Source organism: Thunnus albacares, chromosome 15, assembly GCF_914725855.1.
Source record: "Thunnus albacares chromosome 15, fThuAlb1.1, whole genome shotgun sequence".
Taxonomy (NCBI): Eukaryota; Metazoa; Chordata; class Actinopteri; order Scombriformes; family Scombridae; genus Thunnus; species Thunnus albacares.
In genome coordinates this window covers 15993964-16050382 of record NC_058120.1, presented here as the reverse complement: position 1 = coordinate 16050382, position 56419 = coordinate 15993964, and the positions used below count along the sequence as shown (strand labels likewise).

Here is a 56419-nt window from a genome sequence, read left to right as displayed (position 1 = left end):
CAACCAGGGCTTGAGCCTGCGCTGAATGCTTTGTTTGCAATGTCACCTCTACTTCCTCTTCGTGATGACATCAGATTGTTCGGACATGCCCACAAACAGCTGTCTGTTGGTAGCCTTTGTTGCTAAAGCTGTTCCATGGGTTGTTCATGTTGTCCACTTGCATATTTTGGATTGCATTCGGGCTTGAACATGTAAGGATATATTTGGGGAGTTTCCATTTTAAGTAAAGAACAAGAAAAAGAAGTGAAATCCTACTATTGATTGTTTATGATACCAATCAGAACAGAATGGGCTCCTCCCGCGGGGGCCTTAAAGAGACAGAAGCTAAAACAGCCTGTTTCAGACAGAGGCTGAACTGAGGGGCTGCATAAAGGGCCAGTATAAAATAAATAATGAGTTTTTTTTTAATCTGTAAATCATGCAAAGATATTCCAGTAGAGCCCAAGCATATAAATATAGACCCGGAAATGCGCACGATATGTCCCCTTTAAAGACTTCTCGTCTGTGTTGTTAAAGTTACGGAACAATCCCAATTCATAACAGCTTCTGAGCTTCTTTATGTGCTCATAAACATTTTGTGACATGTTTATGAACTACGGAAAAAACTAGTAAGCCAAGCCTGAGTTTGTTTTGTCAGATTTTAACAGATGTTATTCATATTACATATGACATTTGTTAATTCAACATCCACTCTGTTATTGATAGATATGAGTGACATTATTTCCTGAGTCAGAGAGTCACTACTCCAGTATTTGAGGCCACCTTGATGGAGGTATTTTTTTGTTGTTGTATCCCATAATTCATTCAGAAGTTAAATAGGTCCAAGAACTTCAGTTAGGAAAAACGTCATGAGTGATTGATCTATCTTAAAAATGCATTAAAATACATTGATTTGGTGACTTTCTCTCTTTCTTTGGAAGTCATTCCCCAAACCTGACAACTGTGGATGAATAACACCTTGTACACAGTGTAAACACCCTGTAGCTTAAACTCACTCACTGATTTACTGCAGATATATACAGTATATGTGCCATTGCCCGTTATACATTTCTTCACTTCATTCATCCTGCAGAGCTTTCTCTGATGTACGGCTGTTTACAAAGTTGTGCCTCCTCAGCCTTAGAATAGAATAAATAAATATAAATATACGTTTTATTCCACATATCTGTGGAATAAAACGTATATTTATATTTATTTATATATTTATAGCATCATCAAAAGGCATAGATGCCTTTTGATGATGCTATAAATTTTAAAGAGGTTGTATTTCATGTGTGGCGGAGGAGTGTCAAAATAACACTTCCACAGATATGAGTCTGACAAAAACATAGCTGGTTTTACCAAAAACCCTCAAGTGATTATTCTTAATCTTACCAGTTATTTTGAGCCATTTAGTGACAAGTGAGTCACATTTGAGAGGATGTAGCTGAGTTTTTGGGGAGGGAATCCCTACTGATATCAAGCTGGATACGGAGACTCACTCCTTGGGACTGTGTTGGTGTTTGCATTCCTGTCAGAGTGAAGAGGCTGCAGTCTGGTGCCTGCCTCCTTCATCCCGCAATATAACTTCAAGGACATCACATCACAGGGGAGCCTGGAGGGAGGCAGCGTGATGTATCACTATAGCCGGCATCACACCTCTCATCTTAGGCTGGTGAGACGCCTCATATTTCACTGAACAAGCTATAATGCTGTTTATTTCCTAGCTAATGGTTTATCAATATGTAAATATAAAAGATAGTGTCAGTGTTTTCTTGAGTGTTTTCTCTCCAAAGCTTCCAGAACATTTATTAACTAAATTAATTGATTAATTAATAGTTTGACATTTTAAAGGTGAAACAGTTCGGTATCATTGGTCATAACAAGCTTCTTTCTGTTCTTAAATCTAATTATTCTTCAAAACCTGAAGACAGCAAAGTGATTTTTTCAATCAGTGCCAACTAGCCCATACATGAGATTAGACTCGGTTCAAGAAAATTCTTTAAATAAGTTTAAAAATGATCTGGAAACAATAAATCATGTGAATACTCTGTTAAACATATTTTTAGCCTATAAGAGAAGTAGGCTAGTGATTTAAATTGAGCGTATGGGCATTTTTCTCTGAGTGTGTCTTCCATCTGAGTTTTGGGAGGACAGAGTCGTTGTGTCATATTTCTCCTCCTTCCCCATCCTTCCCTCCTTCCTTCCCTCCCTCTTTCGTCGCTCTCCGCCCATCTGAGTATTGGCAGTGTGCGGCGCAAGGCGCACAGCGTGGACTTGGAGATGTCTTGGTAGCATTACGCACGACATGATCAACGCGAAAGCCTCCCTTTAAACGAGTAGGACACTTTGAAGCTGAACTGAACGTACTTTCTAACTTTTAATTTTGGAAACACTTCTCTCGCAGCCTCTTAAAGACGTTTTTCTTTTCGGATGAGACTCGGATCTTCACTTCGCAGCAGCACCAACAGCAGCAACAACAGCAGTGAGTCTGGATGACTTCTCTTGTCCTCTGGTCACGGTGACTATCGAGGAATGGAAACCATGTAAACAGCTGGGGGAGAAAACAAACACTACAGAGCAACAGTTTTTTTTAAAGAGAGCCCAGAAAGAGAGGATGATCCCGCCGGCCAACATGATTCAGGACCAAAGTGGGGGCAAAGAGGACGAACGGGACCAGAATGAGACACCAGAATCCCCGACGGCGAGAGCCAGCCAGCAGGAAACCAAGGTAGGACTGTTATTATTTACTATTTACCATGAGATTATTTCTTATTTAGGCTACCATAAGATGGATATACCGTCATCCAACTCTTAATAATAGAGCAAACTTCTATCAGCTCGAAAATAAACTCGACTCAACAGGGATCAGCTCCCAAAAAGAGCAATTTAAGCTGTCACTTTTTATTACCGTCTCACACACTGAACAGCCTTTTAAAACTGCTTCAACAGTCTCATCTTGATTTTATTTGAGGATACCATTCACAGATCAACTTCAAAAATTTAATCAGCTGGACTGTAGTCACTTTAAACTCATTATTTAGTACAACAGACAACCTTTAAGTGTAGGAGTACAAGTAAGATAACATCTTGATATTGGACCACACAGCTCACTACTGAGCACCACACATGCTCTTTATAGGTCTTTATATGAATTTAATGGAAATATTGTGTTTTTTCTTTAGTCATGGAGGATGTAAAGGGCTGTCGAAAGCTCCTTCTAGTTGTTTTCATGTTCATGGTGTACTGTGGTGTCAAAGGAAGCAGCAATTTGGTGTTAATATTATAGATATTAATAAACAAGTGGCATATGGGTTTGTACTTTCTACTAGTGGCTGATGTAGGCTGTGTGATGAGAGAGCCACAGCCGCCTCAGGCGTTTTGCCATCTATGTGGGTCACATGTTGCACAGACTACTACAATTAGCAGTAAAATATTGGACTTGTCATCCTGGTAGTGGATGGCTTCAGCAGCTCCCCTCTCCTGTCCCTGACTACAGGACAGATGAGATTCAAACTCTTGTGAAGTTGAGAGAAACAGTTCACGCTTTTGCTTTTTTGGATAAACAGATGCTGGACATTTTTACAGCCGGGGATGAACAGTACTGTCTGTGCGCTTTTTACTTTGGCACGTGTGGCTATTTCAGGAGATGTCTGGCTGACTTTTCACATAATTTCAAAGCTTCTGCCAAATAACTACGCTCACATCCAACATCTGGGGTTGTTATAGCAGTAGAACACCTCCGAAAGACAAACAAGTGATTAAAGAAAGTGTTTAAAAACACTTATAGTTCTCAAACATAGGGCTGGGCAATATATCGATATTATATCGATATCGTGATATCAGTCTAGATTTTGGATATCGTAATATCGTGATATTTTTAAAGGCTGCATTACAGTAAATTGCTGTAATTTTCTGAACTTACCAGACTGTTCCCACTGTTGTATTATTTGCCTTTACTCACTTGGTCATTATGTCCACGTTATTGATGATTATTTATCAAAAATCTCAACTCATTGTGTAAATATTTTGTGAAAGCACCAATAATCATCCCTACAATATCATCACAATATCGATATCGAGGTATTTAGTGAAAAATATCATGATGTTTGATTTTGTCCATATCGCCCGGCCCTACTCAGATATTATATAAGCAGAAAGAGTTCCTCAATAGATTTAAGAATATTATTAATATACGCTAAGTAAAGCTCTGTTTGTGTTTTTATTCCTCCTTTAAGAATACTGTGAGGCCTGAACATCAGAAGCGCAAGGTGAGGCTCCACTCTTGTGCAAACTGTAGTGTACTGTTCAGTCCAGCATAACAGCATACCTGCATGTATAAGAAGATAAAAGTTGTTTCACATCACAACTTTTACTGCTTTTTAAATTAGATCACCTGGTGAAGTCAATGCCACACAAGATTAAATCCATCATCCAGAAGACACCCTAAGGCTGTGTCAGCAAATTTAGTTTTTTGTGTATATATATATATATATATATGAATATATATATTAAGTGTCATAGGATGATTGGCTTTCTTTGTTTGTTTTGTATCACCCTGCCCAGCCCCCATTAACCCTTCCTGCTTTCTGATACAATGCAGCTCTTATAGATTTGGTGTCATCAAACACAGCATGAGCTCCTGGATGCATGCACACATCCTCTCACTCTGCTGATTTATCGCTAAGATTTTTACCTTACAGGAAATGAGTGTAGAATCATTTGCCACCACAGCCTTTGTAAATAAGTACACTGATTATACTGAAAATGTGTTTATCTATCTGATATAGTTACCTAGAGACCCAACTGTGTTAACGTTGTTATTATGTTTTGCCATCATCCTTATTTTCAGGTTATGTAAAACCTGTGCAAGTGAACAACTACATTGCAGGATATATGTGTGTTGTATGTCTGTTTGTGTGTGTGAGTGTGTGTGGGTGGTAATGGTAGAGAAGGGGTCCAAATTGATTGTTTCCAGAGTGACTCGCTGAATTGATTGATCCTCACTATGCCAAAGCTGCAGTGATAAGCACTATAAACAATTTGCTCAGGCATGCTAGTTAAAATGTCAACAACTAACAAATGTACGTTATGTTTATTCACTTCACAGTATGGTAGTTTAACTGTGTGACTTCAAAAGAATATCTTGATAGCAGCTCAGAATCAGCCAGTGGATTTAAACTGTCTACTACTTTGTAGCTGGGAAACTTGGAGGAGGATAGATCAACCTTGAGCTCCCAGTTAAAAAAAAAAAACAGCAAATCCCTACAGGTGTTTACCTGTTTGCAGTTGCACAGGCCAGCCTGTGCTGTGCGATAGGACATAATGGATCATTAGGAGTCCTTCCCTGCCCATCAATTACTTAAAAACATAATCAATTTCCCCAATCAGAGACCTGCAGTCACACACCAGCCAGAAAACCAGAGCCATAAAATCACATTACAGTCACTCAGGGATTCTTTATTGCTTGTTTGAGCTCAGAATGAAGTGAGTTTCATAGAGGAGGAAATACACATTGCAAGGCTAAATGAGGAGTTGTCAATGAGGAGTATTATGAATAGTATTACTGTAAAAGAGGAGCTTAATGAGATTAATAGAAGCTGCGGCCAGAAATGGCAGCACAGCATGTGAGAAATAGTGTTGATGTGATGTATTGGCCCAACCTGGAAATCACATTAGCTTCCAGGTAGGGAACCTTGAAAGGTTTTACAGTGAGCAGTAATAAGTTGCCCCTGGCGATGGTCTTATCGGCCATCACTGTACAGGAGGAGCAGAGAAAGTGGATGATAAAACCAGTGACAATGAGACATTTGCCTGAAAGTTTTGTGAATTTGTGAGTTAGTAATTCATTTAGGTTATTATAGGAATTGATTTACTTCATCTTTCACGAAGTGTCCTGAATTTTTCTCTCTCTCCTCTGTCGTCTCACTGCATTTCACTACTCTGTCTTTTTCTCTCCCTTGCTCCTTTCCTCTCCAACTCCTCTTCTTCTTCTCTTTCAGCTGCAGAAACTCAAGCGCTCCTTGTCCTTCAAGACCAAGAGCATCCGCAGCAAGAGTGCCGACAACTTCTTCCGAACCAGCAGTGACAACAAGACGGAGCTGCTGTCTGACGTGAGCAGCAGCACGGGCCATCTCTGCAACATCGGGATGGCCCCGCCGCACACCACCAACCTCCCCATCCCTCCGGTTCCTCCGGCCATCCCGTGTGCTCCTCCTCCGACGTCGCGCTCCCAGTCACGCAACCCTCTGCAGGTGGACTCGGCGGGACACTGCTTCATGGAGCACATCTTCAAGAAGCCCACGTTCTGCGATGTCTGCAACCACATGATCGTAGGTATGGGTTTCGACACCTCCCTCCTTCATTTGTGTGATTAGAATATTAAAGTACAGTGACAATACGATAGGAGAGAGCAAAGAAAAAACACATCTTCAAATGAACTTTGCAATCACAACATTAAGAATAACCTTTTCATAATGAGACCTTCATAAGGTTACATTGCAAGATTAATATAACTTGATGAAGCTGTAAGTAAACTTTTGTGTCATCAGAATTTAAATGATTGTGTAATAAATGGTGTGGAAACTGCAGGATGTAAAGGTTATAGTCTCCTAAAACACCTTTGTTTTTGTCACACAAACCACGCGTATCAAAACACAGAGAGACAATTAGGCACCTGACCCTGAGCATCCAACTTGACCTGCTGACATGAGACCAAAGTATCTCCATCCTCTTAGTTTGCGCACTGAGCAGGTCCCTCCATCTGTCTGCTGAGGTGTCAGATAACAAAAAACAGCTGCGCCAGCTCTTCTACCTGCTCTCCCCTCGCCAGATGTTCCGGTCTCTCTGACTGCTCCCCTCCTTGTTAACCATCAGTACTGAGAGACCACTAAGTCTTTATATCCCAGGGCCTCTGTAGCATGATAAAGACAAGGGCTGCCCGTACCATCTGTCCAACAAACCCCTGATATCACGTTTGGTAGCAGATAAAATGGCATCAGGCTGTGCGCATATATACTTCATCAGTTTGCCTTTGTAAATGCACCTGCATAAAAACACCCTGAATTTTCTTTGCACAATTAAATGAAACTTGATTTTCCCAATTTTAAATTATTCATTTAAAAAGGCAAAGTTTTGTCCTGTGTCTTTCAAACTAAGAAAAACAAACACTTTAACACTTTAATATAGTGTTATGATGTCGGATGTCTATGTTAAACACAAGCAGGTAGCTCCAGGTCTGAAAAGTGAAGCCAATGCCAAAGTGCCTTAAACCTGCATTCTTTCTAAAGGCCAGCAGGGGGCGACTCCACTGGCTCCTTAAAGAAGTCCAGTTGTATAGAAGTCTATAAAAAAATGACCCTACTTCTCACTTGATTTTTTTACTCAGTAACATTTTCCTAATTTGTTTATGGTCTCAATCGCTAGTTTCAAGGCTTCTTCAATACAACATGATGTCCATTTAGTAAATTATGTTCCCATTTAGAGTAAATAGACAATAAAGCAGGGTATGCTTTAGGGCATGGCTACCTTGGCGTCAACATTGGTTACGTATCCTGACCCCAGATTGAATAAGTATCATGAAAGTTAATTGTAACATTTTGGTCGCCTCAAAAAGTCTTTTTCAGGGTTAGCTCCACCCTCTCATCCAAATATGGTCACTTCTGGCTAAAAAAAACGGCCAAAATGTCCATTTTGAGTAAAGAATGAGAAAAAGAAGTGAAATCCTACTGTTAATGTTTGTTTACGAACAGAGTGAGCTCATTGGGAGGCGGACCTTAAAGAGACAGGAGCTAAAACAGCTGGTTTCAAACAGAGGCTGAATTGAGGGGCTGTATAAAGGGCCAGTAAAAGATAAATAAGGAGTTTTTTTGAGGTGTAAATCATGCAAAAATATACCAGTAGTAGTAGTAGTAGTAGAATATAAATATAGACCTGGAAATGTGCATGATACATCCCCTTTAAGTGGAAGTTTTTACTTGGGAGATTGAGTCAAATCTCACTTCCTGTCCTGACATGAAATGAACATGCTTTCCACGCAGTCAACCATGAAAAAAATATTATTTTTGTAAGACTAGACACATACTTTAAAAATTTTGATTTTGAGAATTGTGGATTGTCAAACAAATCTGCATACCATTACCATGTTTGAGATGTTCTCGAACAGCCAAACAAACATCAGCACAGGCATGTGTATCCCACTTGGTAGATGGAATTCATAGTTTGCCAGTAATGATGTGTTAACCACATTTGACCTCTCTGCCCCCGACTATATAATTAGTATGCCATGATAAACATGGTTCAGAGGGTTTCCCACCATGACAAGCACAAATTTAAGAAGCACTGAATATCAGTATCAGTACTGGTCATTCCTCCATAAAACATATTTATACATTTCTGACAATTGTTGCAAACACTGCCCTGTTTTATGTGGCATGGTCAGTGAGGTGCATCAAGTGGCCAAATCTGAATAGCCTTCTGGTGGTCTGTTGGTAATGAAAGTGTGGCGCCTGAGTTAGGTGCTGTGCCCTCTGGTCCACTCATGAAAAAATATGCTGCCCTCTTCTTCATTTGTCCTGTTTTAATGAGAACAGTGCGGTCAGCAGCAGAGAGAGAGCACAGAGGGTGGTTTTCTCTCTCTCTCTCTCTCTCTCTCTGTGTGTGTGTGTGTGTGTGTGTGTGTGTGTGTAATGAGCTGCTATGGTGCTGTCAAAGTCTGATGCTGTGTCCCAGAGTCAAAGAGCAGCACGCAGGAGAGAGAGAGATGGTGGTGGAGGAGGAGGGGACTCAAACTGATAGGAGTAGCATAGTGATTATTAAATACTAATGGCCATTCATTAGAATCGCAGCAGGTTTATGGAATTAAAATAGTGCAGTAATTATTTACATGTTTCATAAGATTGATAAATGTTAATGAGGTTTTGTGAAGTTAAAAAATAAACATTTGTGCACAGAAAACTACATTTACTTGTATGCCTCTGTGCACAAAATGGTGTGTTGCAAGCACAGATGTTCGTTTGTGCAACTGGTGATTATTATTGTGACATTTGTCATTTATTTCAGAAAACACAGATGCACAGCTTTATTTTACACTATTTTTTTCTCAGAAAGCAGGTTGAGATTTTGTAATTTCATGAATCCATAAGTTGTGAATATCAAAACACAGCAACAACTTCTCTGTAACCAGACTTGGAGTGAACACATGCAATAGAAATATACTAAATAAAACAAATTAAATAGTATATAATAGGATATAGAAAAATATAGTGGTCTTTGAAAGGTTAAATGAAATATGCACTTGTGTTATTTACATGATCAATATAATCATTTTCACAGTTTTGGTTAAAAAGGTACTGATGCTCTATTTATAATCCACATTACATTAATCAGTGTTCAGCAGATGGATAATAATATGCTAATTTTGTAAAAGGTTGGAAATATTAAACACCCACCTTCTTCCTGCAGCAGGATTCTTTATTATATAAAAAGTCAGCAGAAATGTAATATATCGTCCATGATAAAAAAGCCTGAATTATATTATAGTGCTTACTGACTCTTTCATGAAGGCAGAGCAAACTAAATATTCAATAAAGTGATAAACAATTTACAATTTTCCTGTAGACATTTATTTGTTTTAAAACTACAACTGAACATCTGAGAATAACTAGTACAGTCAACTGCAAATTATAATTCAACATAAGGACAGTAAAATCTATCAATATATGTTAGACTGCTAACTCAACCACAAAGATCTACGCTGATATTTATATACAGATCACAACAAGTTATATTATATAATATATATAAAGTTTAACTTGTGATTTTCTCTGTGTTCAGTTTGTCTTTGCAGTTCCATGTTAAACTCTCATATAAATTGATTAGCTGCATCAAATTTATTCAGAACAGTCACAGAGCTTTAATCAGCATGTTGCTAATATTGTTTGTCTTTTGATGTGTTTCAACAAGTGTCATTTGTCCTCATTAGTTTGAGAGACAACATTATCACACACCTGAATAATTGTACATTTGTGTAAACAGTCAAATAATAAGTCAACACTTCATCTGCTTGACTTATCATAATGAGAGGAGGCTCCCTTTTGAATTTATTTTCTCCACAAAACCACTTTGCATTTTTTAAAAAGTTCTCAAATCCTTCAGGCAGGTAGAAGAAATGTAAAACCCCTACACACCCATAGTCCTCCCACACAGGTCTTTTCAGTCATGCTGCCTGATTAGACCTCTTCTCAGAGTCTGTTAGAGTGGGACATGGCAGAGCTGCAATGATTAATTGATTAGTTGATCGACGGAAGATTAATATGCACCTATTTTGTGCCATTTTTTAAGAAAAAAAAAGGCTCTGGTTCCAGCCTCCAAAATGTGATCTGGACTGGTTAGTTTTCTATGATAGCAAACCGAATATCTTTGCATTGGGGATTATTGGTCGTGACAAAACAAAACATTTGAGGATGTCACCTTGGGCTTTGGGAAACGGTGATAGACACCATTTTTTAGACTTTTAGAACGACTAACTGACTAATCAAGAAAATAATCGCCAGATTAATCACCAATGTCGGCGTTATCGTAGTTACAAGATTCTGACTTTTAAATAGTGTTCATGTCAACAACCAAGTCGTAATTACAACTATATAGAAAACTAGAGTTTTCTGAAAGCTCTGATGTATCAGACTAGTGTTATTTTGTCAATGCACAGTGTTTTTAACCCTCACTTGAGTCTGGAATTGTCTTGTGATGTGAACATTCAGAAACTTTTCATAGCAGGAAAAGCACAGGGACAACTGATAACATTAACAACGGCTCAGTTTCATTCAAGTGTCCAAGAAAGCCATAGTGGTGAACCATCATGCACTCTACCAGGGTCATGAATTTGGAAAAACTAAATGGGATTCAGGCATTAGTGATGTTACTAATGATGGCTTTGATATGTCAAAATGTCTGCTGTGAAAAAAGTCTATTTCCAGCAAAGCTCCACCCACCTTAAACCCCGAGAGGTTAAATCAGCCTGAGTAATTACAAACACCTGTGTGGGTGGGCAGAGCCATTTAGAATCCACCTTATCTAAGAACTGCATTCAGTATGCACACTTGGCCACATTTTCCTGAATTTATTTCAAGGTTGCTCTTATTCAATTCCATTCATGTTTTTTCTCTAATTCAGTACTATGTGCAGTGTGTGGCTTTTGCTCATGAAAGCAAGTGTCCTCGTTGTGAGGTTCACAGTTAATTAGTTTTCCCTGGTACATAAAAATACTCTGATTGAGTACTGGCTGATGCTGGGATATTGATTGCAGGCCCTCGCTGCAAATGGCTTATTAAATAAACGTCTACATGAGTGAATAGGAGGCTTTTTGTGTCTGACAGAGGGTGAAATATAATTTACAGACCAGTTTATGTAACAAATTCCACACATAGACTTGAAGGATTGCAATATATCTGCTTTTTTTCAAACAGGACATTTAGTGGTAATATGAGTAATAGATGGAATATGCAGAAATTTAAGCTGCTACTATAAAATATCACTGTCAGTCTGTATTTACCAATATTCTGCAACGACTTTTAGGGATTTGACATGATTTACTCTCAAGATCCTTTAAACTCTTAAAATCAAGGCATCCAAATTCCTGGTATTAACAAGACAAGTTGATATTCACCACGTATATGACATTAATCTCACTTGATTAACATGCACCAATCTGCTAAGAAAACCCTGAAATACACATGACTGTTTTGATTGACCCCAGAGAGAAATTAATCTGTGGGTCAGGGGTCATCCTATTATGGTGCTGAATGACGCTGTACTACTCCTCCCTGCATAAACACATGCATGTGTGAAAACTACTGTGTGAAATGTGTATGCTAACACGTGTGAGGAGTGTTTTCATGTATTTTATTACAAGTTGGAATTACATAGGTCAACACACGCATGCATTTTCTCTCTTAATGTCACAAAGAACACAGCTGCCACAAGTTGGGATGACTGTGCACTTCCGCTGATCCTGCATTTGTCCATTTTAGTTTTAAAATCGACAGCTGACATTGTCTACCACCACCTCTTAAAAATGTCTCATACACCAGTCTGTTGTTTAAAAAAAATGCATTGTAAAATGTCAAACTGCATTGGTGCCAGCAGGGAAAATGTCAGCTGAAGAAAGTCAGTTCATGAAAAGTTTAAGGAAAGTGACATGCTGACTTACTCAAGTTTAAACCTTGACTCAAACTACAGACTGATATTTTTAGCCATGCTAGCAGCGTAGTTCTAGTGATGGCAATATGGGTCTGTTGGTTGGTTCACCACTTTGGTCCAGACTGCAATTGTGAGGTTAAGGTAAGTTTGGACCCAAAAAGCAGGACTCAGACACACGGCTTGCCACAGTTCAAATGTAGTTTTATTGAGAAATTGTAGAGTTGGGAGTTTGGAGAACCGAGCCAAAACAACGGTGGAGCGGGTTGGGCAGAGAGAGTTGAGCTGTCGGCTGGAAGGCAGGCTGGCAAGACGCTGGGTGAGGCAGGCAGACAGAGACAGCAGATGGGTAATGAACCTGAGGCACAGGAAAACAGAGTCAAACAGAGTTCAGGCAAACACAAGAGATATACTGACTGAGAACTTGGCCATAACATTGATACCATGTTGACCGACTGAACAATCTGGCGAAGACTGGAGTGTAGAGCCGGGGTAAATAGATACTGCATGAGTGGATGGGTTGCAGGTGTGCAGGTTGATTGGCAGCAGGAGGGAAACAGAGTGCCACGCCCAGACAGACACACACAGACAGAGAGAGAACAAACAGCGAACCAACAAGACACACAGGGGAGGTGCAAACAGCAGAAACACTAGGAATGAGGGACCATTCCTACACCACCCATTAAAATTTCTTTGTCCAATACTTTGGTTTATTAAATTAAAAGTAATGACATTCCCTTCAGCTTCAGCTGTACTTTGTGTTTAGTCCTAATTAGCTACTAACACACGAAACATGGTGAACATGGTAAACATTATACCTTCTAACATGGTCGCTGTGAGCATCTTAACATGCTGATATTAGCCAAAAGCACAGCTTCAGAGCTGATAGCTCTGCTGTACACTCTTAGTCTTGTTCAGATATGTCCTGTGATAAGGAAAAGTTTATTTCAAAACATTGCAACAGAACATTGTTAGAAAAAACCCTGCGAACCACCTGGTGCCATTTAACAGATAAATTGAAAAATAGTTTAGTCTCTAAACTCTCACGTGTTTGTAGCAGACATTTTCAGATGAACAGAAATCTCTGCAGGCTGCATGAAGCTCCTCATTGCTCCAAGTATGGGATTTAATTTCTAAAAACATCTGTACCCTTTACAATTCATTTCAGAAGACCCCTAATCACAGATGGATACATTAATGGTATAATATGCAGGATTGTCCTAAAAAAAAAACAATGTATAGACTCATACAAAAATAATCCCTCTGAATCATCACTTATGACCTACTTGAAGTGTGTGGTGGTGCATTTATCTGCAGAGACTCTGCCCTCTGCCTGTATTTTCTTATTATTTTACTGTGTTCGGGATGCTTCTGTGCGTCAACCTTTGCACAGTGGGTGTGTGGCCCTCAGCCTGCAGTGCGTAGGGTGTGAGGTTGAGACTCGTAGTGTAGCGACCAGATGACATCGCTGTCTCCGTCTCTCTCCTCTGCTTCGCTCTGCTCTCTGTCTCTGTGTCTCGGATGTATAAAGAGCTGCAGGTCTGTGTTTCTGCTTGACCAAGAGCGGGGCTGAGCTACACACACGCAGAGGAGAGAGGCCACCGCAGACAGGATGAAGCTCCGCATTCACACAAAATTTGCCAATGCAGCACCTTCCCGCAGGGTTGTGCGGAGGTGTGGGCATGTTTATTTGTGCTTTAGAACTTAACTGCCGTGAAACAATCAGAAAATAACATTTTATTTATCTGAGTCACGGCTTTGTTCTCACCAGCGCTGCTCTCTCTCTTCATTGACTCTCTAGCTCGCTGGACCACTGCTGTGCTTTCACTCTTTGTCTCTGTTGCTCTACTCTCAGCTCGTTCTGGTTTATCCAGGGAGGAGGGGCCAACTTTGAATGCTGTGCTTACAAACACCAACCGACAAATAGTGCACATTACAACTTTAAAAAATGTTGAGCTGTGCTCCACCTATAGCATGGCATGAAGCATTCATGGCCTTATTTCCCTTATTCGTCAGATGGGAAAACAGGTTTTTCAATTGTAAAATAAAAAAATCAAATGACTGTTGGAGAAACAAATCAAAGTCAGCAAAACCAAAGAGAGCTGCTTAGGTCAGTGTTTTGGTGGAGCTTAAGCAGAAGAGGAGGTGGATGAGTTACTGTCAAGATGAAGGTTATTTGCACAGTAAATCAGGAGGTGGGAAAGTAAGAACGGTGGCTTAATGGATCAATACGTAGCTATTGTAAGGGGGCAGCATGAGAGATATACTGTAGGGAGGAAGACTGGGAAACGGAGGGAGAAAGTATGCAAGAGAGAAAGATTCTGTGGGAAAGAAAAAAGGTATGGAGAATCTGGCAGTCTGGAGTCTTGTCCTTACTGTAGTGTAAATGAAGGCAGAGTAGCCAAGAAAGAGAAAATGCCAGAGAGAGCAGCACTGTCACTCACTTTCCCCGCAGCTGTAATGCCTTTAGGCCCTGGACTGTTCTCTGAGCCTGGAGGAAAAAGCACCTAAACACACACTCAACATCATTACCCAGCCATTACCGAAGGAGGACAGCACTGTCAGTTTCTTGTGTCCGCTCGCTGAAACACAGTGGTTTGTTCCCTTCTGAGGTGTGTTACGAGTTAACATGGAGGCGTCTCATTATTCCCCAATGTTGGAATGAGTCAGCTCAAGCAAGCCAATCAACAGCGGCTTCATTTGCTTCCTTCCCCTGTGCACCCAGAGAGACAAACAAGAAGTAGAGCTTAAACATAAGTCTTAAAGATACCATAGAGAGATTGTTTGCTGACCTGAAGAGAAAGGTAACTCGAAGTGCTCGTTAAACAGCATCATCTGCTGACCTGATTTAGAGTGACCTAAAAATTGGTCCAGGTTGTGCTCATTACCTCTCCTGCTGCTGCTGTTGTTGTGGCGTTGCTGATCTGTGGCTGACCGATGAGGGTTCAGGACAGGATCACATTTCTCTCGGTTTCCGTCTCAGTATAACTAACTCCGCCGGCTCTGTGTCAATGGTGCTCAGCCAAGCAACACAAGAGCTTTAAATGGGGAATACAGATCCAGTTTTCCACCCATTACTGAAGTTCCTGTCACTACTACCCAGCTTCAGCTAGCAGTGACACCGGTTCACATTACAGCACGTGAAGAGCAAGTAGAGATTTTTTTCCCCCTTGTTGGCTAAGTAAACTACACATGAGGGACTTTGTACCTTAAGTGCACAATATCATGTGTTTGCTGTCTTTGTATCAGGTGTGCTGCTTGGTTTCATATTTAAAGTACAGTATTACCTCTCTCCGCTCATTATACTGATCATGCTGTATTTTTGAAGACTGAAAAGCTGTCTTACATTATTTGCCTCAATGACGGTGCACAAAAAAACTATACACAACTCGACCATCTTTCAATGATGAAACTTAGATTGGACAGATCATCTTATATCCTCTCTGTGCTCTGGACGCCCACTGAAGTAGATCGATGATTCCTTTGCATGTCCATATTTTCACACGCACACACACAGAGCGTGGGCCGGAGCAGGGCACGTGCTCATCGATTAATCAATAAAGAACCGGAGGTGCATAGCTGCCAGACTGGCACTTGGTAACTCTGTCCTCTCTTGTTAATGTGCAATGTCTGTCAAACGATACGCCACTGCTGGCTGTATGTGGTGGGTTTTTTTTGTCATGCTGTTTGTAACTCCTGATGGTTTAGTTACCCTTCTTCCCCTTCAGCTTCAGTAAAGATTATGACGACATTTATCACATGACAGATTCCCCAGCTTAAAACCTAAAGAATGTCAATTCATATTTTAATATATTTGGCCTCATACCACAAGTTTTGACAGTCCAGTGACAGCCAACAAAATTTAGTTTTGCTTATTGTAACTTCAGTTGGATGTTTGAGGTTCAGTGAATGATGCATGTGCAAAATTTGACGCTAGAAGGCTGTTTTCACATTCATGTGCCAAAAAAGTTTCTCATCAAAAATCTGTGTTTTCAGACATGAACATACGAGATTGATTTGTGACATCACAACTAGTTTGGGGCCAATCCTGGTCCAATATGCAATTCACACAAGTGTGATGTGGAAACGTGAAGCCTCCAATGCACTGAGAATGGACTCTGAAGTAGGAGACGTCTTGTGTCCAGCAGTTAGACTTTTGTAATGAAAAATATTTACATAGTCATAGATTCTGAATTTTTCACTGACAGAGAAAGAGGAGATGAAAAACCATATTAGACACAAGTTATTTTCAGAGCGGAGTATTTTTACATCTTAAAATATGCCTGGAGATGATCTTTAAATTTTGTTACTATGTGAATGCAAAATATGCACTGAGTTGATAATTTGGTGCCAAGTCACTCCCTGCAAGCATTCACAGTCTCAGTGCAGCAGAGATCGAGGAGTGACAATAACCCCCTCTCTGGGGGAACTTAGACTCTTGAGCCTTCAGGTGAATGGTCAGGCTTATGAAAAGCTACCGTATATAATTTTTTTTTTTCACATCAGAACCCAATCTTCAGGGTTATTTCTGCCTTGAGTGTAAATACGGTCAGTGATGCTTCAAGGTTTAGACAGTAATGTCAGGATCTTTTAAATCTTTAAAGACTAAACTTGCCAAAAGGATGGGATATTGAGTTATTTATCTGTTTAATCTAGACTATACATTGATCACAAAGTGCTAATTTATCTAATTAAATAATTTTATAGTCTTTCTTTCAGTCTTACAAACACACACTAACACACAGCTCAGTGATCTTCATTAAAGACTGAGCTGCAATGATACAATCTGTTACTTTTACCTTGTGAGTCTAATTTTTTCTCTCTTTATAATCTCACATCTATATCCCATCATCTTTCTAGTTCTTGTTTCCTCATAACTTAATGTCCATCTCTCTTCTCACTCCGTTCCTCATTCACACACCTTTATGCACACGTATATATTCTGAATGTTTGCAGTTGCAGTGTTGCATAACTTTGGTTCACAAATAACTCAGATTAATCGTCATTTATTCCAGCAAATGTGAATCACGTATTAATAAACGAAGCAGTTTGAAATGATTTCACATGGTGGAGTTCATTTGGTTGCAGAAGTGCACATCGTGTGTTGCATTTGCTAAATTCTGTCACTGTTAAAATGTTCCACATGTAATTTCACAGGTTTTACCCAGTGCATACTGGGAAAGGCTCCAGAAACTCTGGCTAGGAATACAAATGAATAAATGAATTAGATGAGCAGTATTTTCCATTTCCTCTGCCTTTTTATGTGTCCAGTTCCTGACATGACAATTATGAACCTGTTACCTCTTTTCTGCGTGTGTGTGTGTGTGTGTGTGTGTATCAGGTACCACAGCCAAGCACGTGGTGTTTTTGGCGGGGAACACGGCGAAGCACGGCCTGCGCTGCAAAGCCTGTAAGATGAGCCTCCATCACAAATGTGAGAACGGAGTTGGACAGCAGCGCTGCATGGGAAAACTGGTAGGATTTGAGGGAAATGTCCAAATATGCTGTATGTGTAGAAATTTATCTCACTGACATTGGTTTAGAGATATTTTCACAACTTGCAGATTCCTACATGACACTAAAATACCAAACATCAAGACATAATATGGTAATAATATAATATATAATAATATAAGACAGTAGACTTTTCTCTTTTCTGTCAACAGTTTGGGAGATTCTGATGTCATCAAGACAGCAGCCAAAACATATTATTACATATTAGAATTGGCTCTGTGACTGTTTCCCACCAGAATGTGCTTATTTAGAAATCACACTCTATGTGTGAGTGTGCTGGTACATCTGTGACCAACGTCCATCCTCGTCATCATCCTCATCATTGTTATATCATCACTCTGTCTGTCTGTGTGTGTGTTAGATAATTGTTATGCAGCACACACATTTACAAACATGCTGAGCTCCTCTTTACCTCCATCAAATTCTGCCGTGCAGCTGTCAGCATAAACCATTAAATCAGGATCGATATGATCAGCCTGAAGCAGCTTTATAACCAGTCACAGATGTATTTTGTAAGTATTTTAAGCATTTTTTACTTTATGAATTATTCAGTTCTAGCTTTATATTACTACCAGAGGTAATGAGATTGTAAAAACCTTTCAGTGTAATATAAATAGGAAAGTTGGCAATATTGATTGGTGATACGTATAGTGAATAAGAAATATTATAATCCCAAATACTCTGCTGTTGCTACCAGCCTGTTGCTGTTTTAATTTAACTCAGTTTCTGTGATTTTTTTGCATTTAGACAATTTACAAGTTTGTTTGAAGCATACTGAACCCTTAAAGGTTGATGAAATTCTCCAACATGTAAGGTTTATTGACCCTTTCCAAGATCACACTGGGAAAACTTCAACCGACACTGGACACAACTTGACACTGGTCAACCTTAAAGAGGACATGACATGCTTTTTGTGATTTTCTGTCACTCACATACTGTTATAATATGAAATGTGTATCTTAAACATGGTCAAAGTTCCAAAACTTGAGGTGAACTTATGTAAAAAAAAATAGTCCCTGAAGATCAAAAGCCCTCTGAACACTTCGTTTGCAATGTTATCTCTACTGCCCCATCGAACTGATGTCAAATTATTCGGACATGCCCACAAATGGCCATCCATTGTGTAGCCTTTGTTGCTAAGGTTGTTCCATGGGTTGTTCGCGTTGTCCACTTTCATATTTTAGATCGGATTTGAGCTCAAAGATGTACGAATGTGTTTTAGAAGTTTCCATTTTGAGTAATAGAACAATAAAAAGAAGTGAAATCCTACTACTATTGTTTGTTTATGTAGCCCCTGTAGGGACAGCTTTTGTAAAATAACCAATCAGAACAGAGTGGGTTCATCAGGAGGAGAGCCTTAAAGAGACAGGAGCTAAAACAGCCTGTTTCAGACAGAGGCTGAACTGAGGGGCTGCATAAAGGGCCAGTATAAGATAAATAATGAGTTTTTTAACTGTAAATCATGCAAAGATATTCCAGTAGAGCCCCAGAATATAAACATAGACCTGGAAATGTGTATATTATGTAACTTTTAAACTAAGCAGATTTTTCTTAGTTTGTGAATAGCTGAAGATACAACGTTTCTGTGACGATTTTAAAGAAGAGGTATCATCGACTTTTCTTGGGAATAATTATGAGAAGTCTATGAAATGCATTTGTGAAGCAATTTACTTTTCTGTGTTGTTCCATACAAGCCTTTTCACTGCTAATGAGCTATAAATGGGAGCCATAACGGAGGGTAAAATTGAAGCTCCAGCTGATGGGTCGATTTCAAATGTGCTTACATGTCGTCATACAAAACTAGAGCAAAATTGCTTTATTGAGTGGGGAAATTTATTTTATAGCTGGTACAGTTGATGAGCCAGCTTTTAAGTTATTACTTGATGAGTCAGAGGTAATGACCCTGTACTGGCTCCCCAACCTAAAAACTGATACATCAAGCATTGTTGTTGTCATCGTTTATTGTTTCCTTCCCAGCAACACACTTTCTGGGGGCCCGTCTGGCCCGTCCTTATTATTGGCTAATGATGATGATTTCACAGTTATCAGCGTCCCTCGTCATCTGTGGTCCGGCATTATAATGAGACCATGTAATGGTGGAGTTGGTCCATTGAGCAGGGTGTTTTTATTGGGGAGGGTTTGGTCAAACTAGTGAAAGCCAAGAAGCATTCATCCCTTTCAGAACTGGGACTCTTTAGTCATTCACACACATCCCACACTGAGAGGGAGAGAGAGATTGAAGCACTGCTGGGTCACATTATGTATAATTTTCTACCTCGACTACCTTGTCCTTCCACAGTATGTGACTACACCTCAGATAAAAGATTTGGCAGGAATTATCAGAGGAAATCTAGAATAATTTGGATTTAGTTGGTGGTAGTCAGTAAGAATAAAGTGAGTAGAAAAGGAAATGATCTAGAAGTGATACTAACAGTGCAGGGAGTGTTTCTCGTTGTGACATCTTTCCACTAGATGCCTTAGGGATGAGGCCTGAAGATATGATCGGCTCTCAGGAGTGGAAAATGAGGTTGAGAGGTCAAGCATAAAAAGGGAAGTTTCCCCAGTGGAGTACAGCTCTAAATTCGACTTACTCTAAACTTGGACACTTCTGCAGCCATGCTTGTTTCTCTTGGCTTGAGAACCGTGAGCAAAGAAATCAAGTTACCTCATGCTCTGAATCTTTATAGGCCTAATCCATTTATTTGTAAGCAAGTAAGTAAGTATGCAAGTTAAGAAGCGTATTGAAACAAGGCTGATGACTCTTCAACAAATGTATGTCTTACTTTAGAGAGCAGAGCTGCACTCAAAGAGGAAACTTAAATCCACTATCATTATTAGTAGCAGTAGTATTAGTTATAAAAAAAAAAGGTATAAAAGGTAATTGTTAGGTTTCAGGTGAGTCAGACACACTCATTTTTACTTTTTATTGCTCTGTTTGCAGTTTTCATGTATAGTATATTAAATTAACAAAAGTTGACCTCTGACTAGAAAAGAGCTATAGCTGATTTGGACTCTCCTGAATCACACAGTGTTTGTAAAGATTCAATCTTGACATCTCCAGTTACAATAGGGGTGTCTCTCAGACTTTCCAGTTTGGATCAAACATGAATGATATTCAACATGTATCAATTGAATCTGGAGTAAACACCCTCAGTTAGTAGCCAGTGAGATTTGAGTCTTACTACATGCTTTGTATTGCACTAAATCTGCTGCTGTTTCAGAATGTTACTCAGATAAATACAATGACTCACTCATTAACTTTTGATAAACAACCCTGATCACACACACAAACAGAAGCAGGCTTACACAAGACTGACAAACCACAACAACTTCTGGAGGTCACGTAGCCTTTGTTCAAAGCCAGAGCGTCATCCAGACCTTTTTTTCCCCTTTGTTGCCCAATGTGCACTGAACAAGCAGCTGATCAAAAGACTTGGCAAGAATGCAACTTTGAGAGTCAGATGGGACTTTGACCACAGTATGTGATGCTCATACTTTGTCAGCATGTGCAGTTTGTTGTTTCAGCTACGAAAAGAGTCAAGTCCCCTGAAAACATTCATTATGTTCTCCCACAATATTAAAAAGCTCAATGTTTATGAGGTTACGTACTGTAGCACACCCTTTCAAAATAGGCAATGGGGAAATACACCTTTACACTTATACATTAAATGCTGCTTTAAGTACAGCACATGTTGTTATTTATGTACAGTGCTAATGAAGTTACTGATTTCCCAATTAACAAATAAAACATGTCCATTGTTATGGCAGATGTAACGATGGTAGGAATGTAATAATAACTCAACATTCTCAACTCCTTTATGTGGTGACGGGTGCTATAGTGGCCGTTTTCCAAGTTCCTAGACTACTTAGTCTTAGATTAAGTCCAATTTTCTTGTGAGAACCCAATGTACACACAAGTCCACAGTAGGCAGAGAAAACGTTGAATGGCAATTTAAATTTTAAAGCCACCAGAAACCCAAATTCAACTAAATATGTAATTTAGGGTCTTACATACATAACAGTAAGCATCTAAAAGGTATTAGAAATTAGTTTCAATCTTAATCAAATTTGAAATATTGTCATTTAAGTTTTTGTAAACTTTCCAGATAATGGGTTTGAAATGGGCATGGTTGTGCTTGAACATTTATTGTGAAAATTACACAATTAATTCCACGGACCAATCATAAACAACGTAAGCGTATTGTCTCATTTCCGGTTGCTGGAGTTTCTGTGTTATTGGTAGTGTTTCTGCATTTCAGCCCAGTTAATTTTGCTATATTATTCATTACTGCGGCTAATTACCCACTGTACATTTAAATGTACACTAGTTCTGCTCAAGCACACTTAGCTCTCTCCTTCTTTTTGCGACTTTCTCGCTAATCACAGTTGTTTACATGCTTTTCAGACCTGCTAGTTACTTTAGCTTAGCAGTTACTGATGGCCTCCCTCTCTCCCTCTCGCTCTCCTGCTCTCTCTTGTTCAGTGTGTCTTATGTTTAGCTAATTTCCTGCTTCCTTTAGTGATAATGGTACATGTAATAAATTTACTGTGTTGGAGCATAAAGGAGCTCAGTGAGTTAGAAGCACGGCTCCGCACCATTGAAACTCAGTCGTTTGCTACTGTAGTTAGCCAGCCCATAGTAGCTGGTGTGGGTGTCAATCAAAACGTAATCTACCACATCTACACAGTCTTGTGAAATGGTCTAAACAGCAAACAAGCTGTTTTTGAACTAGGTTTTCCAATAGTTAGGAGCATTTATTTTCACTCAGAATGTTATGGATGCTTAATGAGACCCTCAACTTTGATATCATACATTTTTACTATTTCAAGCCAAATTTCCAGAGGCCTTACATTAAGCCTAGTCCATTACTGGCTTGTATTCCTAAACTATAACACAAATGTTATTACCCACTGTCTCATGCATATATAAATATATATATATATATATATATACACATAACCTTAGCAAAGTCCACCTAAATACACTTCAAAATATGCGTAAAGGACATAGTGCATTATTACAACATAAACAATTTACTAAACACCTGCTGTATGTGTCTAAGTGGTTCTTAAAGGTCATGATCTTCATAAATTTAAATGAATGTTCATAGTTTGGAAGAAAAAAAATTCCAATGTACTATGATTATGTAAAAACTAATTTACATACTATCTGTATACAGCGTGAAAAAAGACTCATAAGAAAGACAAAAAAAAGAAAGAAGATGTTGAGAAAACTGCTGTCTCAACATGTGTGTGGCAAATCAAGTCACTGACAGCAACAGTGAGTGGTGTCTTTTGTTTGTTTCCAAATGAAACCAGATGGGCTCCCGACGAGCATGTTCTTTTAACCTCTTCCTTAATGAGTTTGCCCCTGAAAGACTGTTTCAGTTTTTGAGATGGGCCTGAAGAGCTCAAGCGTTTCTTATTTTAGCCATCTCATCATGAGAAGTGTCAAAAGGAGAATTAATCAGGACTGATTAGCGATGCAGATTTCACCACCCGCGACTTGAATACATGAAATAAAAACAAACAGAAAAAAAAGGCAGTCGTATATGCAAGATTTAGGTCTCCAGTATGCATCCAGGATAGAATTTGTAATCAAGGAAGATTAATCTGGTCAAAAACCACAGCACCTTGTCAGCAAGTGGCTGAAAACTAGTTGAATGTTTATTTACGAGTTCTTCCAGAAGTCAAAACCAGAAAGAGATTGCAAAAACTGAAAATACATACATCAATCATTACCCGGTGTGCTGTATGACATTCTGTCTGCAGGGATTTCAATCTCCTGTCATTTTTCTGTACTTAAGAAAGATTGAAAAATGACGGAGAAGTATCGATCGGATAGGACGCAGGCAGGTAATGGGTAGATAAATGATACATTTTTGAAGGCCTTGGGGGATGAGAGGACGACACGACAGGCAGATGAATTAAGACTTTACTTCAGGTTTTCCTGTCGGCTGCATGGCGGTGCACCAGCTCAACTGCAGACAGTGAAGACAACTACAGTTTCTTCTCACTCATATTTCCAACCCCTGCATGTTGGGAAGTCATCAGTCCAATCAGTTATTGATTTATGATGGTCATGCATGATTTAAAGCTGTAATCATTAATATTTTTTCATTCAAATAATAACCTGCTGAAAGTAATTTTAATTGAGTGGAACTAATGTTGCACCTCGGCCTCCGGGTAGAGCAGTATTGAGTGTTGACTGACTGACGTCATTTTGTAAAGATCAACAGCCTCTTCAGCGTCAGTGTTGCATTCCACCATCTCACTATGTCTCTTGATCTTTAACTCTGTTGCCATTTTTTTTCTTATCTTTGCCTTCCCGGGCAGTATGTTTGTTGTTCTGTCATTACATCACATGATGCATGTTGCCAGCATTTAACATTTAAATAGCTTTGTGGCTTTCATCTGTTTTCCCATCACATCCAGGTCACTTAATGCACTGTCAAGTCCAGTACACTTCACTGTTCACTAGGAACGTTGCTTATGTGTTTATATGTCAGAAGTGGCACTTTTAAATATGCATTTCACTTGTATAACTAATGTATTAATCATGTGCATTTGCAGTGTTAACAAAAGTAGTTCAGAGGGGATCATAATATGACTGCCTTATTTGCATTACTAATATACTAATCAATATGCATATGCTGAAAAACCTTTACTATTATTAACAAGTTATGATTTACAGGTCGTTATATATTATTGATTTGCCTATTATTTATTAATATTTGCTTTTTGTGACTTACAACAGATACATTATTATTAATACATGTATTAATAATTTATGTGAATACAGTTTTTTTTATTTATGAGTTTAGCATTAATATATCTCAATCACTTGCAACAGGTTTGTTACATATCAACAAATCATCATTAATCATTTATAAAAGTATATCGACTTAACTTTAGAAATGACATATGACTTGTAGAAATCTTGGTATTAAAATCCCCCTTTTTCCTTTCCTTGTATCAAATTGTTGGCAATTTAAACATCAGTGATACATTAGATTAAGGGATTGTGGCTTAAATGAATATAATATTTTTATTTTATTTGTTTATTTTTCATATTTCAGATTCCAGAAATGGTTCATTCATACTACCAATTGATCATTCCACCATTAAAATAGGAACTGTGCACATTCTTACTTTAACATTAGCCCATTTTACTACCATTTTGTACAATTTTTATTTTGTATTTTCTGTCTGGGGCAGTTTAGTTTTATCTGCTGGGTGAAATATACTTTACTTTGTTGTGATTTGTCCAAACAGTGACATCCCGCATTCACTATGATTAACTTTATCTGTGTGAAGTCAGTTGTGTTTAGGATGTCAGACCAAATAGAGTTATGTGCAGTATTTTAGTGTCAGGGTGCTGTGCTGCCTGCAGTGCTGCATATTGATTTGTCTCTAATGTCTGTCGTCTCTCTCTGTTTCCCTCTCTGTCTTTCTCTCTTCAGCCAAAAGGCTTTCGGCGGTACTACAGCTCCCCATTACTGATCCAGGAACAGTATGGCTGCATCAAAGAAGTCATGCCCATCGGTGAGCAGCTCAAATCTCTGTGATAGTGTAAATTTTGTGGGCTGGAAGTAAAAACTTTATGTTACTATTCCATTTGTTTGATAAGATTTACTTACAGTACCAGGTTTTATGGTATTGTTACTCACCATGTGGCTATCATAAAAGCTTAACCATGTTTGTCTTGTATTATTCTCCTCTAAAGCATGCGGCAATAAGGTGGATCCTGTTTATGAAGCCTTGAGGTTTGGGACGTCGTTGGCGCAAAAGGCTAAGAGGGCCAGTGGCTCCGAGTCTCCACACAGAAACTCGGTAAGAACAGCATGATTCATCATGTCAGGTAGTGTTTGGTTTTTAGACCCAAGGTATCTCAACATGAAAGTTTATATAAACATTCATGGTTTGTAACAAAAAGTCCTAATGACTTCGGTCATTCCCTGAATTTTCTTCCAGGGTATGGGGGCACAAAAGTGACACAGGAAATAAATAAATAGATAAATAAATAAATAAATAAATGACCATGATTAATTAAAAGTAAATAAATCTTAATTTTGCCAAAAAAGAATACATGAATAAATAATGGATGTTTCTATATTTTGGTATTGGTATTTGGTATTTATCTATATGTATATATATATATATATATATTTCCACATTGTAATTTCATTTATCCACATTTGTTTATTTATTTCTACATTTATTTACATGTGTATTTCTTTATTTCTCCTGTCATTTTTGGGCACCCATACCATACCCCAACCACCATGGGGTTAACGTTTGTTGTTGTAAGTGAAACATCTCAACAATTTCTTTAGTAACTTTAGACTTGCTATGCTGTTAACACATAACACACATACAGTTCTCTATGTTTAGGTCTGAACTCAGATCAATTTTATACATGTGGGAGGTTGTTTTTAATTTTATTTTTCCTGTTCCACCTCTCTCCATGTTAAGCTATAATGTACATACAGGAACATATACCACCTGACAAATTATCATGTTTCAGCTCAGATATTATACCTGATATATTTTGTTTTCTCGGCCACAGACTTACTGTAGTTGATGGTCTAAATAGATACTGCTACTGCAGCCATAAACACTACCAATAAAGGCAGTCTGGTCCAGGCAGCCATGAAGGGAGAAGTCAGTGTAAACGCTCATGTTACAGCTCTGAAGATGGACTGGACTGATTGTAGAGCTACACTCTCCAGTCTCCTCCCCATCACTGTGTGTAGCGCATAGCGAAATCTGTTTTTCATACCTTATCACTTTTAATGTAAGCTAAACTGCATGTGCAGTCTGGACATGAGCCTCCGTACGATGACATCTGAAAGCTGTTGAGCTCGGGCTGTCCTGTCCTGTGCAGCTGTTAGTGAATGGGTGTGTGTGTCAGCGGAGGCTTACAGAGACAATGTGATCTCAACAGGGGTTATGATAATAGTTTCCAAATGCAGACTTAGAAACAGCATGTTTGCTACACCACATTTTTCACCAGAAATAGCTGGTTAGTTTGTGAAAGTGGATGTCTTTTAGCATCTTTTTATGATCTGTAAGATGCCCCCACGAGTAATTTTGATTTTAGGTATCTACAAACTTTGTAATTAACATAATGCATGTAAAATAACATTTTTTAAGGTTATTTATATTGTCAAATTTAACAAGGTTTAGCTTTAAAGGGTTTAGACCTTAAAGCAAAAATAACAAATAGTTCCATTTTGTCAACATTTCTATGTTTTAAAGACAGTTCAGTGACTAAGCAGCTTGTAGTTATATTCTTCACTAATCATATCTTTTTTTTATCTGAATGCTAATTGTAGTTAGTTTAGAAAATTAGCTAGTAGCATTATCAGAGGATGAGTTGATATTATGGCATTTCATTAAAACAATGTTGTGTAATGTTGTAGTTTTTCCAGAGATCTTGATAATTGTGTCTTTTATTAATTTTTACACACATCATCAAAAATCTCCAAACTAATGAATGGTTCCTCACATGAATCTCCTAACTGGACTACCAAAATGATTGCCTGTGTTTGCCTTTGTTAAAACACACAGATCCTTAAACCAACAAGGAAAAAATAGATCAAGTTACCTTAAAATCTGTTAATGTGCAGAATTTCACAAAGACATTTACATAAATGGAAGCTTTTACTGAATGTAGGCAACACACAGACATCAACTTTACTGGCATTTGTTGGGCACAGACTGAGTTACATGTGGGTGGGCGTCTATGTATCTGTCTATATAGCTCTATTTTTCTCTATATACACAAACTGTATCTATCATATTATTGTTATATTGATAGTCTGTGAAAAGTGGATGTCTTATGTTTATCTATGTATGTATCTTATCCATCTAATCTTTTTTTAATCTAATCTATCTAATATTTGCAGACCACTGACTTGGATAAGGTTCCAGAGGAAGTGGTGGCTCACAGCAGCAGACAGGAGCTGTCGAGAAAACACAGCGATGATGGTGAGTATCCATCACAGCACACTGTGTGCATCTGGATCAAAGCCATAGAGTGACACAGGGAAAAACACGCTGCAATTGCTATTCCCACAAGTGAGTCTGAGACGGTTGCAACATCGCATTCTCCTTCTATGAACCATCAAATAAAATTCTTCACTTTTTTCCACTGAGCTGAACTTGCTGTTTTTGTTTTTTTCCACTCTGACCCAGCTGTCGACTATCTTACTGATAAAGCCACAAGAAATGTTTGAACCTCTCCTTTTCCCTAACCTGCATTGTGTGTAGCTCTTGATTTAGTGGCTGTGGTTTTTCAGCCGCACAGTAGTGAAGGGCAAAGCACTGACCCTTAAAAATCTGAAGCATTCACTCTGAGCAGTGAAGGTAGAGATACAATGAGAATAGTGGAGCATAGTGCATGGTATTTGAAGGAAAAATGCCATTTGAAGCACAGTTACCATGCTGCTGAACAATTTCCTTCAGAGAATGGGAGCTGGCCCAACAAAAGAATAAATTACTGTGCCACGCGTCACCCACAAAACTGCTCTAGTTTCTAGATGGGTTTGCATGGGTTACTGAAAAAAAAACATTTATAGGCCATGAAACTATCTTGGAAACTTGCCTTTTGGTATTTATAGACACCAGAAGATGGACCTTCATATTTTAGTGACCACATCAAGTAAATATTTATATCTCATTATCGAACAGGATGATCGCCATAAAATTAACTCAAGGACAGAGACCTTTTTAATTATTCTTTAATGACCCTATGACCTTCCCATAAATGTGATTGCCAGGACTATTTATATAATTTAAATTTTTTTGCCCCCTTATGTTCTAAAAATTGCCCATTTTTTTTGTTGTGTCCAACACTTTGGTTTGACACCTTTGCAGCTTTTCAGCTTTAGACTGTATTCTCATTAGGTGAATTATTTGATTTAATTTTGGGATTTCTTTGTTTGTTTGTTTGTTTAAGTTTTCACAGTTCTGGAGAACGGGATGGAGCATTACCATCAGCCAGAGAGAAAACCTGACGATTCCCCGGTGAGAAACTCAAACATTTGGAGTCATGATCCATCAGATTGTTCTATGTAAAACATATCTAACACTGATGAGTGTGTGTGACCGTGTATGTGTATGAGTATATCAGATTTTATGCATTTTATGTAATCATGTCAACAAATCAGACTGAATTACACTAAGGAGAGAGGAAATAAGATTAAAAATGTCCCTTGCTTCCTTTGTCTGGCTGTATTTAAGCATCTATTATTTGGAAAGTGTTTTCATCAGTGTACCTGTATGCTAATTTATTGACCTACAATCACCGTAATAGACTGTTAAAGTAACTTATTCTAGCAAAAAACCAAAATTTGAGCTAAAAATGTTTCACCTGACCGTGACAATTTGCTTCCACCGTTGTAAATAAAAATCTTTGTAGCCAAATAAAAAACTTGCAGTTATATAAAGCGGAAAAAGAACACAGTGCTGGCGATTCTCCATCTCTTACAGTAACATGTATTATTGGCGCAGTCTGAAAACCTCTGAGAACCGACTTTGTTCACTGACCAACGCCTGAACTCTGCGTGGTTAGTCTGAGAACTGATACCCAGCCAGTCTGTTCTGCGTCCATTAAGCATTCTGCGCCTGGCCCCAGTCTCCATCGTCACTGCTGAATTTCCCAGGACTTGGAGGGAAAACTTCTCTTCCTGCTGTAACAAATCAAACCCGAGCTGACACGACCACTGGCCTGCGCTGATATGGTCAGGCCTTGACCTTAATATTTGGGTCTGCAGCTCTGGGGTCTGTGCTGTTGTATTTATTCCCTATAGTGTAGACGCAGTTCTGATGCTGCAAAATTCATGCCAGAGAGAGAAAAAAGGTTAGATCTCTGTGAATATCTTATCACCCCCCTGTAGAGTAACCATGAATATTTCATGGGCAGATTTCAAAACTGTTCTTTTCCTTTCTATCTTTTCAACTTCCATGGTGGGATTTGTGGGAGAGGAGCTTTCAGTTTCAATGTTCTTTGTACATATTTTCTATGTGCAGGCATCTATCCTGTTTACTTTTTTAGTTTAACATGTTTATCTCTGTCGTCAACAGTGGAAAAAAAACAGCAGATACTTGGACAAACATAAAAATGAACAAATAACCATACAAGGAAAACACACACACACACACACACACACACACACACACACACACAAACACACACACACCTCTCCTCCACAATATAATCTAGCAGTCCAGCCGTACGTTTCGGGGAAGAGACTTGAAGTGTATTGTGCGGTGTTATCAGGCTGGACTGAGCACAGCTGGCAGCAGGCCGTTTGTCTGTCAGCTGACAGGTCCATTAGCTCAGGCTGGCGGACAGACAGATGGAGACTCTGCGGGGTAATGAGCAGAGAAAAACGCTTGAAAACCGCTTCTTCAACAGAGAAGGAGCCTCCAATTGGAGATGAGAGGTTCGCACGCACAAATGGGAACAGACGCAGTCACACACAGGATCGCCATCTGTTCACACTTTTCAGGTTTAGTGTTAAACTCCCCGAGATCAATTGACAGCATAATAGTCTGGCTCAAACTGGGATTTCTTTTTGCCTGGATTCTCCTGTCTAGTGAGTTAAATTTTGTTCATTTCCAGTACATCAAAATATTTTTATTATTATTATCATTATTATTATTATTATTATTTATTGGAGTAAAAGTATTGGAAATGACCACTTAAAGCTGCAATTATCCATGTTTTTTTCTTTAGTGGATCAAATGATGGTAATGGTATTTTAGCATCTTTTAGCTCAATGTTTTGGTTCATGGCTCGCAATTTCACTGTTGGTTCACTCTCTCTGCTCACAGCTGTTTTCAGAAAAGAACTCTAATAATGTACGTTGTTTTGGACAAAAGCGTCAAATGAATGCATGTAAATGAGCCCTCTGTAAGCTACATGCTGAGCAGGAAAGAGCAGACAGTCAAAGTTAGCAACTAGCTGGTGACCACAGTGGAGCATTTAGCCGCTGAAGCACCAAATACTTCCCTTGGGAGCTGGTAGAGAATGAAACAGACCTAAAAGAAGAGTGAATATTGGACTTGCTTTTGCCAGATGGCAACAAACATAACTCTAAATTAATGCTAACATTATGCTGTGTTTGCTACATGTGTAAAAGGCTACTGTTTGCTAACACATTTATCATATCAACTAAATAAGGTGATGCCATGTCAAAGTGGGCTCAAAGTGCTCTTACACTTCCTTTTTTTTTTTTTTACACTTTTCCTTTTGAACAATGTTCCCTCTCTTCACATATTGCTTTCTTACCAATAACTGAGTTACAAAGGAGGCTGTTATTTTGGCCTGCCCAACCTCTCATTCACTGTTCCAGGCTCCCACAGCATTAAGAGCCTCTCAAGGCCAGTGAACAGCTCTTCGTTAGCTGTAATGGATTGCCACTGCTTTATGTTGTTGTTTTCACCCAGAGGCCACATAGGCAGTTTGCCTTGTGGTGTCGTTAACTGAACTCATCCATCAGCCACATTGCCAGTCCACGTGGATGATGCTCGGGGAGCCACAAAGGACCAGAAACACTTTTCTTCATTACTGTACAGCGCCACAAAAAGCCAAATTCTCCCACTGCCTCACAAAAAATAGCCCTAAGTGTATTTTAAAGGTCATTCTCATATCTTTTAGCATGATTTTCCTCCAGGCGCCATGCAGAAACAGGATAAGTTATCATTTGGAAGGATTTCAGGGACACAGCAGCCAAGATTCAGACTCAAGGTATTGGTGATGAAACAGGAAAACGCCCACCAGTTCTCTGACCAGGTGTGAAGAGCGCCAGAACGGTGCCGCTGCTAATTGTGCTAACACTTCTCCGGCAACTTCCTCTCCACCCACAACTCTGTCCTGTTTTAACTTCCTGAGTGTTCATGAAAACCCGACCTGCTGATCGTGTTTCTCCCACTCATGTTGATGGTGGATTAAAAGGAACAGATTGCAGAAGAACTTTAGCAGCTCCTCAGTCTATCAGTGTTCTGTAAACAAGGGCTTCTCTCGCTTATATGTATGCCAAAAGACTATATTAAGACACAACAGCAAGAAAAGGGATAATGTAAAATGTGCTCTTGTATTGCATGTGCAGGAGCTTTATTTAACTAGTCAGCAGGACCTGCTCATACACTTCTACCACTCTAGGCGAAAAACTATTAGGCCGACCCTCTATTCGCAACATACCATACCAGCAACAGCACACAAAGGCCAATATCCCATATATATAATGCAAATAGTGCAACGCTAGTGTGCTCAAAGTGTCAACAACATTAAAATATGCATGACACAAGATCCAGATCCATATACAAATAACGCACTAAACAGATCTGCATAATAAATCCAATAACTTGGTTCCAAAATCTTTACAGCAGAGTCATGACAACGTGTTTAGCTATTTTCCAAATAATCCAATTTCAGCCCCTAAAACTAGTGCAAATCTATCCTATACACCACTTTCTCATGTGCATCGAACACACTTGAAATGTGCGCAAGCACATATCATCAACAACTTAAACAAGGACTAGAGAGCAAATAAAGCTTAGGCTACCTTTCAGAGGTGTACACGGTGGGTGTTATGCCGAGTTCTGCCTGCAGAGAATTGCATGCACCTCGCAGGAGCGCACACAGGTAAAGGGAAAACTACCAGACATTGTAATGATTTTTAAGGCAAAATACTGTTTAAAAACGATATAATCTCGTCAGGTTCATCAATGATGATAAATGATCTGAAGTCAATAGTTTTTGAATGTTTAGAGTCATCAATGTTTTATTAGACTCAGTAGTAGTAGCATTTCCTTGATACGATTGGTCGGAAATTTACAAGGTTTTCGTTATTAAGCTCTCAATATTTACTTTGGTGTTCTTTGTCAGTTTGTTTTCAAGCATAGAATTTCAGATAGTTATGCTAAAATTAGATTTTTTAAATGCGGAAAAATGAATGTGGGGTGTCAAATTCACTCTGTCAAAGTCAATCAAATAAGGCATGTGCTGATAAACTGAGTTTACTGAGTGTTAAGGGGTGCATGCATTATTCAGCAGAATAATGATGAATTGTTACTGCCGAGTAATGACTCTCCTATTATTTCAGTTTAGATCATTATTAAATGTGTGAAATTCACACTGTCAAGCCAATAAACCCCAAAACATGTGCTGGTAAAACCATTTGATTGATAGATCTCTAGAGACAAAGTGAGGGGGTGGATGCAGTATTCAGCAGTAGAACTGAACTGATTGCATCCCATTGTCACTGGTGAACTTCAGTGCGTCTAGTGGTTTCTCCTTGTGGACAGATGCTGGTAGATGGTTTTGCAATCTCTTGACATTGCGATGGACTTGATGGTAGATTTGAAGGCGGGTTAGTGCCTGCTCTTGTGATGCTGCAACGGTTGTGCTAGCGGTCTCTTGGTTCAGTGGTGGACTTGAAGGTGCGTCATCCTTGCTAACACTTCCGGGATCAATATATCTCAACAACAAATCCCTCTGTTTTTGGAGTACTTGCTCCTTCAGCATGATTGACACATTCCTCAGCAGTTTATTGTGCTTACAGAACGCATAGCCTAGTGAGCCTGCAGTTACTGCTATTGGTTACTCCACAACTTTGCTCATGGCCAAAGTGCCGCCCTAGTATGGAATCAAATAAGGGTCATTGATAGTTTTGAGTGAAATAGTTTGTGAATGTGTAATAAAGTTTTGCAGATGTATAAATATTTTGTGCATGTGTGAAAAAGTATTGTGCACAAAGATATAATTTGCACATGTGTACAAAAGTTTTTGTATGTGTAATTAAAATTTTAGGAGGAATATTTTCAACAGTGAGATTTCACAAAGTCCAAGAGATGGACACACAGATTTCCTACCTGTGTGTACGACACTGAAGTTACGAGAATTTTGACCCTGTTTTCACAGCTGAATCTGATTGGTCAGAGTCAATCTGCCCAATCAGAGGACAGATGGTTTTGTTGCATTCATCCGCCTGCAGGTCATGAATTGTAAGATGTATGACGGTGCGACCCAGGTGGGTTTAATTGTACTTGAGGATGCTGTAGACAATAATGGTAAACATTTAATGTGTTGTGTATTTAGCTTGCAGTTAGTTCACCGTTATTGTAAAGTAACACAGTTGTCCCAATGCATATTTTCAAGTTCGGGAAGGCTGCTTTATGCAGAATAGAACAATAATGTCGCTTTAGGATGTTAGCAAATGTCTGCTAGCATTACCAAAATAGCAGCTGGCAAGGAACTTTTCAGGCTGAAGGCAAACCAAGAACGCAATCATTGATTTATTATTTTTATTAAAAAAAAACACACATACAAATCCACTTGAAGACTTCCAAATTACCCCACTCTACCCCTTACCCATCTCTACAACCAGGTACCTGAAAAGAAGCAATTTAAGAGGGAGGATGGGAGCAGAAGACAGGGAGATGGAATAACAAAAAGGAAATAATTAACAAAAAGCAATCCCTTAATCAGCCCGGGCCCATATGCGACAAAGGATGAAGATCTGCTGTGTCAGGGTAACCTCCTCCTGAAATGAGTTTCTCCAAAGTCTAAAGCCTCTTGGACAGAATTGAAAACCCTGCCTGAGTCCAGCACTTCAAACAAAGAAAAAAATCATGTCACAGACCTAAACCATCAGTGACTCAGTGTTTCCATTAGACAGACACTAGATGAAAGTGTGGCCAAAACGTGCGTCAACCAAACTGTAACATACCAACTAGGAACTAGGAACTTAGTTTGGGCATTTTTGCAGAAATCGGAGGCACACTTAGAACTGTTGAGCTTTCCTTGTCTTTGCTTGGCACCTTTCTATTTCTACCTTTAATCTTACACACTGCTGTCACAGATTTGCACAAATGCTGTAACAGTTGGCTAACAACTGAAATGGGACCAGATGGAGCAGGCTTGTTAACCTGACTTGGTTTCCCAGAGACTTGGCTTGTATGGCAGATCTTGACATATTCAGAGACATCACGTTTCAACCGAGGCCTAAAGAAGTAGCAAAGGACATGGTCATAAGCGTTCTTTACCCCCAAATGTCCATAACTACCATGTGCTGTTTGCAACACCACATCACAGAAGTTACTTGGCACAACAATCTGAAAATTGCCTCCCCTACAAATTCACCAACACAGGGTACCAACTTCCTCACCAGCAAATCTTCCCGGACAAATTACCCACAAGTAACGTTTTACTTTTCCAATTGGCAAAACATCATCCCACAAAATAGACAGATGAATCAGCCCTTTGGCCGTTCACCCATTACTCCCTTGAAACGGGTCTGGATCAGACACATTAGGGCTCTGTGCATGTATCACAACACAGGCTGGAAAAACCCCCAGATCACTCCGACCACTCTCATCCAGCTCCCCAGATGCTGGTGGTTTGGAAATAATCACAGGAGATTGCGGCACATAGCCTTACCAATCAAGACCTTGCCCAAAATCATAACCACATCGTCAAGTGGCAATACGTGGCGGACCCCGACAGGAACAATGCCCTGTACCAACTCACAATCAGCACGATATTATGGCACGGCACAGGAATCAAGCCAAGCTCCTTACCCTGCATCAGTACAAAATCCCCCGTTTCTGTCCTTGGTGAAAAAGGCGGTATCAATTTCACAATAAACAAGTGTTTAGAAGCTGTGAAATGCAACAGCTTAATCAATACACACTCCTCACTACCGACTGAGGATACGAAAGCGCAAGCAATGAACGGCTCAAAACCAGTACCAGTTTTGAGAATCAGACCAGAACCAAAACTCAGATCCACACACAACGCTCTCTGTCTCCAAAACTGTAGAGCATAGCATATGCAAGCAAACTTAGTTAAAGAGTTAACTAAATATTTACAGTATGGAGTGTGGAGATCAGTGGTATCAGTAGTGTGTGTGATGCATGAGTGGAGTGTGTGTGTGTGTGTGTGTGTGTGTGTGTGTGTGTGTGTGTGTGTGTGTGTGTGTGTGTGTTGTAGGGTGCATGGAAGCAAAAACAGGGAACTAAAGTAACATAACGAAAACAAACAGGTGCTTGTAAGTAGAGGGGAAAGAGAGCTGCAGCAGTAAGGCAGCTGAGTGTCAGAGAGAGAGAGCTGTCTGCTGCAGACAGGCTTCAATAACCTGGAAACACTCTGGGCCCTCAGGTGTTCCAGGTTGTGCTAACGATCACCTCCAGACACAGAGCAGACAGACAGGTGAATCGCACAGCAAACCAAAGATGACAACAGGGATCATCACATCCTAAAGCTACATTACTGTTCTATTCTCGGTACATAAAGCAGCGTTCCTGAACTTGATAATATGCATTTGGACAACTGTGTTGCTTTACAATAACAGCGAACTAACTGCAAGCTAAGTACACAACACATTAAATGTTTACCATTATTATCTACGGCATCCTCAAGTACAATTAAACCCACCTGAGTCGTGGGAGAGCCTGCACCATCATCCATCTTTCAGGACCTGCAGGGGGATGAATGCAACGGAATCATCTGTCCTCTGTCCTGCCTTTGACCAATCAGATTCAACTGTAAAAGCAGGGTCAAAATTCATACTTGTAATTTGTAGCATGTAGCTTGTAACTTCGGTGTCGCATACACAGGTAGGAAATTTGTGTGTCAGTCTCTCGTGTAACTTCACTGTCACACACAAAGGTGGGAAATTTGTGTGTCTGTCTGTCAGACTTTTTGAAACTTCACTGTGGAAAATATTCCAACACAAATTTTAATTACACATACTCAAAATGTTTCTACAGCTACAAAAACTTTTTATACATGTGCAAATTATATCTGTGTGCACAAAACGTTTTCACACATGCATAAAATATTTCTGCAGCTGCAAAACATTATTACACATTCACAAACCATTTCATAAGCTCAAAATAATAATGACCCTTATTTGATTCCATACCCAAGGCAATTGCCTAGTTCGCCTATATGGGTGCACCGGCAGTGCTTGTGTCAGATTTCTTGAAAATAAAGTTTGTTTGTTCATATGTTCCTGTGTGTTTGTTGTCTAGCTGGAGCAGAGCCAGCTACAGAAAGATGTCCTCAAGCTCAACACCTATGTGGCCTTGTTCAGTTTCACTCCCCAAGACAGCCATGACCTGGAGATGAGGTTAGTTCACAAACATGACACGCATGTTACTCTCATTAAGAATTCACACTATAAGACAACACTGTCATTACTCAATTCAGTACCCGTCCGGGGACTGCAACTATTTCTTTTGATACATTATTTCTGTAAAAGAGAAAACACATTAAACAAAGAGGCAGAGACTCAAGAACTGCAATTGCAATTCTCCTGTAAGCACGACTCAACTTCACTGTGAAATTCGATTTAAACCTTTTGAACAAGATAAAATGAATCCATCGTGTCTGATTAATTCAAACGTACACGTACATCCCTAAAAGGTCACCTGCAAGGCGAGATCTAAAACACAAGAGGTTACGCTGTTCATTTCATCTTTGTAACCAAACAATTTGTTACAGTTACAGTTCCTAAACACTGCTATTACTCTTACTAATGGTGATTATTAATTATTATGATTTACAGAACTAATTTTTACATCTGACATCAGTGGTCTCTTTCACCGACACAGATGATGAGGAGGAGGGGCTGTTGTCTCATATTTTTAATTTAAACTACAGTCATTATACGTTGATTGATTGCACAGGCCAGTCATGCACACACAGCTGAAGTGACAGAACCAGAACCACTGAGATTTATTCATAGGCTCCTGTTCTTCATCCTCCTGACTTTTGTAATGTTAATAATATTAAGCTTTATATAATGTATGTTGCACCTGCTAATTGCAGTTGCCTTAAATTCACCTTTTAAGCTCTGCAGCACACACACACTGGCATGTGGGTCTATAAATAAACAGTGAAATGCTCACTTTATGCACGATCACAAATATAATTTACTTTTAAATTTAAGCTGCCATGTGTCAGTGTCTGTTTGCCATTTGTTCCTTGTCAATATTCATCTGCTTTTTAATTCCAGGAAATCCAGTTGTCTGTTAATTAGTGTGACTGTGTTTTTCCTGTATAGGCTCATATAATCACTTTATTCAGAGCATCAGTGGTGAAAGTATACAAGAGAGATACAATATATTGACAAAAGGAACTAATTAACGTCCTCTTTTTTTAGGTAATGGTCCTCAGAGACTTATTTCTCTGGAATGGCCTCATTTTATAGTACCTGTGTGCTTTGATGGTCTATAAATATCAGTCAGTCTCATGTCTGCGTGAATTCACCCTGGGAGAGATGAAAAGTTTTTGGAAAATTTATTTGAGTCCCTTTATAGCTCCCATGAGGCATCGACAGTGTGCCAGATGCCAGATAATGTTATTTCGGTTAAAATTTAAAATTAGACGTTGAATTTTTACTGGCAAATACGTAGATTCCCATTCAATTATGAACACCAGCAATAAGTTTAAGTTTTTCAAAGAACGACCAATAAATAAAGCTGTCTGTGAAAAATCCCCATCAGGTTAGTGATGGCTCAATTCTATTCAAGTGTCTCAATAAGCCATGACAGTGTGACAGCATGCAACTGAAATTGAACCAGCGAAATGGAATTCAGCCGTCAATCATTTATAATATTTACATCTGTTCCTTATATATAAGTACTATACTGCAACTCAGCTGGGTGGAGATGTATACATATACATATATGTAGAAATAAGGCAGTGTCACTGAGGGCAAAAAAAGTGCTGCATTGCTCTTTATGGTCTGGTTTTGGCTGTAATTGAAAACGCTTCTTGTATCGTCACTGACTGAGTGATGAGTAACCCAAACCATAGAGAGCTGTGACGCTGCAGTTTTCTGTCCTTAGTGTTGATTTACCCTTTTAAACAACATGTTTACAAACTCTTTTATTAATTTTCTAAAAAAAAAAACAAAGTCTATATTTTTTGATTTTTAATTTTTACTAACAAGTTTGCCTCATCAACTTAAAAGGTGATGACCTTGTGTTTATCTGTTTCTGCTGCCCCCAAGTGGTAAAAAAAATCAATTATTGCAGGTTTAAGTATTTCATTTTGTCAGCCTGCACTTTACTTGTACAGACATGTTTTATATGCATGAAAACAATAATTTAAAGGAGCCACAGCTGCATATGTCCAACCTGTCTTATTATATCGACTATAATCTGAAATCATAGCCTTAACCATGATTGATGGGGCATCATCTGCAGCATACTTTGAAATAGACCCTGGAGAAAGAGAGCATTCATCATGAGTCCTTCAGCCTAAGTATCCATTTGTTCTTGGTTCTGCACAGAAATCCTCTGAGGATATGAGAGTGCACTTGTTCTCGCTCTTTTTCCTCAACACACACACACACACTCACACTCACACTCATGGGTCCTTCCTCTCTCTTTGGTCAGGAAAAACTTAAGTCATCCGGCTTCATTTGAAATTCATTGACTTCTTCTGGAGGACTCCCTGTCCACTGATACCTGCTATACAGCACAAAGCTCACCAAAGCAGATTTTTTGGTCTTATGAAAGCCTACAGCAATATTTTTATCCCCTGGGTCTCGCTGCAGACAGTAATCAATACATTGAACAGTAGTAGAAAAAGCACAAGATGAGGGGAAAATGGAATCCTTCATCAAAAGGTTCAGTTTTCATTTTCATTTAGTGAGAAAATCAGCTTTGTGATTAGTTTCAGTTGCTGCCATATGCTTTGATTACATGATTACTTTCATCTATGTGGTGATTGTAATGATGATGAATGTTGTATTATTAAAATATCTATTCAAAGTATTCACTTTTGGGTTCATTTTCTGTTGTTTAATGGCCAAAGATTTCACCAGGCCCTTTTCTCACTTTCATGGCTCATCTTTCCATAATTAACTTGATTTGAAGGCATTGTATTTGCTCATCCGGTTCATTTCCTGTTCTTCTAATTGGAACAACGTGTAGGCTATCTACTTTGTTTTCATCACCTTACAAGATGTTAAGACATCGGATGCCGTGCTTTTCTCACCTACGATAAACAGTGTTTTCTGAGTCACGGTGATCAAACGACAGCCAGTGTTGTAACTGAACCAAAAGAGGGGAAGACAAAGGGTAAATTACCTAAACCAACATTTTGCTCAACTGCGCAGGTCCTTTTGATTTTTATTGGTCAAATTTAGCTGACGGCTTTGAACAGATGCTAGTAATTACAGCACATGTGGCAATGGGGTACAATGATTCATGCATTTCCTTGATAAAGAAGAATTACTTACAACAAGCAGGATTGTATCACATGTCATTTAAAACAGAGAAAAAATGGCAAACTAACACCTTCTTTTCTGCTTGAATACATCTACATGTGCTCCTCTCATTGTCATCCAGTAACTTATGGTCATATACAGTAACTTTTAGATGTTAGATTCACTCTTGCATTATTACAAATTAGGCAAAGAGGGCAGCAACCACAAACACCCAGACCCTGAAAACCCCAGATTTATTTTGTGCCAGTTGTAATTTGAGTTATTGCAACTTTATTTGTGAATATGAACCACTAAGTCACAATGTTAAAGGAATAGTTTTCCTTACATTTTGGATGAGCAGATTGATACCACTCTCACAGATATGAGTGGTATCTATCTTCTCTTCTAACTCGTAGCAAGAAGATATATTTCCGAAAATGTTAAAACTCTTCTTTTAAGGTGGGTCATCATTATCTGTTGATGTCTGTGTCATCATTTACATTGTGTATATTCCTCAAGAACTGTGTTTAACTAAATTATCACAAACAGGGACTCACAGCTCATTTTTGCCCCCAAAAACATCACTTTTTGACTGATATCTGCTATCTTTTGCTCTACATTGCAGTGCGGGAGACAGAATCTTACTGGCTGATGACACCAATGATGACTGGTGGAAGGTGAGAAGGAAACCAACTTTACACTTAAGTAGTGACATGGCTCATCCTAATAAAAATGAACTGGTTTTGTGAGCACAATTCCCCTTAAAAAGTGCTGAATTCAAAGATATTTGCACATTGGCTTGTTGGCCAGTTTGCATTTATGTGTTTTCTACAAAGACAGAAAATAAGAAACAGATTGATAAATTAGAAGTAGTCGAGCTGTAAATTATAGGAGCAAAGCAACAGACCGCCTCAGGACAGAAAAGCACAACAAATAAATTAGGGAGACAAAAGGGCCAAAACGTGACTGTACAGAGGCAGCCTGCTGCCAACAGACCATGAAGAAACTCATCACGTATTTTAACACTGTTGTTGTTTTCTACAGCCTGTAGAGACATCTGGCCTGTTTGATCTTTGAACAATGGATACTTTAACGAGTCAAGAGACAAACATTATCACCTGATGCAACACCTGCTTAAACAGTATGTGTACTGTATATGAAGACACATACAGTATAGTATGTCTTTTATATCTATATTTCAGGTATATTCTGTATATTTTTACTTGATTTAGCACTTTATACATGTGTTTTGTACTATAACCAACAGAAACACTGTTGTTTTTTAAAGGCTTTTATCTAATCATTTATGAGGTCGTAATCCTCTTATGTGCTGTGCAGCCCTTCCATGTGTCAGCTGTTTTCATTTTTGATTCATTCATATATATATATTTATTTTGTCCAGGGGGTAATTGAGGACAGGATGGGTTTCTTTCCAGCAGCCTTCGCTCATCAGGTGCGGGCTGGGGACCAAGTGTTTAGGTGTAACAGGACGTTTATCGGTTGCAAGGAACAAGGCCAGATCACCCTGAAGGAGGGACAGGTACTGTATGATCACAAGCTTTCTAATCATGATGATAATTATAGTATAACTATAGATAGTTTAAAATTGGTCTGTCTCACGGTCAATCAACATATTAACAGCCCTGGTCCTCAGTTGGTCCTTGTGTGTTGTGATGGCAATCCAAGCGACTTGTGTGCATCAAAGTTTGCTTGTGCCTTTTTTTCACATAAAGGCATGCTGGGCAAGCATATCCTAAATGATCCTACTCTGTTATTTCATGAGCAGTCTGTCTTAATATCTGCATCTGTGGAGACTCCACACTTCTGTTGGTATTTCCTCTTTTCATTATTGATGATTAATTCAGATTGTTTGGGACATTTCTGGGTATTGACCTCTTGCAGCTGGTGTTTGAGCATCTTTTTCAGCTATTAGGGTGCTCAGCAAAATGTAAGATGCCACTATGTGTAGAATTTTTATGTGGTTTTATCATGTTTAAGTATTTTTTATGGCTCAGGTTTTTGTAGGTTGAAAAATGAGACAATCCTAGTGAAAGTGTCCTTTTTGATACTACCACTGGGGAGCAGCAAAGTCAGACATTTAGACACATTTCCAGTAAAGGTATTCATGTTCTAAAGGACATGAAAATGCTATAATCAGTTGGTGATAAAATCGACGTTTTCAATAAGCAAAAATGAATCTTTATCACCAACTCCTAAAGCTGAACTGACTCTACCGAATCATTGTCATCACTGAGAGAGTCTGTAGCTTTTATCTGTGAAGCTCCACTCACTGTCAAGAGCACTGTTGTCAGCTCAGTCACGAAGTATGAAACTTCCTGGTTTAAAACCTACTGAAAGGCAACGAAAGACACAGAAACAATCATGATGTTGCAACTCTCTTGCATTACATAGTCAGTGACTTTGAATTCTGCAACTGAGCCGAATAAAATGAAATGAAAAGTAATTTTCAACTCGAGCACAAAAGCCTCTCAAAACCTTCTAGATGAAGTTAAAATGCTTGTCCTTTGAGTTAACAACACGGTAGATTTCTTAGTCTCTGATTGAGGGACATTTAGGAAATAGCATGATTGTATGATTGTTGGTTGGGGTAAATTTCCTGCCTGTAAAACCACATCGAGAAAACACATGAAGGAATGATTTAGCTAAGTAAAGACTCACACCAGCCATGAGCAGGCTTGATCCGATGAACACCGTCCTCATCGTGGGTCGGTGAAGCATTGACCTTTATCACAGGTATTAAAATTTCCACATTAAACCTGTGTCTAATTCATGATCACACCCGAGCCATTAGAGCACATGAGATTCACATTATCCAGCGGCTCTTCAGCCTTCTTAATACCATCCTGCAGCTTCCATGTTGCCTCTTAACCTCCAGCGACTCCTCCCTCTCATAGACTTATTTACTGAACAGCTCGACTCGAGTTGGCTGACAAAGGATCCTTCTCAGGAGTTGCAAGTAAATTAGCATTTTGACATAATGGCTGTACTTAAGTCAGCCCCCCTTTTTCCCACAATGGTTTCCGGGGTATGTTGGGACTCAGAGGAGGTTTAAAGTAAGCAAACCCCCAATGGAGATGAAACCACTGAACACAACAACAGTCCGTGACCTGCTGCCTTTCTTTTCCAGTCACACAAACCCAGGGGAAGATGTAGCCGAGTAGTTAGAGCGAGCATGCAAACACAATGTGCTCTAGTCCATTATGAGGGTCAATGAAAGATGGAACAGTTGTGACCTATTGATCATCACTGACCTCCACATTCCCTCCCCTTGCTGGAAAGCACCCTGATGATAATCATATGGTAAGCAATAATCCATATGTGAGCAATATATTCATACAGTGTATTGATTTTGGGATATGAGATTCAAATCAAACTTACTGTTGTGCCTTTTGTGCAAGTTAGTGTGGTTAAAAGTGCTTTACAAGTGACTGACAAGCTAATAATAAGACAACTGAAATATAGACAGTAAAATAGTTGTAGACTAACAACACACATGAAAAATACCTGTATACATATATGTTCCTTGTCCTTTTGGACAAAAAGAAATAACATTTAAATAAAAAACACAAAAAAATTCTAAGCAGGATCCAAAATACAAAGGTATGTTTTACTGCAAGTTAACATTTAAAGATATCAACCGGTACTATGATAACTGAATCTTTTGGCAGGTCGTTTCAACAACTTGAAGCATAAAAACTCCAATCTGTCTCACATGTTTTTGTCCATCCTTTATTCATATTTAAAAACCAATTCAGTACATTCATACAAGACCATGCGGTGCTTTATAAACTAGAAACAGAATTTTAAAATCAGTATCAAGGTTTGGTCACATTACTAGTCATCAATTATGAAAAAACACCCCCCAAATATTCTCACATTATAGTATCTATAAAGGCCACAAGTATGTGGAAACAGGAACATTACACCCATATGTGATTGTTTAACATCTCATTGAGCATTAAGGTGGCTGTAAACTCCTTCAGACATGCTTGTCGAATGGTACAAATGCCCATGAAACCCCCTTCCCCACCTTTCTGAAAGCAGATAGGGGGGCTGTGCACAGCCATTTCTGTAACTTTTTGAAATGAACAAGCTGGCATTCACAAACACTTTGTGCTGTGATTGGCCAGCTATGCAGAGGTGAGAAAGGAGCCAGGGTTTCAACTTCTCTCCCTAGTTCTTGTTTTCCATTCATGACACAACTATTTATGACACTCTTCATGTGAACAAACAAGTGTAACACTATGACTGCTGTCTTAAAATGAGCCAGTTTTCCCCTGTGAGGGAAATTATAGTATGAATATGTATAAATGCTTGTTGGCTTTTCACTCCACCTCTGAGTAAAGCTATAGTACAACTATAAAAATGTTTGATTTCTGATGCGGTCAAGACAACATGTTGCAAGAACCAGTTCCCTCTTCTGTGGAGGGTTTTCCAGAAGAATTTGAAACCTGCCTGCAGAGATTTACTTCCATTCAGCCACAACAGTGATAGTGACATTTGGCCCTGAAGTTAGGCAGCGAGGTCTGGCTGCAGTCAGTGTTCCAGTTCATCGTGAAGGTATTGGATGGGGTTGAGGTCAGGCAAGTCAAGTTGTTCCACTCCAAACCCAGAAAACAATGTTTGGACTTTGCTTTGTGCACAGGGACGTTGTCATTTTTAAACAGGAAAGGGTATTCAGCAAACTGTCACTGTAGCTGCAGCTGTAGCATTAAGATTTCCCTTAATTGGAACTGAGGGTTCTAACTCAAACCATGAACAACAACTTAAGAGTAGAAGTACAGAAAAGTAAGAGTGAGTCTGTGAGCGCTTGATTTTGTCAAATGTACTTTCCAAGCTTAATTTTTGCTTTTCTCTTCTGTCGCCAGATTTGTGTGAGCAGTGAGGGCGAACACAGCGGCTTCATCAGAGTGGCGAGTGGAAAGAAGAGAGGCTTTGTGCCATGTGACGTTCTGGAAATCATCTGAGAGAAACACTCAGAGACATGAAGAGAGATAGACAGGAAGAGAGAGAGAAAGAGAGAGAGAGAGAGAGGGGAGGTAGGATCCACCGCCTGGAGGTCAGAGGAGGACAAACACTGAACCTACAAAATGGCTACGAGAAAGCAGAAATTGGAGCTTGGACTTCATAAAAATGATGCTGCTTTTGTCACTGAGGACTCCGATTTGTTTGCTGGTGAGAGTCTCAGAACCTTCCTCACTCCCTCTCAGTGCAAAGAGAGAGATGCTGAGATGACAGGCCGTTTTTTTGTTTGTTTGCAAGGAGATTAGATTATCACTGGATTTGTTTGAATTCATAGAACCAATGTGTGTGTGTTTTTTTCCCCTCTTAGTTTTATTCTGCTACAAGCTGTTTATGTTCTGAAAGCGGAGCTGCCTAAGCAAAAGGAAACAAACACTTCTTACAAAGATTATTTTTCAAGGTTTTAGTACATACAATGGCATGCCTCTTACATATAGTTTAGTTTTCTTATGCTTTAGCATTGCACTCCAAGTCTTTTAATACAAAGTAGTCAACACAGATTATTTTTGATGACATAATTCCTGACGCCAGAAAATTATGCACACGATGGATTTGAACAAAGAGCATATACAATGAAATAAGAACATGGACTTACTTTCTTTAAAGTGTCAAATCTCTTCTTAAGAACTTTCTGAAGGTTTCCATGTTTCCGTCTCATAACAGGAGAGAAACAGCAAAGCACATCAGGTGCAACAAGATGTGGGGGAGTACTTTCAGAGGAGTTCGACACAATCAAAGACTTTAGAAATTCTCACTGGTCTCCTAAAAATATCGGCCTTGGCTCATTGCAATCCAGCATTTTCCTTAATGGTGATGGTCAATACGCTGTTGTCACCACTAAAATCAAAACTATTTAAATTGAAATTGAATTATTTAACAAATTTAACATTTTTCATTATCTCCAAGCTGCAAAATCTACTGGATTTATCTTTTAAGGCTTTAAGGCTATTAATTGATTTAATTTTCTCTGTTTTTGGTTGTAGCTTCATTGCTATAAAACAGAAGAGAGTGAGACAGGATTTTTTTTAATGATTTTTAATGGTCGAACCTCATGTGATCTTCTGAGAATGCCCTGTGAACACATGATGGTGCCTTTAAGACAACTGTAAGAAAATGATACATTTCTAGTTAGTGTGTTAACTTTAAATGTGATCACTCTCATGTGGCTTTCCTCTTTCTCTGCACAGAATGCTCTGAACAGCAGTGGAGCACATTTACGGCAAGGTGTTCCACCATAGTAGATATAGTATATCTCTTAAAAGGTTGTTCTGCACTGAAACTCGGCTCTATTGAATGTCCAAGAACAATATATTGTACATACTGTACGTACAAGATTAAAATTCCTTCTTTATCACAATAACCAAAACGTGTGTTATGATGATTTTTGTGGCATTTCTTGTCTTGTCCCAAAAAGAAAACATGAAATATATTATTTAAAAACCATATACTACTATGCATAATATTTCACACATGCATACAGTCCAACATACAGCCTACACTTCCTCGTCCTAAATTACTAAGATTTTGGACTAAGTAAATATGAACTATTTTCTTTAGATAGATTTGATAGTATATCCTGCAAAAGTTTTAAAGAATCATAAAGAATACCGCAGCATGCAATGATCATGTTCAAGGATTTCAAACTCCATCATGAGCATTTCCCTTGATATTTAAATCCTGAAAAGGCATCATGTATACACTAAGAGCACCACTTTGATGCAAGAAAAGACTCAAAAAAGAAGATTGTCTCCAAAACATGAAACATTAAGCAAAATGACATGCAATATTCTATGAATGCATTTCTTTCCATGCATTTCCAATTTTTTAAAAAAAGGGTTTCATCCATTAAATAGATGTGTTTTTCTATAGCGTGTTGTAAAATTAAGATCATGAACAATTACTTTCTTGTATCACTTTGCAAGGTCAAAGGTCACAGCAATTTAAAATGTAAAATTAAGATTTTGTCATGGACTTTGCTCACTTTTGCAGCTCAGACCTAAAAAAAACTAAACCGTTGTTGTTTCAATTAATACAGGCAGCTCACTCATCCCTGTCCACCTCACAGTTCACTGAGTCTTCCTGATCCATCTCATTTGATCTACCTTACCATCTGACCAGGCAATCTGCGCACCACCACCATGAGGGAGGCTGTTTCACTGCTGACTCTTCATCAAGTCCATTAAGCAGCTTTTCAGACACTTAAACTGTGGCTGAAGGTGAAATCTAACTATGAGACAATCACAGACACTTTGTTATTTCAGTGTTTCCCCATTTTCCTGTTTTGTGCCTGTGTAATGACACACATCAGGCCATCACTGCAGGACGCCAGCAGGTCTCAGACACTTGACTCCAGCACCCCCCGTTGGTTATACTCATGTAACAGCAGCATCCGATTGTTGACTAAAGTAATAATGAGTCAGTACAACAACCCCTGAACTAGTGACGAACCAATGTGTGAAACTAATTATAGTTAAAATGAGAGGGAGAAAAAAAATCAGATACAAATAGAAAAAAACAGAGAGAGAGATATGTGACATCTGAAATCACACTCTTGCACTTTCACCACATGAGCTGAAGTCATGTGCAAGCGTGTGCAAGCTCTTGTTATGCACAGCTGTTTGGCTCCAGACAAGAATGTAAAAAGAGGCCTTTGACAAAATTTAAATCAAAAAAGACCTACCTCCTCACAATGAGACTGGAGTGCAAACAATAGGTTCAGTTTTGCTCCACCATTTGAATTAAGTTTCAAACATCTCAGAACTCAAGTAAAAAATGTTCTATGTGCTATGAACCAGGGAATTTACACATAATCATGCAGATGAAACAATAGCAAACAACAAACATCCTGCTGCAAGTCTAAATCTACATCATATTCATTATCAGGAATCAGCACTCAGATAAATATCTTATACACACAGAGGCAGACGGGGTGTGCAGAGCCGTGCACGCACGCACACACCTGAGATGACATACACAGGACGCCATCTCCACTCAGTCTTCGCAAACCCAGGGTTGTGTGCTCAACCCGCTCTTATTTATGTCATGACCGCAACCCCGGACATGGTGAGAAGTTTGCTGACAAAACCATAATCATTGGCCAGATCACCAATGAGAGTTCATAGCGGGAGGAAATCAACAATTTTGCAGAATGGTGCACGGAGAATAACCTACTGATCAACGTCTACAAAACCAAGGAGCTGAAAAAGCCTTTGTTGTAGTATCCGCTGTCGTACTACCAGACTACAGAGCAGGTTCTTTCCTCAGGCTGTGAGACTCCTCAATTCATTCTCTGCACTCCAATATAAAAAACAGACTTATTATTTATTAATCCATTTGTATAATTTCTGTTTTTGTGAATAGCATAAAGGTACTACAAACAACATTTGAATATACAATCCTGTGTTGTAAAATGATAATAATAAATGAATCTTAAATCTTGAATCCTGAAATCTTGAGACAACCACAGTGAAATTAAAAGTAACCAACACAATAGTACAGGCATACCATAGAAAATGACTGGGACAGTAATATGTTGGTTATATAAAAAAAAAAACAAAGCAGCTCTCCGACTCAGTAGTGTGGCTTGTAGGGAGAGGAGGGCATGTAGCCATAGCTTGGTACAGCACTGGTGGTGGACTACATTTTGAGATTGAAGCTCGTCAGGGTTCAGGGTTGAGGCCAAGGGCACAGTGGAGGTACACACAGAATCTGGGTTAAAGACATGCTCATCACTTTTAGTCTTCGTGCTTTTCATGTATGCTCTGATGAAGGTCTGATAGACCGAAAGTTCAAAAATAAAGTGAATACTGCATAGATCAAAGTGTGTGGAAATCTCTTTCATCAAGTCCGCTTGCTTTTGAAAAATTCAGATATAGATCTCTTAATTTTTGCGATACATAATCATGCATGTGCGTTAGTTTCTCTAATGTCGCCGTTTACTTGAACCAACTCATGACGCACACACGTCGATATCGTCAATAAACAATGCACATGATAAGTAAATGTCTAATCACATTGCAGCAGTCAGTCGGAGTGGGTGATGGTGCACAAAAGTACAAGTTTTTAGAAAAAACAAAGATACAATTCAGGCTTTTAGTCATAAAAATATTATATCAGACTCCAGAAGTTACCTGGGCCATGGTCCCCCTGCCCCCTGCTTCTGCTGTCCCTGCCCTGTGCGGACTTTAAAGTTGCAATACATGACATTCAGCCATTAGATGTCTCACTATAGCACCAACATCTCAAACTAGGCAGTGCTGATCAAATATGGATCATGATTCTGTTAGTGCATTGTCTATTTCTCACCTCAAATGTTTTCAGAAACATATTTTAGTGTACTGTTTAGCTGTAATTTGAGAAAGTTTGTGGCCACCATCTTGGAAACGGATATGGAGGGACTCACCAAAACAATGAACAGAGAAAACATACAGACAACACACACAGAGGGAGTGTGACTTCACTCACTGCTCAGGTTGCCATTACTTCACTATATCTTTACATAAAAAATAGTTGTTTCCTGAAATCCAGTGAGGCTCAATGTCATTTATTGGACCTTTAAGCTTCAATAATCAATATTCTTACATGAAGGTCAAATGTCATCTGTAATGAAAATGATGTTTCCCTCAGCTCTACAAGACTTTTAGCTTCTTTCAGTTCATTGTTTTGGTTTTTATGACCTGCAACTTCATTATTGTGTGTCACTCTCTGGACTTCCCAGATGCAGCCAGCACCTGTTTTCAGTGGGAAAAGCTTTGATAAGCTCACTGTAAGTTGCCTGCCCATCACCAAACAGCAGTTAGCAACTAGCTGGTGAACATAGTCGAGCATTTAACCGCTAAAGAGCCACATATTTCCCATGGAAGTTTGTAGAGCAAAACAGAGCTACTGTAGAGAAAGAGAGTGAATATTGGACTTGCATTTGTCAGATGGTTTAAGTCTTGGTCAAGTCAATGGAGCAGATCCACCGATTTATAATATATATTTAAAGAAACATTTTGAATGGGATCAATGTACTTTTTCAGGGTTTACTTAGACTAACGAACTTATGGTAGAGAGGTGAATGTAGCAGAAAGGAGAGAGCTGAAGGTGTTGGTGGTGTACATTTCCTTCTCAGCAGCTGAACCTGTGAAAACCAAAAAAAAAAAAGAAAAGAAAGGAAAAGAAAAACACCCAAATTCTCAGAATGTCTTTGTACAAATATTGGTGAACCGACCTGCAAGGTTTGACATTCAAACAGTTTAATCATCAATATTAGATTATCAAGGTGTGTGGATTTGGAGAGAAACCCTGAAGTGCTGAAATTTCCAACTCATTTTCTAGCACCACGTGCTTGGAAACCGCTCGCTCATTGGAAGCAGAATTGTTCAAAGTGCTTTGTGTACTCAAGCTCATCGGATGATGCAACACTTACAAACCAAATCCACAGTTGTGGTCGAGTAAAACTGTTATGCTTCGTCTGGCTGTTTGCAGAAAATACTGAAACTTTCAAACTGGTCATGTGACACAATGTAGATGGAGGCCTTTGTTTGTCAGTGGTCCAAGAGGTGCATGAAGTGGTCTCAGCAGCACAAAATCACATTATCACAAGTCATTCCACATTTTCAACTAAATTATTAGTCAAGAATAATGTTGACTAAACATGTTTTTTTTTTTTAATATTATCTGCCTGATGCAAGTTTCAAGTCTCTGCAAGACTCTTATTCTATCAAGTGCAACAAGTACGCTTGTTGGCAGTAATGTTAAGTATACATGTTTTGTAGAGAAAAAAATACTACAACCTGCTATAAAAAGCTCTTTTAGGGAAGAAGAAAAAGTGATTTGATTGATCATTATCAAAGCCAGTCCGCCACACGGACAGAAAACGATTAATGCCAAAAGATCTTTGTGTGCAACGTGTTCCTGCCCACATTTACAAATATTCTTGGCTGCTTTTATGCACTATTAAGTGCAGGCTATTACTTTTACGCAAAAGAAGACCATCTTCTCAGGCCTCTGTAGACTCCACAAAACACGAGGACATCAACGACAACTCAATTACATAAAAAGTCTTTCTCACAAATTTTTGTACTTCTATCTTTATGAGGCTCCTCCATTAACTACAATATATTAATCCCCATTAACATTTTACACATTTCGCATATACAAAACTGCAGGGGATGTCAGAAACAATATCTTTGCATTGACTGGGATTTGTTTTCTTTCACAAGATGATGGGAGAAACCAGAACCTAGAGTGAATAATATGAGTTATTTTTGCCCTGGAAAGCTCCACTATACAATATGTTGTGTAAATGAAGTGGAATATCTTGCACCATATGAGAAATATAACGTATGTTAATGGAGTGGACAAAATATTAGGAACACCATTCAATATAATGCACTCCAGTGCACCACCAACACTCACTACAACCTCAATAACAAACATAAAGTAGAATTATCACTTTTCTGACTATGTCAACAAAAACTGAAAATGTGTAAGCTTCGTAAAAGTAGAATTTACGGCAGAGCTGTTGTACTGGATTGCATTAGATTGCACAGGTGAGTGTATTTATGTGTATTTATTTACAAGTACATGAAGTACTCAAATGTCTTCACTTGAAAGATAAATCTGTGAAAAAAAGAAAAATTAACTTGGGGAAGCTGTCTGCAAGAAGATCACTGAAAAGTTAAACTGTGAAAGGAAAAAAGCACCTCCCTATCTATAGATCCTAGAGATAACATGTAACAGTCACATGGAGTTTGTAGTTAATGCACTGAAATCCACTGCTTCTATTATTTCAACTGTTTCCTTTTGATCATGTGCAAACTGCCTGTCATTACCTTTGCAATAAAGAATCTCTGAAGCTGTTGAATTTCAATATACAGGGAGTGATGTAATTCCTACATTTAAAGTCTATTCAGCTTCAGGCTAATTCTATGATGAATTAGTATCACTGTGCAAGGTCAAAGGTCACAGCAAAATGAACTTACAAATAAAATAACTACATTCTTTCATGTTTGTTTGTTACTTATAAAAGGTGAAAATAGAGTAACTATATTTCAACTGAAAAGAGCTCTAGGTTTAGAGCTCAAAGGAGTTAGTTTTTAAAAATTCAGCAATGCTACAGTAATTTTCCTCCTGGGTGTAAAAGCTCAACCCAGGTCAAAAAAGCAGATCCTTATATTTTTAACTTATGTTTAAAGTTTCATCTTGAATGGGAACAATGCACTTTTAGGATTTAAACTCAGAGGACACAGTAAACATATGTGTAAAAACAACTGAAACGCTCCCTGTACTGATAACCATGCTATCACCTTCAGTTTGACATGATCTGATATGTGAGACATGTTTCTACCCTTTTAAAACTGAGATTCTGACAATACTTGTATGTATTCTTTGATATTAGTGCTCAGATAAAGTGTATGCTAATATCAGATGCATTTGACTGCATTCTGCACTATGCACCATTCATTATTACAAAAAAGTCAGCAGGTCAAACATATATCAAATGTATATTCAACAATATATATTTTCTTTGTAAGTTATCTGGTCTATTAGGGTATAAAATAAAACATGCCTGCAATTGCTTATTTTAAAAAGTTGATTTGCATATTTTGGAAAAACAAAAAAAATGCTGTTTGACGTTTGCAAGCACACTTGTGGGTTGTGATACGTGTGGTTCAGAGGGGGTTTGCAGCCATATGAGGCAGTATAAAAAGCCACAGAAAGATTAGCTGAACACAGCTCTGATGACACAGCAATAACAACCATGATACCAGCCATCAGCATCGCTCTTCTCCTGCTCTCTACGAGTAAGAACGTAATATTATTTACACCATGTTCCTGATAATTTAAGTACCTTTGCAGGATATAATTTATTTTTCTTTTAGCTGTTGTAAAGTCGTGGGGGTCTCTGGAGGACCAAACTGAAGCAGAGGGGGATTTTTCATCCCAGTTTAAACAGCATGTGAGGGAGGGTGCTGACCATCATGCAGAGAAGGTGAGAAACTATATCACACATATTAAAACCTCAAGGCCTCTTCTTTCATTTAGCTATGTCGTGTCATCATGTTTCTGTTTGACTGACACATCAACATGTGGGCTAAACATATGAACTGACTGTTATTTGGTGTGACGTAAACTGAAATTATTTTATATGCAGGAAGGAAACTTTGACCCAAATTGTGAGGCCTGCAAGGACATCGTCACTAAAGCACAGCAGAAGTTGGCCGGGAATAATTCAAAGGTGATCAATGCAAAATGTTGTACAGGAGGTTAATAATACCAAACCTGACTGAAGCAAACTTTTTCAAAATATGAACTCTCATTTGATTCTTATGTCCACATTTTGCCATAATCAAAGTTTTAAAAAATGGTCTCACTGATTTTGTTATAGTCAAGCCCTGATGAAGGATAGGGTTAGGGTTAGGGTTACTAACCCTTTTATGTTTTAGCTGAAAATGTTTAAGATAATAACAATAACCCTAACCCTAAAAATCATTCAGATGAAAATATGAATGATGATGGGTCTCAGAAAGCTGTAGCCTAATTTTAAGGGGGAAACAGTTTGGGAAATACTGTGTTACTTGGTTATTTTTCCTTTGAGAGATTTTAGTTGTAAATAAATGATAATTACATATTGCTGTGCACATTTACATTTTTTGGTGCAGTGGTGGTGGAAGTGGAATGTTATTGCATTACAGTGGTTCTTACATGCAAAAAAAACCCTGTCTATCTAACATTATACAGTACAGTGGAGAGAAGCTAATTGTTGACCTCTGATATAGTATATGTTATTTTATGAATGTTTATTTTTATGACTTGAAGATATTTGGATGTTGCTATGATCAAAACCATACTAAATTAGACTCACGTCCCCTTTAATGAATTTATCTTGCCAGTTATCACTCAACAAAGCGATTCTTGTCAAATATTTATATGTTTTTTATTGAAGGAAGAAATTAAGAAGCAGATGGATGCTTCCTGCAGTACACCTTCAATCCTGAGACAACTATGCAAGAAAATCATCAAAAAGTCCAAAGACAAACTGATTGATGGTATAGCCAAAGGCGGGAGTCCCTTGGATATATGTCGTAAACTGAGATACTGCAAGTGAAATTCACCTGTCTATAGATACTACATACAATGTAATGCATCTGCCTCACAATGAATGTTTCAGCTGTTTGATTCTGATTATAAAAGTCACATAAAAGTGTACATGATGTCTTGTGCTTGCCTTTGCAATAAAGAAGCTGTGCAGCTATTTCTCATCTTCGTAAAGTGATATATTTCTTACGTTCTTAAATAAACTAACAGTAAGACATATTTCTGTGATACACTGACTTTTCTCTCTCCTTACAAAGCTGATAAGTAGTTTGAGGGAAATTATTGTATGAAAATATACAAACACTTGTATGAACTAAAAGCACTGAATGACAGTCATAGAAAGCATATTTGTGTGTCTGGACAGTAGGTTCCTGTGTGAAGGAGAAACCTAGTATATCCTGCCATGTGCGTTTGGTTATAACTACACATAGAGTAGTCACAACAACTCTCAGCGGTTGGTGAGAAAGAGATAAAGAGATAAAGGAGTTTTCACTCACTCTCTGTGAGTATGTCATGCTCTGAGCCTTAAAGAAAGTGTGATAATATTGTGTTGAGAAATATCTCTCTCCACATTTCCACTCCCCCCTCCCTACCCTAGATCCGGGGGAGATAGCAGGTCAACAATATATGACACGTAGAAGTGGTACACATCATCTGAAAGCTTGGAGCCTGCATATTAATTTGAGATGCAGCTCAGCACTGTGGAAAATTTTTTTCTTTCTTTTCACTTTCAAAATCTGTAATAAACACTGTGTTTTGGTTAGTTGCCTATTCAGATTTTGAAAGTTTAGAGTGTATAGGGGACTAGAACATTATGATGAAAGTATATGATGGTCATTCCCATGATCAATTTTGTCTCATAAGTTGTTCTATCAATTTTAGGGTTGATACCATTTGTTATACAGATTTGGTGCAAAATTTAACCATTTTTGACCAATTGAGAATTGACAAAAGTGGCCAAAAATCCCTCAAAAATACCACATTAAGACACCAAGACCTTGTAGAACACCATATAAATACTCATATTTAGATTTGGTGTCATTTTACAGAATGAGGCCGAGTTTTAAAAAATGGTCTCACTACAATGAAATGGTAACTATGGGGACTAACATCATCAGACATGAATACAATTGGGCTCATTGAATCCACAAGAGCCTCAGCTTTCCAGTCACACCAAATTTATGCAATTCTAAGGTGGTTTAGGGACCCCAGTATGCAGAAATATTGAAATACACCATTTTTAGAATAGGTTAAAATAACATATTTATACTGCATGCAAAAAACTGCATGGTTTTTGTCCAAAACTGCATGGGATCAACATAAAGTGGGCATGTCTGTAAAGGAGAGACTTGTGGGTACCCATAGAACCCATTTTCATTCAGATATCTTGAGGTGAGAGGTCAAGGGACCCCTTTGAAAATGGCCATGCTAGTTTTTCACTGCCATGCTACAGTATCTTCACTGTAGCTTTAAAATCCTCACAGACAGTCTCTTTTCACGCCAAGAGTCGTTTACAAACCTTTCTCAAGGGAGGGAGACTTCCTGGGTCTTCCTGGGCGACTTGTAGTCCCTTCAGCAGCTGCACACATTTGACCTGTTTGGAGAATAAGTGAAGGAGGGAATGAGACTGGCATCCTGGATGAGCCCCCAAATTGTGGTGGCAATTTACCTGATGCACTTGACTTCAACGAGGAAAGAGACAATTCTCAACACAGTTTTGTCACACTTCCGTTAATGCTCAGAGCATGGTACACTTACACACTCGATACAGACATACAAGCTGCTGTAGAGGAGTGAGTCCTTAAGAGTAGGGCGAAAACTTCTTTATCTCTTTCTTACCAACCTCTAAGAGTTGTTGTGACTATTCTATGTGTAGTTATACCCAAGCAGACATGACTCTTAAACACAGGAACATACTGTTCAGACAAACAAACATGACTTATTATGAACGCAGCCTACAGTAATTTCTAACTTAATTTGATTAAGAATAATCAAAAGGGAGGAAATGTGAGGGAGGTTACTGTATGAATATGTACACGTGCTTGTGTGAACTTGTGAAAAGTTGAAATTGCTTAGTGACAACACAAGTGTTTGTGTGCAGCTTGGTACAATCATATAGGGCTGTAAATAGAGAGACTGAAAAAGATATGTGTGTGTGAATGTGTGTATGTGTGTGTGTGCATGTGTGTGCATGTGTGTGTGTGTGTGTGTGTGCGTGGTGTGTGTGTGCGTGTGTGTGTGTGAATGGGGGAGGACTCAGTGAACCAGCTGCAGACAAAAAATTTAATCAGTATGGAATAAATTCAGTAATTAAAAGTAAATAGCAGATATAATAGTAAATAAAAATTTTGTAGTGTAACGCAAAGCTG

General features: G+C 38.7%; 2 protein-coding genes and 1 long non-coding RNA gene across 6 annotated transcripts; 2 read left to right on the top strand and 1 right to left on the bottom strand.

Moving 5' to 3' along the window:
- The first annotated feature begins 2059 nt into the window (after positions 1–2059).
- stac (SH3 and cysteine rich domain) lies at positions 2060–46332 on the top strand. Of its 3 annotated transcripts, XM_044375622.1 has the most exons (12): positions 2068–2710; positions 4218–4250; positions 5982–6315; positions 17516–17649; positions 25152–25233; positions 25415–25521; positions 27600–27681; positions 28652–28719; positions 36736–36833; positions 40549–40600; positions 41326–41463; positions 44813–46332. In XM_044375622.1, the coding sequence occupies exons 1-12, from the start codon at positions 2597–2599 to the stop codon at positions 44909–44911; spliced, it is 1341 nt and encodes a 446-aa protein (XP_044231557.1). In that variant the 5' UTR covers positions 2068–2596; the 3' UTR covers positions 44912–46332. The 3 variants fall into 3 exon arrangements, with proteins under 3 accessions (XP_044231559.1, XP_044231557.1, XP_044231558.1); XM_044375624.1 differs by lacking the exons at positions 41326–41463; positions 44813–46332 and adding an exon at positions 40968–41076 and having other exon boundaries at positions 2060–2710; XM_044375623.1 differs by lacking the exon at positions 4218–4250 and having other exon boundaries at positions 2074–2710.
- Positions 12362–13467, bottom strand: LOC122998660. 2 transcript variants are annotated; one of them, XR_006407468.1, is made up of 3 exons: positions 12993–13467; positions 12618–12824; positions 12362–12532 (listed from the first exon to the last, which is right to left on the bottom strand). It is a non-coding gene; the product is annotated as an uncharacterized LOC122998660 (long non-coding RNA). The 2 variants fall into 2 exon arrangements; XR_006407467.1 differs by having other exon boundaries at positions 12618–13467.
- A 6341-nt stretch (positions 46333–52673) lies between the features above and the next one.
- LOC122998708 (antimicrobial peptide NK-lysin-like) lies at positions 52674–54252 on the top strand. The gene is made up of 4 exons (XM_044375669.1): positions 52674–52756; positions 52835–52944; positions 53107–53190; positions 53899–54252. The coding sequence occupies exons 1-4, from the start codon at positions 52714–52716 to the stop codon at positions 54058–54060; spliced, it is 399 nt and encodes a 132-aa protein (XP_044231604.1). The 5' UTR covers positions 52674–52713; the 3' UTR covers positions 54061–54252.
- The last annotated feature ends 2167 nt before the right edge of the window (positions 54253–56419 follow it).

Bases quoted from the DNA above. Each gene is read 5' to 3' on its own strand.
- stac (XM_044375622.1), top strand. From the start codon at position 2,597: ATGATCCCGCCGGCCAACATGATTCAGGACCAAAGTGGGGGCAAAGAG. The intron at 27,682-28,651 runs GTGAGTATCCAT...TGTTTGTTTAAG, and splicing joins GAGAAAACACAGCGATGATG to TTTTCACAGTTCTGGAGAAC. The intron at 41,464-44,812 runs GTACTGTATGAT...TTCTGTCGCCAG, and splicing joins TCACCCTGAAGGAGGGACAG to ATTTGTGTGAGCAGTGAGGG.
- LOC122998708 (XM_044375669.1), top strand. From the start codon at position 52,714: ATGATACCAGCCATCAGCATCGCTCTTCTCCTGCTCTCTACGA. The intron at 52,945-53,106 runs GTGAGAAACTAT...TTTTATATGCAG, and splicing joins CTGACCATCATGCAGAGAAG to GAAGGAAACTTTGACCCAAA. The intron at 53,191-53,898 runs GTGATCAATGCA...TTTTTATTGAAG, and splicing joins TGGCCGGGAATAATTCAAAG to GAAGAAATTAAGAAGCAGAT.